This window comes from Lethenteron reissneri, unplaced genomic scaffold, assembly GCF_015708825.2.
Source record: "Lethenteron reissneri isolate LAM-NWPU_2019-01 unplaced genomic scaffold, ASM1570882v1 scaffold_214, whole genome shotgun sequence".
Taxonomy (NCBI): Eukaryota; Metazoa; Chordata; class Hyperoartia; order Petromyzontiformes; family Petromyzontidae; genus Lethenteron; species Lethenteron reissneri.
This window is the reverse complement of record NW_026891736.1, coordinates 638,835-710,923: the sequence shown is the minus strand read 5'-3', so window position 1 is coordinate 710,923 and position 72,089 is coordinate 638,835. Positions and strand designations below refer to the sequence as shown.

General features: G+C 46.9%; 1 protein-coding gene across 1 annotated transcript; it reads right to left on the bottom strand.

The window, feature by feature from the left end:
- Window positions 1-14,409: 14,409 nt before the first annotated feature.
- Window positions 14,410-45,709, bottom strand: LOC133339733 (uncharacterized). Its single transcript, XM_061547891.1, has 9 exons — window positions 45,652-45,709; window positions 36,298-36,672; window positions 32,518-32,889; window positions 25,955-26,317; window positions 24,347-24,412; window positions 22,371-22,466; window positions 21,597-21,625; window positions 18,916-19,020; window positions 14,410-14,604 (listed from the first exon to the last, which is right to left on the bottom strand). Exons 1-9 carry the CDS (start codon window positions 45,707-45,709, stop codon window positions 14,410-14,412), a joined length of 1,659 nt encoding a protein of 552 aa, XP_061403875.1.
- Between the last annotated feature and the right edge of the window lie 26,380 nt (window positions 45,710-72,089).

The window sequence follows — 72,089 nt, the reverse complement described above, 5'->3', positions numbered from 1 at the left end:
TTTGCTTGGTCCGATAAGAGGAAATGTCATGCACATGCAGAAAAGTACTTGAGGATTTTGTTTGCTAGGGTTATTGTAATTTTTTTTCGTGATCAATTTTGGTATGTTTATGGTACATAACAGGTTTATAGGAACGGAACCTCAATCTATAACATTTTGCCCTATGGGAAATAGGGAATTTGACTTATGACGGCCTTGACTTGCGACAGTTATTGTGGGTGCGGGGATTGCCTCTACTTCGTCACGTCTCTGCATGTTCAAACCGTTGCAGTCGGCATACCGGAAGTTACACAGCACGGAGGTGGCTCTTATAGTTCACCGATGACCTCTACAAGATCATGGATGAGCGGTGCACCGCAGCATTCGTTGGCCTCGATCTTTTGGCCCCTTTCGACAACCATCGACCATGAGATACTTATCGGACGGGAGGATCCAGGATTCAGTTTTCAACTCGCATCGTAAGAGCCTCGGCACCATACTCGACCAGAATCTTTCATTTGATCACCATGTGCTAAATATCCTGCGATTTTTCATATCAAGGCTTTTCGATAGATTTGACCACTATTGAGTAGTGACGTGGCCAACACGGTGGCATGCTGTGTAGCATCGACAAGGCTTGATTATTGCGACTCACTACATCTACGGGAGGTCTGGCAACAAACATTACCGAGCTGCTGCGATTTAAATATAAAGGCATTAATATCTCAGGAGGATCAGTTATATAGAAATGTGATAATAGTACAGTTTTTATCATGGGACCATTTTAATTGCCTAACACTGGTGAGATTAGGCCATAAAGAAGCTTGCGTTCTCTGGAGTAGGCCAATCAGTTTCAAAGAGAATGCCCATATATTATCAGATCATATTTGTTTGCATGTTCACCACAAGTAACATGTGTGGTTAATGCAGTAACTTGAGGTATAATCTTATATTCTTGGGTCTTTCGGTAACGTCACGTAGATAGGTTCAAAGAAAATAACAAAACCTATCTTCGTGACTTTACCGAAAAACCAAATAATATGAATTGCTGCAGTCACGAAAGCTTAAAATCAAAGGTATAATCGGCTTGGTGTTTTAACATTTTAACACAACTCCTGTTTTATCGCCAGAAAAGGTAAAATCAATTCTTATTTTTGGAACACAGTTTTAACGAAATGTCCCTACTGGTGTGATTGAACCAACCGTTTACGGAAAAGGACATCTAATCACACAAAGGGTACTGGAAATCTGCACACGCAACAACACCACACGCCGGGAGACTACGATCGCTTTGGCTCATAGTTATGCAGATTGTGGGGGCAATTGCTGTCTGCGAGCACCCGTTTAGGCAGTCACGGCATCTAAGGCGGTGGCCTGGCCAGCACCATGCCTGGCCGCGTTTGTCTCCCCACATTGCTGATGTTTACACATTGCACCAGATACTCATTTAAGGCTGAGTAGACCTAAGAGAAGCCCACAACCAGATTCGCCACTGATCTTGGGAAACAGAAGCAATGTGTGCAGTATATATATTCTGGAGGTATCCGACGAGCTATAAAGCCCTTTTACACACATGTCCAGTATGGGCAGTTAAGCCAGTGACGACAAAAACAACAACAAACGAGTTTAAGATAGAGGAAAGGAAAGAAAGTCACGATAAACAAATTAACACAGTATACAAGTACAAATGGCATAAGTACATGCATTATTGTGCCGCGATGACTAGAGATGATACCTGCCTCATCTGGTATACAGGTCGTGAGTTCGATCCCTACCCTGACGCCACAGTGGCTAGGAGATGTTTACTACCTCGCCTGGTATACAGGAGGTCGTGAGTTCGATCCCTCCCCTGACGCCACAGTGGCTAGGAGATGTTTACTATCTTACCTGGTATACAGGAGGACGTGGGTTCGATAGCAAACCTAACGCCAAAATGGCTGGGAGATGTTAACTACCTCGTCTGGTATACAGGAGGTTGTGGTTTCTATCCCGACCCTGACGCTACGGTGACTACGAAATGTTAACTACCTTGTCTGGTATGCAGAAGGGCATGGGTTCGATCCGAACCCTGACGATGCCTGCTGTATATTAGGAGTTTGCTTGTCTCTCTCTCCCCGTGGTCGCATGGATTTGTCACTGGGTCCAGTTATTTTTTTCCCCTCCACATTAAGAATAAACATCACGCGGTTCACGAGGGTTTGGTGACCAAATACACAGAGAGGGCGACGCCACACATAGGTCATTTCCTGAGGAATGGGAAAAAAACTTCGCCAAACGAGAAATGAAATGAATACAGAAAATAACGGTCACAATTTAATAATGAAGTAGCGGGACATGCCTTTAGCTCCAATGGTGTGGCGTTCGTTTAAAGATGAAGCCGATAGGTGTGGAAAACAAAGTGGCCGTTACACAGGTGGAACTGGTGAGAGATGTGAGGAGGGGGAGGAGGCGGGACAGCAATAACCTTGAACTGGCGGGATGCTTGGGGCGCAGCAGTGGCTAGGAGATGTTAACTCCATCGCCTGGCATGCATAAGGTCGTGGGTTCATTGCCAACCACCCCGCTCATCTGAATTTCCAGCTATCTAGAGCTCGGCACCACTCTCGGTTCATAGCGGCTTCCTCGGCGTTGAACCAGGGCAACGTAAAACTACAGAGTCGGTGTTCAGCTACCGCTTTGCAGAGCGTGGCGCTAATCCTGATGACAGAAAAACCCCACGAACTTACTGATATGTCACTGGAAAGGTACTGGTACGGTATGTCTATGTGAATGTAGATAGAGAAGTATGTACAGGGTGGTCCAAAAATCAAGACACATAGGGGTATTATTGGTATACAGGGTGGCCCAAAAGCAGGACATGTAGGATTATGACTGTTTAACAGAGTGGCCTCAAAAGTCAGGACACGTACAGTTGTATTTATTTTAACAAATCGCAGAGGGTTATTTCATTGATCTTAAACAATGTTCAACACGACTTCCACGAGCATGAATGCAAAATGTATGACGTCTCTTTTGAAGAAAATTCAGGGCCCAGCTTTTACAATCGGAGTTGTTGGTGTCGTATTTGTATGTTCATCGGTTTAATCCTTTGTCGTCTCAAGGAATAAGACTAAAATAACCACAATAGATGCAATCTTAACATAGAGAGTAATCAATTTTAAAGCATCTTCATTTCAGTGTTAAAATAAACAAAATATTCCGATGTGTTATAACTTTTAGACTACCCTGTACTAGATATAGACACAGACATTATATACACAGTAAATACATTGCATGTGGTGTATATCTCCATAATAGAGGTTTATTTTGGTTTAGATCGCGTAAAAATCAATGTGTCGTTCAACCCGCCACCACCCGACACAACTAATTAGTGACGTTTGCCACGTAAACATAACACGCCAATTGGTTACTCGGACAGCACACTGGTGTGTTGGAGAGTCAATATGTTGTGGATTTACTCTCCAACACACCGGTGTACTGTACTAGTAACGAATTGGTATGTTGTGTTTACGTGACAAACCTTACTGATTGGCAATGCCGGGTGGTGGTGGCAGGTTGTAACGACACATTTATATTTACGCGATCTAACGCAAAAAACCTGTATTATGGATGATATTGGGCTCGAAAGCCTGCGTGTTAGTGTGCATATCTGTGAATGCACATTTTAAAAAGATTGCCCAATTTTGTATTCATGCTAACGCGTTTAAATTGTATATGTCTAGGCTGTATGTGTGTATATACTGAGTACACGTGCGCCTGCATCTATTCGCGTGTGTATTCGTCAGTGGTGCTCTATCCACTGCTGGATGAAGGCCTCCCCATATCCATCGCCATCCATCGCCGTGACGTCGATGAAGAAATCCATGCCGCACCTCCCGCCCGTGAGCTAACCTTAAATGCTCCTTCTCCACGGCGTGCGTCCACAAAATGTGTATTCCCTGCTTTGTATGTGCGAACGTATGTTGCATGTATTGAACGTTTTACGCACGTTGAACTTCCATCACACCGTACGTAGCCAACCATGCTGACCGGAGGTGCGGGGGGAGGAGGACAACACACTAAACACACAAAGTATGTGGGTGCGTGGGTGGGTGCGTGGGTGAGTGAGTGGTTGGGTGAGTGGGGTGAGCTTTTGGATGTGTGGTTGGGCGAGTGGTTTGGTCAGTATGTGGGTGTGTGGGTGCTGTAGCAATTAGCGCTGCGCTACAAACCCGGCGACCTGGGTTCGATTCTCGTTCACGGTCAACAACGGTTACGATTTTCTCAATCTTGCTGGGCCTCGTCTAGGTCGACTCGGCCTCAAATGATTACCTGGTGCGGTGTATAAACATCGCCACTGGAGTGACAAAGGTGGCCGGGCGTGGTGCTGGCCACCCACGCCCAGTGCCACGGACCGGTCTTCATAGGTGCTACTCGCTAACAGCAATTTCCCCAACAGTCTGTTTAGGTTAGACGGGGGATCTTTTTCTTTTTGTGTATTTATGCGTTCATGTATGTTAGTCTATGCGCATTTTTGCTCGTGTAAATATATATGTGGCTATATGTGTACGTACATGCGATCTTTGTTTAATTTGTACTTCGATATGTACAAATAGGTACGTGTGGATTTATATATGCTATCTATATATAGTGTGAATGTGTTAATATATTTATATATACATATTCACGTGTATGTTTGAACATTTGAGTATATGTTCGAGTGGTTATTTGTGTATTTACGGTATGTGCACATGCGTGTAAGTATATGTGGGTATATGTTGCCCAAAAGTCAGGACACATGGGGTTATTATTATACAAGTTGGCCAAAAAGTCAGGATACATAGGGTTGTTATTGTAAAAGGTGGCCAAAAAGTCAGGACACATGGGGAATTTCCACACCTCCGATAAGCATAGTTGTCTACTTTCGGTATGAAAGAAGTTAAACGTGCAGTCTGTTATTTTCCTATAACAGCGTTAGTAGTTGCATTCCTCAATAACACCGCGTTATGGGAAAATTCCGTTATAATAATACATGTGGTATAGGAGGTGAAGCACAGTCCGCGATAACACTGAGATGATGACGTAACGTCGGCTGAACAATGACTGAGGCGTGGTGGGTAGCAACTACCAGAAGCATCCAGCAGCATCCCAGTGCCTTGTGTGGTGATGATGATGCTATGTCGAGGCAGCGGTACGACCACCACTGGTTCCTACTCGCTCTGTGACATAGCTCCGTTCACTCGATCACGTTATATTCAATTCGCGTCCGCGTTATTAAAAAAAACATGTTCTCTATGATACCTTCATCATCGCGTGATTATATCCAATTCGCGTTATGCAAGCAACACGCGGCATTTACAGGAGAACGGACTGTGCATATGTACATTTTCGTTTATGTTAACAATGGCATTAAAACATGCTTCATCGTGTCTTTTTTAAGTTGAGACTGTCTATCGTTACTGATATATAAATATTATTCCTGTGGCCGTCATATCAAATCTGTCGTTTTACTAAAACTCGACCAAGAACCACTGAACGCATTGAGGCAACGACAAACAACAGCCAATAAACGTTACCAAAGATTACACCCACTGTAATGTAAAAACAAATCCTAAATTAACTTCAAAAGATACGACGTCACATCATGCATTCATGATCATACGTCATTTTTTACATGTGTAAACAGAAATGAAATAGCCCTATGCGATTTGATAGAATAACAATAATAACAACGTATCCTGGATTTTGGGCCACTCCGTATAATAATCACCCTATGTGTCCTGACTTTTGGGCCATCCTGTATAAAAATAGTAACCATATGTGTCCTGACTTCTGGGTCACTCTGTGTAACCTATGCAGTATACATTGCACGTCTGTGTGATGCGTGAGTATGCGATAGCCAAGTTGCCCAGTACCTTGTTCAGCTGATGTGAGCAGCGGTAGAGCGAGCAGCAGCAGCAGCAGCGGCAGCAGCGGCCAGGCAGCCGTCGCGATCCCCGCACGCTCCCCCATCGCTTCTCTCACTGAGCCCATTCAGTGAACCACGGAGGGGCTCATTGAGCGACACAGAGAGGAGGGGGAGGGAGAGGAGGAGGAGGGGCTATAAGGGGAGAGGACGGTAACGTCATCGAGAGGGCGGGGCTATAAGGAGAGAGGGCGGAGACAGTCATTGAGAGGGCGGAGCTATAGGGGGAAGGCGGGGCTCTTAGGGAGGAGGGCGGTATATATTGCGAGAGGGCGGGGCTATAAAGGGATATGGCGGGGACAGTCATTGAAAGGGCAGGGCTATATGTGGAGAGGGAAGGGGCAGGGTGAAGAGGGCGGGCTCAGCGAGGAACAGGGCGGGGTAGATGTTGAGAGGGCGGGGCTAACTGATATAAGGGGAGGAGCTATATTTTATCCACGTTTTGGTGATCTGTGCCTAACGCCTGACACTCTCTATTCCACGAGGCTACGTGGATTTTCAAGCAATTTGCATTTTTATTTTTCATGAAAAGTTTATTGTTGAAATTGTAGCTAATTATTAGTTTGATGTTACAAGAATAATAAAATTTCTCCCAAAATTATACAGAGTGCTGCTGTGTTTTTGTATTTATTTTTTCGTTTTGGACACACCGTCACAGAATAATAATGGATGGTCTATTCAGTTCATTTATGTGCGTGACAGTAGTTTTTTTTCATTATTGGACATGCAATAGAAATTGACATGAAGAAGCAGAATCCACTTTTAATTTGAGCTCAGCGCAGTTTCATTTTGATAACTTTTGCTCACACTTCGAGTGGAAATTTGTGAGAATGTAGTGAACACCAACCTCTCCTCCCCTTCTGATCAATAACAAAAAAGTTGATCTTGTTTTAAATTCACATAAATTCAGAATCCAGTAAGTTATAGTAAATTTGTTTTGGTAAAAGGTGAGCTTCTGCTTATTTTTGTTCGCTAAATTTGTGAAAATGAGTGAACACCGATCCTGTCCTTCCGGTTTCTAAAGAGTTTATTATTTTGTATTTACATCAATACAGAATCCAGTAAGTCGACACTTATGCTAATTCAATCATCCCCACAACAATTCAAAATTTGCAAAAACACAAGTCGAGAACAAAGTGTTGATATATGTTTTATTCACTCTCAAAGGTGATGGAAAATATAAGTTTGAAAAACCAATTTTTATTTAAACATTTTGTTTACTTTTTTCCTGATGGTAAGGGAACTCAAACGGTTTTTGTGACACTACGATGAAGGTAACTTACTATTGTAAATATTTACAGGTTTGTAATAAATGAAACTCAAAAAGAGTAAATTACATTCACTACATTACATTCCGCAAAATATATTTAATTCAGATGAATCCAGAAGAGTCTGCAGACGAAGAAAGACGTCCACAAAGCAGAGAAAGACAGCAGTGACATCCTAATCGACAAAGTCTAGACACACTGGATCGTTTACGACGTGAAAAAAACTGAATGTCCCAGCAACGAGCTCAGGAAACTGCTGAAACGTCACGAGCAAGACGGGCAACTGATACAGAAGCCCATCGTGGAGCTCGCAAAAGGCAGAGTCAAGCTATCCGTGATGAAGCCAGCAATGATGAATCAACAATCAATCACCATAGTCCATTAAGCAGAGAAAGATAGCGTAGATGGTGTTATCGAAACATTCAAATAATTTCAGAAGCAAATCGTCGAGACATTGTCTTCATTCCCAGTAATTGATCTGGCACAGTCTGGTGTGAATTTACCATTTACTTTGACGCGAAGATAGTTTACAATCATTCCTGCTATTTGCTATCACTATCAATACGTCACTAAGAATTTTTTTTTATGTTGTTGGACTTATCTGAACGAACCCTGTTTTTTCCCCATGGACAACTTCATTTGGCTTTGTCAAGATGCAAACATCCAACAGACATCAAATTGCCGATTCTAGAAAATTAATTTCAAGGAGAACTTTTGTAAGTTGATCGTCAATTTATACCAAATTGTGATTAAATAAATTCTATACAATCTTAAAAATGTAGTTTTTTACGTTAAATTGAATTCGTCATATGACGCGAGATTACGTTAGTTTTAATGCAGTAATGCAGTGTTCCCACTACAATATTGTGGAGCGCCACGACATTCTAAACTGTGACTGTGTCTGGCCACATATAGCGAGCCCCATGTATGCATAGGGGCGCCGCGGTGGCGAGATGCCAACTACCTCGCCTGGTATACAGGAGGACATTAGTTCGTTCCCGATCCCGACGCCTGTATATTTGGAGTTTGTGTGTCTCTCTCCCCGTGGTCGTGTGGATTTTTCTCCGGGTCTTCCCGTTTTTTCCGCTCGAAATTTAGAAACATGCGTTTAGAGTAAATGGCTGCTATACATTTCCCCTTGATAAGCCACGTCGTTGAGCTATCTAAAAAAATGCTCAAATTCCTGGTGGGGCCTTACCTGGTCAAATTAAAATAGTAAACAGTAATAGTTGAAACAAATGCGATCTAAACGTACCCTTATTCCATACAGCTTCGGAAACATCCATACCAAGAACCTCACATCATCTTGTCGCCGGTGTGTCCAACATTTGCAAGAAACTGCATCTCTCGCACTATTTTGTCTTTGTTTAGAAAGTCGGTGAACAGAATTGAAGCAAAATCAATGAAGCACTCCTTTAAAATGTCCGCGTCACTCAAAACCTTCTTGTGTTTCAGTAAAATCCGTACATTTCGAAAAGATGCTTCAGCAGCTACAGATTCCTTGCTCAGTTCCTTGAGTTTTAATCACTGCTCCTTTGTAATTCCCTGTATGGATAATCGTCGTACACTACTGTTGTAACATGCATAGCTGTCAAACAATACGGTTTACCCCGTATTCTTGTACGTTTCAATACGGGCAAAGCTTTTCTTGTCTATTTGTTTGTGTCTCCTTTGCGATGGGACTTTGTAGGATTAATTTAAGATGTATAAGGGGCACGGTGTGACCAATAAGGTCTGAATTGGTCTGTAATAAGGTAGGCAGTGATAAGGGGTTGACAGGTATGAAAACGCTTTTCCAGATTTTTCCATTTCATAACTGACACGGCTTGCTGGAAAATTAAACAGATGGGTTAATTTGATAACTCCCAAAAGAAAACAAATGCATCTTCTCGGGCAGAGTAAAATTGTCTCTAGTCATTTTCAGGAGCATCTCTATTTTGTATTTTCATCACCACGTTGTTATGGCCATGTGTAGGGTTGACGACCTGCAGCACTGGACTCGAATTGCCTTCAAAAAGCGCCAGAGACTCACTTGGTGGTTGTATCTTGTCAGTGAACAGTCTCGATAACTCCTCCTCAGTTTCGGTTATTGCTCGTTTTTTTACGACCTAATAAACCTTCCAAGTTGTCTTTCTTTAAGTTTGCACCAATCCCTTGGCAATTGCGGATGTTAGGTTCCTGAAAACCCCCGTGGTTGGCAAAACCGTGGTTGTCCAAGACTCAAGGCTTATGGCAGGGGTGTCCAAACTTTTTGCAAAGAAGGCCAAATTTGATAAAGTGAAGATGCCCGGGGGCCAATAGTTCCTTCCGACATTTTTTTACCACAAAAGTTACGTGAAAACACACACTGTTATAAAACAATTTTCATTGTCACAATTACCTTTACTTTTCAAATGACAATGTAACCAAATATAAGTCACTCAGGCAGACGTGAACAACTCTAAAAACACAATTCTGCCTTTCATTCAGTCAGATAACATTGAACACACTGTATAGAATACCTTAAATTTCCATGAGTTAAATAGCTTTACCTCATGAACATTTTAAACAGGAGTTATACGTAATGCAAAGTGGTCTGTTATCATTAAACTTTTAAATGAGTGAATTTTGCCCTTGCCTTTTACAAGATCTTTCAGAAAGCAATAGTTTGTGTCACATCTACAGGTACATAACATCAACAGTTATAACCAAATCTTATTCAAATAGTTTAATGAAACAAGTGCCATAAGTCCAAGTGCATTAGTGTGCTTTAGGCTTTTCACTGTTAATAGTGACAGATGTTACCGTTCAAAACACTCAATTTCAGATTGATCAAGGAACAGATAACTTGCTGATACTAATGAGAAGGGTGATACTGAGATATAGATTTCAGTAAAGAGACCAGGTCTGGCTTAAGGGCAGTGGTTGAGATGCGTAAAATGCCACGCAAGTGGGAGTCACTCATCCTTGACCTCAATCGGTTCTTATTTAAGTTCATGACTGAGAATGTTTGCTCACACAAATATGTGGAGCCGAATAAGCTCAGCATTTTCTTAGCGAATGACCGCTTTTCTGGAAACCTGCTTTTGTCCAGCTGCCGGTAAAAGTCAACAAGATAACACTGCTGGTGTTTTCCGCGGCACTCATCGTCACACTGCAGCTCAATGAGCTCCAGCTGCAGCTGTGGAGGAGCATCTTTAGGGTCCACGGAGAAGGGAGAAGAGACAAGCAACATGTCCTTTTCAATAACTGCAATGTCCCGAAAGCGTTTGTTAAATTCCACAGAAAGAGATGCGATAGCTGTTGCATAACTCTTCATTTGCGCACCGATGTTGTCCTGTGGGAAACTGTCAATGACCTCTTTCAAAGCTGGGAAGTGTGCAGTGCAGGGCTCTGTTTGGGACAAGTGTCTTTGGAAAAGTTGCAGTTTGGTTCCACCACTGCATCTTTTCCTTGAAGATTAACATTCAGCGCATTCAGATGCTTCGTTATGTCAACCAAAAAAGCCAGATTTGCCAACAATACGGGACAGACAGTTCTTCCATTGGTTGTCCCTTCTCACCCAAAAAATGTCCAATTTCTCTTTGAGAGAGAAAAATTGCTGCAGTGCGGACCCCCGACTTAGCCACCTCACATCGTTGTGATATATTACGTCACCGTATTCAGCCTGGATGTCACGCAAGAACTGCTGAAACTGTCAGTGGTATAGAGCTTTAGAGCGAATATAATTGATTGCCTTTGCCACTGGTTTCATAACATCGTCAAATTTGAGATGTTTGGCGCAGAGAGCCTGCTGGTGAATGATACAGTGAAGTTTAAAAGCGTTGCCTGCTTCTTTGCTGACTTTATTGCAGATCAGTGTGGACAATCCACTTCGCTCACTAGCCATGGCAAGTGCACCATCGGTAATGATCCCAGAAACTTTACTCCATGGTAGTTTCATATCCACAGCTTCACAAACAAAAACGAAAAAATCTGTTCCTCTGGTTTGCCCATTAAGGCTTTTGAGGTCAAGCAGCTCCTCTGTCACGTTCATGTTGTCATCAACTCCTCTTTAAAAAATAAGTAGTTGTGCAGTGTCAGATGCATCGGTGCTTTCATCGCAGGCTAATGAGAAATAATCAAAAGCCACTCCCCTGTCCCCCAGTTGTCTCTGAATATCTGACGATATGTCCTCAACTCTCCGTGCCACAGTGTTGCGTGCCAGGCAAACATTCATAAATTCTTGCTTCTTCTCGGGGAAAATGTTCTCCACCATTTTCATGACACAGTCTTTGATAAATGCACCTTCAGTAAAAGGTTTGCCATGTTTAGCTATTAACATGGCCACTTCGTAGCTGGCTTTGGTGATGTTTTCCTTTGACTCACAGGCCCGCGTGAAGAATCGCTGTTGCGATGCCAGAGCAGCACGGAGTTGCTTCACTTTTTCAGCGCGGTCACTCCCTGTTAGCTTGTCGTATGTTGTAGCATGTTTAGTTTTGTAGTGTCTCTTTATGTTGAAATCCTTAAACAAGGCATCCGTCTCTTTACAAATTAGACAAACACAATTGCCTCGATTTCCAGTGAAGATGTATTGTAATTCCCACCGCTCCTGAAAGCGGCGGCCCTCACTGTCAATTTTTCTCTTTTTTTTTGCAGTCGCCATAGCAGAAATAATTCGAGAAGGGTTCGCGGCACGTATGCAAAGCCAGAGAGCATTAGAATGGTGCTGCCACCGTGTGGCGGAAGGAGAAAGTTTTATGATTTATTTATTCTGACAGAGATAGCGAGCCATAAATAACACATTATAAGACCGAAGCTGCGGGCCGTATGAAATCTGACCGCGGACCGTAATTGGTCCGCGGGCCGGACTTTGGACATGCCTGGCTTATGGGATCATATTTTTTTACTGGAAAATGAGGTTCCAATGGTGTAAATGCTTACCCGAGCTCTCATACTCTGATGGTGCATTGTCTTTGAGTTGTGAGCCTTTTGGCCTCATCTGGTCCAACACCATGTGAGACTAGGCTCTAAGGAAAGCTCTCTCGGGTGTGGACCAATCAACTTCAAGGACAGTGCATACATTATCAGTTATGTTTTTTGTTTGTATTATGACTGCAGGTATTGTGGTCTATGCAAACATGACTCCTTGTAAAAAAAAGGTGTCAGTTTTGTTGCCAGATAAAAGGGTAAAAAACCAATTATCATATTTTTTACTGACAAATGAGGTTCCAATGGTGATGATGATGTTAGGGGAAAGGGGGCTTGGTTTCAGGGATGAGGGGATGTCGTATCCTCAGACCTGGGAAACACGGGAAGAAAGATGGCATCGAGAGTTGACTGCTTCACCTCATCAACGGACTCCTTAATGTTTGTGATGCAGTTTGCAATATTCTAAACATTGCGTCGTGTTGAATCACTTTAAATGGCGTCAAAGATGCCTGCAAAAGTGCGCCGTATATATAAAAAAAATATTTACCAATATATAGTGTTACTTAACCAATGGGTAAATTACAGCAGAATGTTATCTAAGCAGGCAAACTTTATACCGATTTTGAATTTAAGCGTTTAATCAGTCTCGTCACTGGCTCTGAGATGTATTGGTTTTGTAGACATTGTGTGTGCCAAGGTCACGTCTCTATACGATGGGTGACCTCGTGTGGCCCCCAGGCTGTGGCATTCACTTCCACGGGACGTTCACTCTGCTGACTCCTCCCCTCGTTTGATTAAATTCGCGCCCTAAGAAGCAACTTAATTTTAAGGGCGTTTTCTACTTATTGCATCCTTTGTTTTGGGGTTGGATTGTATTGGTATGAGCCTGGGTGTGTGGTTGTGCAACGCCTTGTAATCTCGGCTTGAAAGACGCTTTAGAAGTGGAAATTATGAATATCATTGTCTGCACTTATTTGTGTACATTGCATTACAATTTGCCTTATCGTCTATTGTAATAGAACAGTTTTATGGGATAGGATATATCCATTGTGACGCGATTAAATACGGCACAATCCTCTTCAATCCGGGATGATTATGGTGAGAACCGTTCTGGTAATGGCAATCGTGCGACAGAGGCAGACAACCTCACCCAGCACTTCACTCTTGAGTGCATCGCTCACACATTGTTGGCAGGTTCAGTTATAATGGCTGTAATCCAAGTTGTCTTGTGGTTTTTATTGTTGTTTGACTTGCATCCCACTGGGATTTTTACACAGCGTTGGTGTAAGGTGCTTTTTTCTGGAAGACTTTGCAGTTTTTTTCTGTTTGCGCATAGTCACTTTAAGATGTTTTTTTGTTCGTGTTTTTGTTTTTTGTTTGTTGCCGAATGGCTCACAGGGCTATACCAAATAAATGAAACTGAAAAAACTGAAACTGAAACATTCACACCAGATCCATCTTTCTTCATTGCCAAGTCTCATGCAGTGGACCAATTAGTTTCAAAGACAATGCATATATTACCAGACCATGTTTTCTGTTTGCATGTTCACCACAAGTATATATGATTAATGCAGACATGATTCCTTGCAAAATGTATGTTTGGTGTTTTAACATCGTAACACCTTCTTTATTTCGATAAATGGTAAAACATTTATAATATTTTGATACTGACAAGGTCCCACGATACCAATGCATTATAAGAGAACAGACTGTGCATGTGCGATGAGAGGCAAATGGGTCGGTAGCTCTTTACATATAACCGAATCCCACTCATCGAATGCAAGAAAGGTTGAAGCACGTTTAAAATCTTACTTAACTGTAGGTATCTGCAGATTGTCCTGTGTCACTCCACAGACCGTGTTTATGCTTCTTAAGATTTAGTATAAATGCCAAAGGCTCTAACAGCAATGTATATAGCTGCTCAACCCGAGTTATTATTAATTGCGTTGATATTTGCATCGCCTTTGAGCTGTTCGACTTCCGGCATTGTCGTCTAGTGTAACGCTGGTGTAGAGACAGGGAAATACAGCAGGAGGGTGTAGCTCTGTTGTAGGCCAATCAGTTACAAAGACAATGCATGCATTACTTTTATTATAATTATTTTCAAAGCACGTTGGTTTGCATGTTCTTCCACAAGCACGATGTGTGGTGCATGCAGCGTTGATGATGCCTTGCGATACTAGCTGTGTCTACTTGGTGTTTGAACATCTTAACACCCGTTTTGTCTGATCATTGATTAAGCATTGCCGGTAAGGGTACAAAACAAGCATTTTCTTATTTCATCACCCAGAACTAAAGGGCTATATATCGAAGCCACCTCATTGAGAGTTAGGTCCCGGCGATTGTCTTCAGATCCTCAGTGGACCCAACCTGGCCCTGGGGCAGTGCCACGGGGGAGAATCTCCACGTCCGAACCTGCGACAGCTCCACCTTGTCGTAGGTATTCTGCCGATGGCAGCGCAGCTTCTCGAGCCGAGCGTAATGGAGAGAGGCATCCTCAAGAGAGGTCGTCCTATTTGGGTGCTAGATCGCGTAAACATATAGAACATGTATCAGTAAACCACCACCACCGAAAAAACTAAAACAAAGATTCGCCGTGATAGACTTAATAGACTGTTGGGGCAAGTGCTGTTAGGTAGCACCAATGAAGGCCGCACAAGTGGGTGGATGTCCAGCACCACGCCCGGCCGCCTTTGTCTCCCCAGTGGCGATGTTTCCTACACACCGCACCAGGTACTCATTTGAGGCCGAGTCGACTTAGGGGAGGCTAAGGACCGGTTCAGATAATGGTCACTGACGTTGGCCTTGAGCGGAAATCGACCTTGGGTATCTGCCAGGTTCGTAGCGCTGTGTAGTGCTAACCGCTACATTACCGCTCCCCACGAGGAAATACAAAGATAGAGGCAAAGATCCCCCATATAGCCTTAACAGACTGTAGGGGCAAGTGCTGTTAGCGAGCACCTATGAAGGCCGGAACGGTACACGAGGGGGTGGGTGGCCAGCACCACGCCCGACCGCCTTTGTCTCCCTAGTGGCAATGTTTACACACCACACCAGGTACTCATTTGAGGCTGAGTCGACCTAGGGGAGGCCCGGGACCGGTTCAGATAATCGTCACCGTGGTGTTGGCCATGAGCGGGAATCGAACCCGGTGGGCGTCTGGTTCATAGCGCAGCGCGCTAACCGCGACACTACCGCTCCCCACAACGAGAAAAGACAGACACATACACACACAAACGTGACAGCAATTTTTTCCCCATTTGAACGTACTGTCCAGACTTGTTGAAATCACAGTTGCTTGAACAGGCCAAAAGGTAAAAAAAGCAAAGCAAAAAGCAGCCAATAACAAAACGCTCCCTGATTAAAGTTGTGAAAGACAAGCGTCTATGTACGCATGCATGTCGAACTTATTTTCCACCGTACGTAGCCAATCCCGCTAATCGGAGGTGCGGGGGGGGGGAACAAACAAAAAAACAACTAACTCAAAAATGAAAAAAAAATTGGTTTCACCCTTTCTGGCAATAAAACATCTCATTTTTTTGGTCTTTAGGCAAAGCCACGTAGATAGAAAAAGATATATCATGACGTTTCGATCGCAACACAAGCAAACGTCGTGATATTTTTATTATTTTTTCTATCTAAGTGGCTTTACTAAAAGACCCAAAGAATATGAATTCCTGCAGTCACGAAAGCTTTAAGTCAAGATAAAACAGGTGTTAAGATGTTCAAACACCAAATAGAAACCTTTTGCATGGAATCTTGTCTGCATTAACCACACACAAGTACTTGTGGTGAACATGCAAACAAACTTGCTATGACAATTATAAATGCATCGTCTCTAAAATTGATTGGCCTACACCAGAGACAGCCTTCTTCTAAGAAGAACATCTTAACTCCTCCTGTTTATCTTCTTGGTTCTTTCGGTAAAGTCACGTAGAAGGGAAATAATAAAAGAAAAAAAAGAAAACATAATAAAAATAATTATCACGACGTTTCGGCCACAACGCAAGCAGCCGTCCTCAGGTGAGAATTATTTTTATTATGTTTTATTTTTATTATTTTATTACTTCCCTTCTACGTGACTTTACCGAAAGAACCAAGAAGATGAATCCCTGCAGTCACGAAAGCTTTAAATCGAAATGTAATCCTCCTGTTTAATTGCCAGTAAGGATACAACCTATTCCCATTCATCATACTTTGATCCTGGCAAAAAAGGTCCCATTATAAACCAGCAATGCTGAGAACCATTGGTGCATATGCATATGTACATCGTGCATGAGTGTATCGTCATCAGGCATGGTAAAAACACTGATATAACGTTGATAAATGATCAGAGGGGTTGAAAATTTTATTATTAAATTCACATTCCTTCCGTACGCGCACGTGGAATTGAAATAATGACATTTTGTTATTTAATTTGACATGTTTTCCTAGAATTTGGTGACCCCATCCCACCCCTTCTACGTAATTTGGGGGCCCCTAGGCCACCGCCCTGGTTTGCCTGTATGGATGAGCCGTCCCAGGCGTTTCCCCGCGTCAACCCAACGCGTATAAAATACGACTAATATTTTTCCCGTGCTAAATATAACTTAATTCTAGATTTGAAGCTTATATTGGCGGCCGTTGAGGTTATGTGCCGTATTGGTTGTGGTTATAACGTGGTTGTAGTTATGATGGCTATGGTTATATACACACGAACCCACTCACCCACCCACTCACCCATCTAGCCACTCACTTTCTAGATTTGAAGCTTTCGTGACTGCAAGGATTCATATTCTTAGGTTTTTTCGGTAAAGTCACGTAGGTAAAAAATTAAAATTAATAAAAGTAAAATAAAATAAAAATCACGTTTCGGAGGCAACACAAGCTTCCGTCTTCAGGTGGAACCGTCACAGCCACGACAGCTGTATCAAGTAAATGAGAGATTACAAGAGCTACCACTCCGTATATATAATGGTTGAAGAGGGGAAGGGCCAAGTACGGCACACTTTTTATTAATATGGTAAGGTGAGGCTTAAGACTAAGAATAGACTGCATAACAAAAGACTGAGCCTTTGTTATGGAGAGGTACGGTTTGTGACTACGCCTAGCCTACATAACAAAAGTGTGAAAAAAGAAAAAACTAAACCTGGTAAAACAAGACTGGCTGTCTATCAATAACCTGTAATAGTTGTCTGTCAAATAAGATGGTCCAAATAAGTGTAGTTAAATCTTTTTTGCATGGTTAATCACATCTTTCCAATGATTACTCAGTTTGTAACCATCATCACGGTTGAAATTATGTCTGTGTTTGTATATTCTGTTTGAGAGGAGACCTGACGGATCCTTGGGACATTCTGTCTACAGGAAAGCCACCCACACAGATTCCTACTTGAAACCGGATTCCCACCACCATCCATCTCAAAAGAATGCTCTCATCAAAACGCTATACCACAGAGCCCATGGCATTTCTGACCAACACCACCTGGCCGGTGAATTAAGACATGTACATCGGGCCCTCAGGATGAACGGATACTCTGACCGCACCATCCACCAAGCTGTTTCTCCCACCATACAGAAACAGCCACATGAAACTCCGACCAAAACTATCACGTTACCATACATAGCAGGCGTGACCAAAAAGATCTCCAAAATTCTAAACAAACATAAGATCCAAGTCCGATTCAGTACAGTGCATAAAATCCGTGATCTGATTCCATCTGTGAAGGATGTCGTTCCTGACTTACAGTATCCTGGATTCTACAAATTGAGTTGCAGTTGTGGTGATTGCTACATTGGAGAAACGAAACGTCATGTTTCTGATTGTGTCCGCGAAAACAAGTCAGATCTGAAACACGGCAGAACTGATTCTTCGGCCGTTGCCGATCATTGCTACAACTCTGTGGGCTCTCATGAAATTGTCTTTTCCGAGACCAAGGTGCTCTGCAAACCTCCTGGCTACCATCAAAGGTTTGTACACGAAGCCATACAAATATATAAACACAGACATAATTTCAACCGTGATGATGGTTACAAACTGAGTAATCATTGGAAAGATGTGATTAACCATGCAAAAAAGATTTAACTACACTTATTTGGACCATATTATTTGACAGACAACTATTACAGGTTATTGATAGACAGCCAGTCTTGTTTTACCAGGTTTAGTTTTTTCTTTTTTCACACTTTTGTTATGTAGGCTAGGCGTAGTCACAAACCGTACCTCTCCATAACAAAGGCTCAGTCTTTTGTTATGCAGTCTATTCTTAGTCTTAAGCCTCACCTTACCATATTAATAAAAAGTGTGCCGTACTTGGCCCTTCCCCTCTTCAACCATTATATATACGGAGTGGTAGCTCTTGTAATCTCTCATTTACTTGATACAGCTGTCGTGGCTGTGACGGTTCCACTAGAAGACGGAAGCTTGTGTTGCCTCCGAAACGTCGTGATTTTTATTTTATTTAACTTTTATTAATTTTAATTTTTTACCTACGTGATTTTACCGAAAAAACCTAAGAATATAAATATAACTTGTGCGGTAATTGTAGTGAATGAAAAAAAATAGAAAAGCGTGTGTCATTGTACAATAACTGCGTACACGGTATCGGTGTACGTCAGGGGTTCTTATTTATAACCTGGGATGCAGCACGCACGACCCTGGGAGTGCGTGCTGCCCTTTTGGGGTGCGAGACATGGACAGACTATTTTCAGAAGGTAAATAATCGAAATACAAATTAAGCACGGGCTATATAAGCATAATTTACTTTGTTTCATTAAACCCTATGCATTTAATAGCATTATGAATGTTTTATGATTGAGAACCAAAGCGGTGCAAGGCTGTTTGCGAGACTCAACTGGGCGCTGGGGTGGAGAGGAGCCGGAGAGCGGAAAGTTCGTCTCCTGGATTTGCGACGCTTCGGTGGTGCTCTGTACGGAGTCCCATGGGCCAACATCGTCATACTGCACGGCAACACATACACACACACCTGTGTCCACACACACACAACTCTATCCATCCACACACACACACCTGTATCCACACACACAACAACAACCGCCATTCGCCTCTAAGAAGCGGTGACGTAACCATGGTGCTTGTGCCAGGCTATGTGCACGTTGAGGCAACGCGAAGTGTCGAACGCCCGCTGACAGGAGGTCACTTGCTGTGTTTTAGCTGCCTGGCGCTCCGACGTTGTGAGAGTCGCTCCTCTGCTCTCCATTGTTGTTGGAGGGCGACTGCCTCCAACTGCCCGGTAGCGTCCTTTACGAGCTCCCTCCACAGAGGCTGATCTTGACACCGCTGGTACAAGTCATAAGCAAGTCCACTCAGCTCCACATCCCCCTGTACCACATCACTCCATCTCTTCTCTAGCCCATGCCGCGTCCGTTTAGCCCCCTCGATCCGGCCGAACAAAAGCTGTTTAGGCATGCAGTCACTGGGCATGCAGCCTTGCCTGCCGGAGGAGCTCACCGATGGGACTTTGTCCAGATCTTTCAAGGATATGTGAGCTCCTCACACAATTCAGCCTGGTTAAACCCAAGATGGATCTTAGGCAGGCCAGTCTAAATGTTTCTAACCGGCGAAGATGTTCCTTTACGGGGTCCACGTTTTGCAGGCATAGAGAAGGGAGGGAATAACTGTGGCCGAGAAGACCTGAAGTTTCGTGCGGAGCGACAGACCAGGTAGCTTCCACACAGCGTTATGCAACCGATGAAAAGATAATGCCGCTCGACTGATTCGGAGTGATACCTCTGCTGTCAAACCGGAGCCGGTCTGGAGCACACTGCCCAGGTATGGGAAGCACTCCACTGTCTTCACAACTGCCATATCACCATTTGGGAGTTGTGGGGGTGGAGTGTCCGATGGTACAAAATACCCAGGCAGGTGCTTAGTTTTGGAGGGCAAGCTCCAGGTTCAGCAGCAACGCCTCCAACTCCTCCCCTAAGTGAGCAACAATTACCAGATCATCTGCATACATAACATGGTTGAGCAAGAGGGAGCCATCCCTTGACCACACCCGGGCATCGATCAGCCTCCCATTGTATCTGTACCAGATGGAAATTTCTCTGGTACAACCATCGAAGGCTTCATGAACTACGTGTTCGAAATATATGATAAATAATGTGGGAGCCAGAGGACATCCCTGTCGCACCCCAAAGTGATCAGGGAATGGCTCCCACTCCTGGCCACGTAGTTTTACCCGGTGCTACTCACCATCATGAAGGTCCTTAAATGATCGTGAGCAGTGGGTCAGGGACTCTGAAAGCACGAAGAACAAACCAAGAGCCCAGGCCTACTGATGGTATCATAGGCCTTGGCCAGGTCAATAAAGCAGAGATGTAGGACTTGTTGGAATTCCCTACACCTTTGCTGCAGCAGACGGACAAAAAATATGGCATCTGTGCAGGACCACCCTTTCCTGAAACCACATTGGGGCTCCGCAAGCCTCTCCTCAGCGTGCCTGGCAAGGCGATGTTGAATAATCCTTGCCATGACTTTTCTCGGCACACTGAGGAGTGAAATGCCCCTGGATTCGTTAGTCTGTGCGGTCTCCCTTCTTAAAGAGGGGGACCACCAGGGCATCCTTCCAATCCTGCAGAATCTATCCTGTGGTCCAGGAGTATTATGATATAATTTAGGGCAGTCTGTGCACAAAAGCCACCCTCCCTCAGCATTTCGCTTGGGAGATCATCTCTGCACAGTGCCTTTCCTGGTCTCAGACTCTGGATGGCCTTTAGTACTTCCTCAACAGATGGCACCTCAGCCAGCCACTCACAGGGGTGACGTCTTCTTCCAATATTTGAGGCACCACAGCCTCAGCAGGTGTCATCCACAATTTGTCCCATGATGTTTTCCAGGCTGAGGGATTTCCCCTCCCCCAGGACCTCACAGAAATGCTCAGCAAATCTGCAAACCTGTTCCTGGGGGTCGGAGATTGGATCACCGTTCTTTCCCCTAATGATGGTAATAGGTGTAGTGCTGCAGGTTACTTTTTCATGGAATTAAAGAGCAATTTGTGATTGTAGGCCATTGAATCAGACTCCATCTCCTCAGAAACCCGCGATCATCAACCATCCTTGCAGCGCCTGTTGTAGTCAAGTATGTCGTATATAGTAGTGTATAGTAGTGTATAGTGTAGTATATAATAGTGTAGTGTATATACACTACACACTGCTCTACACTATACATTGATATACATACAATACGATTGACTACAATACACTACACGACACTACTATACACTACACTACAACCCTAAACTATACACTACACCTTACACTACAATATAAATTACACAATACCCGACACTACCATTCACCACACTGCATACTACACACTCCACTACACACACTCCACGACTTTAGTAAATATAAAACGAATTTCTTTAGAACTGCTTGTTGTTGTGTTTAGTTTGTTGTCCTTACCCCGCACCTTCATTTAATAGAGTTGGCTGCATTACGGTGCAATGGAATTTCAACGTAATACAGAAAAGGCAAGAAAAAGCACGGTGATCCAAAGAAAATTGGCAACTCACCACATTCTCGATACGAGTCCTCTGTCCACCTGTTGGTCACATGTAACACAATCAGAAACTGCAACTACACAGTCAAAATGCACAAACAGACGCATTCCCCTCGTTTTACACCCAGGGTGCGTTTCTGAAAACCAGAATGCATGTGGACATTACTTAAATCGAAGATAAGGGATGGTGGATTGTAACGTGGTATAGAACCTACAATTACTCGTAGTATAACCCTATATATCCTGACTTTTGGGTCACCCTGTATAACAATAATAACCCTGTGTCCTGACCTTCGGATCACCCTGCATAATAACAATAATAACCCAATGTGTCCTGACTTTTGCATCACCCTGTATAATAATGTAGGATTTTCAGGGCAGATGTGATGAGCCTGGCTGTGATAATCTGGAAGAGGAAAGCAGCACGTAGCTGACAGCAGAGCCTCACAGCTCTCCCTTTGGAGGATGAACCGCTGACCCCATGGCATGCTGGAGGAAGGGCCCTAAGGAGGATATGATTTGAGGAGAGAGAAAAGAGCGGGAGTTGCGGGCGGAGAGAGAGGGAGATGGCTGTGTAAGGGGAGCTGAAGATAAATGAGGGTTGATACTTACCTGTCTCCCTCGTGGATTTCATTACAATAACAATAAAAACCCTATGTATCGTGACTTTGGATCACCCTCTACAACGTGATTAGTTTCACAGCAACAATCGCACCCCCCAGCCCCACCTACTCCTCCCCACGTAGTAAATTGCATTGTTAGCCGTTATGCTGACTCTCTTGCTCACGTTTAAAATAAAAAGCCAGGAGGGAGACCGCCAGCACCAAGACCAGGATCGTCACCCCCGATAGAGCAGGCGCAACGTACCCGTGACCTCCATCTTCTGTGAGAGACAATGAGTTAAGAATCAGTTGTTTATTTATACTGCAAGAGGAATCCTGAGCGCTATGAAGTTCTCTTTAACATACATCCAGTTTGAGGGGCGCGGGGGTCAAAATATTACAATACACAGACACCATAGGAGTGCAAAGTATTGTGAAGGTAACCATACCCCTTAACAAAATATATACAAATAAAACTAAACAATGTTTTATCTTACCAGGTAAAGGCCCAGAGCTATTAGCTTCCTTTTCATAAGCTACCTAGCCACTAATGACAGCTCAACGAAGTGGCTTATCACGTGGAAATTTAATCACAGCCAAACACTCTAAATCTATATAAATGTGTGACGTCGCTGATTCTAAATATGGACAGAAAAACTAGAGGACCCGGAGAAAAATCCACGCGACCATGGGGAGAGAGAGAGACACGCAGTCTCCAAATATACAGCAGCAGGCGTCAGGGTCCTTCTGCATGTCAGGCAAGGGAGATAACATCTAGCCACCATGGCCCCCCTTAGATAAAACAGCAAAAGCAGTCCCGGACCACACCAAGACAACACATATAAGGCCCTCAGTAATATTGAATATTAAAATTTGTATTATTGATGAAAGTTTCCAAATCGCCTTGGAATGGTTTGGAGTACAGGAGGAATTTGAACATCATTGGGGGTTACGTTCTTCGAAAGTCCCACGAACGCCAACACCGCGAATATTCGATACTTAAGCCCGACCGAGATAATGGGGGTTAGGCACACAGCTACCCAAACACATAGAGCATTACAATTGAAATAAGTTAAATGTCTCTATGCCAAATAAACTAAAAACAAATAATTGGAAATAAACGTAAAAACGCCGTAAGAAATACATTTCTGGATAATAAAGAGTAGTACAGGCCATTCTCCTGTAATGAAGCATGGTGTTTTCATAATGCCAATTGGATATGACGCAATTATTAATGTATTATAGGGAAAATATTTTATTACAATGAATTCGATAAATAAAGCGATTGAGCGAAGGAAACAACATCACAGTGCAAGTAGGAATAAGCGGTCATACGGCTGCCTCGGCGTAGCATCATCATCATGATCATCGTCACACGAGGCATTGGGATGCTGCTGGATACTTCCAGATGCTACCCAACACGCATAAACTCGGGTTTTGTTCGGCCTGTGCATGCATCATCTCGCGTGTTATCACGGACTGTGCTTTACTACCTCTAATTGTTTAATTTTGTGCAACGCAATATTTACATAACACGGTTTTTTTCAGGAACGCCATTACTACTAAAGGAGAACATACTGTAACTATACTGTATGCCAAATAAACTAAAAACAAAGCAATTGAAATGAATGTGTTAAAACTATGTACCATAAATAAAACCCATTCATAAGCAATGAAGAGTAGTAGTACTCAATGGCAGGAGGATAAAAGCTGGTAAGTCATCGATCAAGTGAAATAAAACAGGAGAAATTCTCCACGATTCTGGCTATCGCCTGATGAAGCTGGTTGTTGTTGTTTTCATGATCAGCGAAACGTCACTAGCTACTGGAATGTGTAAATGTTGCTGTGGGTTTACTCTCCAACACACAACAGCCTGTTAGTGCTGAGCTAATCACTCATGGGCACGCTCTATTTACGTGACAAACCTCTCACTGATTGGCTGTGTCGCGTGTTGGTAGCAAGTTTAACAATACTTACGCGATCTAAACCAAAATAAAACAGAACCCTTTATTACAGATAATATGATTGCGAAAGCCCTCCTACTACGTGTCCAACTAAAAAATATTCGGCTGCAAAATGGCCCAAACTAACGAATGCGTGAATCACGCCCACGGTTTATCCATGCAAACAAAGGACTCTTCTTCCCCAAATCCCTTCTTACCCGTTATTGTTGCTGTTGGTGTTGTTGTCTTTGTCGTGGGTGATCTGGGCACTTCTGTGATCTTGTCTAGGTGAGAAAGATATTTTTAAAAAACGAATCGCGTTAAAACGACAACTCCCGCTGGAAGATGGCATAAACAAACGCACAACTGAAATAATAAAAAAACAGACCTTAATATCCGTGATCGATGTCGTGCCTTGTTGCTATTCCATGTCAAGCCAATCAAACCTAAATGTCACGTGATTAAGATTACTTTGGGTTAGATTGTGTTGGTATTACGCCAGACTTTTTACCTCCACAGTTTATAATCAACGCCACGCATTCAAGAGTGTAATGAAGCTCATTGGAGACGTCCATTTATTAAAAAGGTGGAGTCTTTATGTTCCAAGTAATTTGTAAATACATCCCTGCGAACTGTCAGCCCTGACGTCTTCCACCTTGTAGTTTCTGGAGGGCATTGTCTAATGCCCTCCAGAAACTACACCCTAACTGTGGCATGTGTCTTTAATTATCTCAACGTGTACATTTCGTTGTCCCCTCTACAGTCCCTATGGTCACCTATTCACAATCATCTCAACGTGTACTCTTTACAATTTCTCTATAGACCACTACAAGAGTATCTGGCTGCTGACGTACATTTTCACGTGATGATAAGTCACTTCGTTGAACTATAAACTATTTAAAAAGAAACCGAGAAACTATATATTTTTTATTTAATGAGGTAAAGCCCCACTGAGCTGTATAGCTCTTTTTAAAAGTGACCTGGCCATAAATGATAGCCCAACAAAGTGGCTTATCATATCGTGGACATTTATCCCAGTCAAATACTTGAAATGCACGTTGATTCACTTGACCACGGGGAGATTGGAGAGAAGACACGTACTGTACACTCCAAATATACAACAGGCGCCAGGGTTGGGACCGAACCCACGACCTTCTGTATATCAGGCGAGGTAGTTAACATCTCATAGCCACCATGGCACCCACCTATCATCTGCAATGACCAGGTGGCTTCTGAACAGGAGCTAAATAGCACAGTGGGACCTTACACATGGTAAAATAAAAAAATAGTTTATCCTCTTCTGTTGAAATAGTTTATAGTTCAACGAAGTGGCTTATCATGTGGACATGTATAGCAGTAGCCAAAATATTCTGTCGGTAAAGTCACGTAGGTATAAAATAAAATAAAACAAATTAAATCACGACGTTTCAGGCGCAACACAAGCGTCCGTCATCAGGTGGGACAACCACAGCAAGAAACAAGAAACAATTGTTTGTGTTGCGCCCGAAACGTCGTGATTTTATGTTTTATTTTATACCTACGTGACTTTACTGAAAGAACCAAAGAGTATGGATCCCTGCAGTCATGAAAACTTCAAATCTAGATTAAAAATATTCTTAATTGTAAAATGTTGAAGGAAAAAAACTAGAGGACCCAGAGAGAAAATCTATGCGACCTACCACGGGGAGAGAGAGAGAGACACAGACTCCACATATACACCAGGCTACGTACACCAGGTGAAATATAAAATCGTTTATTGTTTTAATAAACATTTTTTTGCGGCCTACAGGTTTCCTCCAACGGGTTGTAATCGTGCACGCACTCACCTTTGGTGACCGTGAGCCTCATGTCGGAGACGCTGAACTCGAATGAGCCTCCCTGCCTCCACTCGTGTTGGCACTCATATGTGCCGGCGTCTCTGAGGCTGACGTTGGCGAGGACCAGCGAGGCGTCGTCTGGACTCGACCACAACAGCCGGACATCCGCTGACCTGCCCACGAAGTTGGGTCCCAGGTGGCTCGGGTTGCTACCGTTGTGGAGTAGGATGAGCTCGCGATCTTGCATCGGCAGGACCCTGAACCACGCGACCACCTCAAGGGCGCAGAGCGGAGAGCGGGCGCGGCACAACAGAGTCGCCGTCTCGTGCCAAGCGGAGCGGAGCGACGCATGCTGGGTCCGAACCTCACAGGCTACAACATAGAGAGCATGGGGGGGACCACAGGAGACAAACCAAGAACAACGATCCTCTACACCCCGTCACCCCCACAACAGTATAGACATATACTGTCACCTCGGGGTGATGAGAAGAAGCCGGGGTTATGTGATGTAAAAGGAGGCGAGTGGTTATGGGGGGAAAATCCCTCAAACCCTCCAATCTCCGGAAGCCAAGGCGGCGCCACCACGGAGTCTGGCTTTGACCAGGGGTGGGGCACAAGTTGGGCAGTCAGGGCGGGCCACTTGGTGTGGGGTGAGGGTGGTAGTTGACGGGGCTGTCCGTGATTGGTGGCAAGCGAGGTCAACAAAAAGTCAGGGCTTATGTAACGATGTTACGAGGATCCGATTGGAGGGCGCTGCACGAGCCAAGCTGATTGACAGAGGCGGGACCAGATTTTGAGTATTTTAGTGAGTGCTTCCCCGTGTACAGGGGAAGGATGATCAGCACAAACCATGACCAAGGGACTCCTGGAGAAGACCGGATACTGCGAAGCGGTTAACCAACCCGGAAAACTCAGCTTGTCTGAGCCTGGGCATGTGGAACCCCTGGTGGAGGAAATTCCACCAAAAGGGTCTTTGGAACTTCCACTACAACCAAGACCATCTCCAGTCGTGTTGACTACGTCTTGTCACTGGGTACAGATGGGGCTGGTCGAGAGAGTGAGATTGACGCTGCGCAAATCCACTTCACTTAAATCTAAGTTCTCTGCGCAAGTCTAGGCACTTTTTATCATCGCCATTATCCAAGTCCTGCGGCGATGGGTGAGCGACGAAGCAGCAGACATGGATATGCTGGAAGCTGTAGCCGGCAAACCTGCACACAGGTGGCTCAGGATATTGGTCGTGTCCTCAATGGACCGAAGCAGCAGTGAAGTCTGGCAGCACCCTGAGTGACTGAGCAGCCCTATTAAGGATCACACTGCTCACCAACCTAGTGAGGAAAGGGTTAGAAAAGGTACCCTAAACATTGTCTGCTTCAAAACATCCTGGCCAGCCTGCCGCAGCTGGCGGGATCCCATATCTGCGGTCGAAAAACAAATAAAATGAAAAAGACCAGAGTGATACCACTCACTGTTGGCACCTGGAATGTTCGCACTTTGATGGACACATCTGGACCAAAAAGACCTGAGAGATGCACCGCCATTGTGGGAAGAGAGCTAGCCAGATACAATGTGGATGTTGCTACCTTTAGTGAGACGCGACTGGCCAATACTGGACAGGTGACTGAAGTGGGTGCAGGTTACACATTCTTCTGGAGCGGACGAGGCCAGGAGGAGAGACGTGATGCTGGTGTTGGTTTTGCAGTAAAAACCACCTGGTCAACCAACTGGCAAGCCTACCCTAGGGTATAAACGACCGTTTAATCACCCTAAAGCTCCACATAATGGGTAAAAAGGAGGCCACCATCATCAGTGCCTATGCCCCTACCATGACTAACTCTGACGAGATCAAAACCAAGTTTTATAATGACCTGGAAGTCATTATTGCTGCCACAACCAGCTCGGACAAACACCTGATACTTGGTGACTTCAATGCCAGAGTTGGAAGTGACCATCAATCATGGAATAGAGTCATAGGTGCACATGGCATTGGAAAATGTAACAGCAACGGCATTCTGCTGCTGAAAACATGCTCTGAATTGGACCTGTTCATCACCAACACGATATTACAACTACCAAAGCGCAAAAAAACGTCATGGATGCATCCTTGTTCACACCACTGGCAGTTGACTGACTACGTCATCATGAGGAGGAGCGACCGGCACGATGTCAGGGTGACCAAGGCAATGTGTGGTGCTGAATGTTGGACTGACCATCGGTCTCATCATCTCCAAACTTAACATCCGGATATAGCATCTTAACATCACTCGCCTACAACAGGAACGCACCAGACTGGCCTTTGTTGAGGCTCTAGACCATCACCTGGAGTCTCTAAGCTTCGAGCATACAGACGCTGAGGCAGACTGGACTGCCCTCAAGACCGTGCTGCATTCTACAGCCCTTGAATCACTTGGTGTTCCCATACGTACACATCAAGATTGGTTTGATGAAAATGATGCAGAAATCCATGCACTCCTTAACGAAAAACATCGCCTGCATGAAGCATATATGAATGACAGCAGCTCAAGCTTAAAGAAAACTGCCTTCCTCAACATTCGCAGGGTTGTCCAGCGGAGACTCAGTGTCATGCAAGACACCTGTGCGCAAAAGCTGAAGAGATTCAGTCCCACGCTGACAGTAACAACACCAAGTGCCTCTATGATGCACTCAAGCAGGTCTATGGCCCGCAACACTCAGGAACTTCACCTCTCCTGAATGCAGATAGAACAACACTCCTCACAGAGAAGAACAAAATACTTGTGAGATGGGCTGAACACTTTAGTACAGTCCTCAACCAGCCATCATGTATAAATAAGAAAGCAATTGCGAGACTGCCTCAAGTTGAAATAAACTAGTCCCTTGCTGTTTTACCATCCATTGAGGAAAGCAGCAAAGCCATACGCCTCCTCTCATCAGGCAAAGCTCCAGGGTCCGATGCCATTCCAGCAGAAATCTACAAGGCTGGAGGGCCTCGCTTAGTCGAGAAACTGACCAACCTCTTCCAGTCTCTGTGGAAATTAGAAGCTTTTCCCCAGGAGTCCAAGGATGCCTTTATAATCCATCTCTATAAGAGGAAAGGCAATCGGCAGGCCTGCGACAACCGTAGAGGCATCTCCATACTATCAATCGCTGGCAAAATCTTGGCAAGAATCCTTCTGAACCGCCTAATTGTCCACCTAGACCAGGGTCTGCTACCTGAGAGTCAGTGTGGTATCAGAAAAGACCACAGAACCACTGACATGGTATTTACTGCCCGGCAGTTACAGGATAAATGCCAATAACAAAATGCTGATCTATATATAGCTTTCGTTGATCTAACAAAAGCATTCGACACAGTCTGCCGGGGGCCTATGGAAGATCATGGCCAAGTATGGGTGTCCAGACAAGTTCATTGGCATCGGGCGAAAACTCCATGATGGAATGATGGCCAGCGTCAGAGACCAGCAATAACTCTCTGATCCGCTCCCAATCACAAATGGGGTCAAGCAAGGCTGCGTCCTAGCGCCAACGCTCTTCAGCATAGTATTTTCTGCCATGCTGCAAGACTCATTCCAGAACCACAACACTAGGATTAGCTTCATCTACCGTTTTGACGGTGGGCTATTCAATCTGCGGAGAATGCAAGCCAAAACTAGAGTGGAGGAAGTCACTGTTCGAGAACTTTTGTTTGCTGATGACTGTGCTCTGGCTGCGCGCTCAAATAAAGATCTACAGGACAATATGGACCACTTCTCTTCAGCTTGTAACAACTTCGGCCTAACAATCAGCACAAAAAAGACTGAAGTCCTATACCAACCTGCTTCTGTGAAACCCTACACTGAGCCCACCATCTTTGTGAATGGGTAAAAGCTTTCAGTCATTGACAAGTTTACTTACCTTGGTAGTACTCTAACTCGTGCTGTGCACATAGATGATGAAGTTAACATCAGGATTGTCAAGGCCAGTGCAGTCTTTGGACGTCTACGTGACTCGGTATGGGAAAGGACTGGTATCAAGCAGGAGACAAAACTGAAGGTCTACCAGGCTGTTGTCTTACCAACTCTTCTGTATGGGTGCGAAGCCTGGACAATCTACCAGCGCCATGCCAAGAAATTGAACCATCTCCACTTGAGCTGTCTGAGGAAACTGCTGAGGATCAAGTGACAAGACAAAATCCCTGACATGGAAGTCCTCAGAAAGGAAAATATCCCCAGCGTCCACACCTTGCTTGTGAAGGAACAGCTTAAATGGACTGGCCACGTGACCAGAATGCCCTGCGCGATTCTTTAAAACAAGCCTTCTTTGGCGACTTGAAGAATGGCAAGTGAGCACAAGGTGGCCCCAAAAAGCGCTACAAGGACACTCTTAAAGCTTCCTTGAAGAGTTTTGGATTCGACCTGAAAAGCTGGGAACCCCTAGCTCAGGACCGACCTGCCTGGAGAAGAAAAGTACAGGACGTTGCAGTCCTCTGTGAGAGCAGGAGAAGCTCCTATGCTATCATGAAGAGGTAGCAGCGCAAATCTACCAAGGAAGGACTTGTGGCTGCACCTCAGAGCCTTACATCCTCCCTGACCTGTCCACAGAGAATTCAGGGCTCGGATTGGCCTGTTCAGCCATCTGCGCACTCATCAAAACCCAATAAAATGACAAACGTGCCATGGTCATCATCAACTATGATGGACGAACAAGAGAGAGAGAGACCGCAGGGTGGGCGGCTCAGTGACTGAGACTGCCGCTGCGTGGTGTCGCTCGGAGTGCGGTCGTGAGCGCAAACCAAGACTGAGCTTATTTCTGCATTGAATGCTGCTAGGTTCCCTGTGCTACCGTTTGGTTTGAGAGGATTTCTGAGGCTGCACGTGACCTGGTGAGTGTATTTGAATACCCTGGGCTTCTGCTGCGTCGCCTTGTCACCCAAGAGTGGAGCGTTCATGATAATTAGTATAAACGGTCGGCGCAGTGTTCTGTATCTGGGGTCGCTGTGTTGAACTATCCGGTCACGTAAATGTGGGCTATTACTGTCGACCGAGAGTTTTGTGGAGCTGGTTGTACTTGGTTGTCAAGAAATTGTTATCTGCCACAGTTGGTTCGCGTTCTTGTGCATATTGTGTCAATAGTGCAGAACGAATCCAGGCAGTTAAATACATTCCAAGTCTTGTTAAGATTCCCTGTATTCTGGATCGAGTTATTGTCCATCATTCTTTCGCCGTTAAAGCACGTTCAAAAGTACGCATTGGCATCATATATAAATATTGAGGGAAATGCAGGGGAGATAAAATGTATCCAAATTCCTCTCGTTTATTAAAAATAAGCAACCCTCACACTCCCCGAATAGCCTTAACAGCAGACTGTCTGGGCAAGTCCTGTTAGTAGTGAGTAGCAGCAGCATTACCTATGAAGGCCAGTACTGTGGCACACATGAGTGGGTGGGTGGCCAGCAACACGCACAGACACACACAAACAAAGATCTCCCGTGTAGCCTGAACAGACTGTCGGGGCAAGTCTAGTGCGTGACGAACTACTCGCTATAAAGTGAGTCTAGCGTGAGACAGACTACTCGCTATAAGGAGAGTCTAGCGTGTGATGGACTACTCACTACAACGTGAGTCTAGCTTGTGATGGACTACTTACTACATCAATCTAGCGTTTGATGGACTACTCACTACAACGTGAGTCTAGCAAGTGACGGACTACTTACTACATCAATCTAGCGTGTGACGGACTATTTACTACAACGTGAGTCTAGGGTGTTACGGACTACTCACTACAACGTGAGTCTAGCGTGTTGACGGACTACTTGCTACAACGTTAGTCCAGCATGTGTAGTGAAATAGCACCGAATGCTGTCCAGCAGCGGCATCTACGGTGGACAAACAGTACACACGCCGGTGAGCGTATACATGGGTGTGTCGGCAGGGCAGAAGAACTGGGGCAAGGGTTATGGAAGATCCCATCTGAAAGCCCCTGGAACCTGCTAGTGGTTTTGAGAAGGGAGGTGCGGCCAGGGCGGAGCCAGGCCACGCCAGGTAGCATAAAAGCAGCTGAGAGCGGGAGCTCAGGGCTGCCGGTTCTGGGAGTGGACTCGTCTCGTTGTCACTAGATATTGTGCAGCCGAATAGTTGTTGGTTATCTCGGTCAGCGCCGTTAGTGTTACATGGTCAGGGTTGTGTTTACGCTGGGCTAGACGACTAGGGAGAGTACGAGGGCGAACATGTGAAGTGTGAAGGTGTTTATTAAAAAGGTGCCTCCTGGAAACCCTTGTCTCCGAATCGCTGACACTACACATGTGACGGACTACCCACTCTCACGTGTCTAGAGAGCGTGTGATTTACCACTAACTTTAACGTGATTCTAGCATGTGATGGACTACTCGCTATAACATGAGTCTAATGTGTAATGGATTACTCAGTTTAACACCACTTTTATAATCACAGTTTGCGTGTCTCTCTCTCAGCTGTCGCGTGGATTTGAGCAGCTATCATTTGTGATGGGCCAGGTCTCCTTACACCTGGCAAAACAAAAATAAAAAAAAGATTCAAATAAGAGTTGTAGTCCTTTCTCACGCACACACACACCACGACTGAGCTCTGTAGACTCACCATAATGAACGGACAGCAGCTGTCTGCTCTCAGACTGCACCTCCCCCTCGTCCGAGCCCCACGTCGCCGTGACCAGGTAGAATCCGGAGTCATATCTCGTGAGGGACTTCACGGAGAGCCAGGACTTGGAGGAGTTTCCGCCGTAGAGCCAGGCCCTGTCTCGGTAGCGTGGGTGCACATGGGCCGAGCCGTTGAACGCCGCGACCTGGAGTCGAGCTTCGGGGCTGGTTGTGTTTTTGTCACTGTACCTCGCCTTGACCCACACCACGCTCGCGAGCCTGCACCTTGGAGCCGCGGTTATTTGAGCTGAAAACAGAACCGATCCTCCCACTTCTGTCTGAATGGGCTTTCTGGGCATGGAGATTCTGCAATCTGTAACAATAAAAAAGACAAAGATACTCCCCACCGTGTAGCCTTTAACAGACTGTTGGGGCAAGTGCTGTTGGTAGCGAGTAGCAGCAATGCCTATGAAGGCTGGCATTGTGACACATGATCGGGTGGATGTCCAGCACCACGCCCGGCCGCCTTTGTCCCTTACAGATGTGATGTTTACTACACACCGCACCAGGTACTCATTTGAGGCTTAACCTCGGGGAGGCCCAGGACCGGTTCAGATAATCGTTATCACTGGTGTTGTTGTCCGTAAGCAGGAATCGAATTCGGGTCTCTGCCGGGTTCATCGCGCAGTGCACTAACCGCTGCGCCACCACTCCCCACATACACGCACACACGGAAATATATGAAAAGCAAAGATCCCCCATTGAGCCCTTTTAGAAATGTTGGTGCAAGAACTGTTAGCAAGCGCCTGTTAAGGCTGGCAAAAACAGTCCGATCTCATACAACGCAGCGTGTTGCTTTCATAACGTGAATTGGATACAACGCAATGATGAATGTATCATTGGCAGCACGTTTTTTTTCTATGACGTGGATGCGAATTGTACATAATGCGAATTGTACATAACGCGATCGAGCGAATGGTGCTACGTCACAGCTGCATTGGGGTAGCATCATCATTGTTACCCAAGGCACTGGGATGCTGCTGAATGCTTCTAGTTGATGCTACCCACACACACGCACCCTCAATCTTTGTTCAGTCTGCATCTTACACGTTATCGGAGACTGCGCTTCACACCCCCTGTGTTATATATTATTATTTTTCATAACGCGATTGATTTGAACGGAACTACATCACAGCATCAGTAGGAACAAGTAGTAGTTGTAACGGCTGCCTCAGTGTAGCATCGCCATCATCATTATCGTTACACGAGGGGCATTGGGATGCTGCTGAATGCTTCTAGTAGATGCTATCCACAACGCGCCTCAACCTTTGTTCAGACGCTGCGTGACGCCATCATCTCATGCTATTATCACGGACTGTGCTTTAGCCCCTATATAATATATTAGTTATGAAAACGCAATTTTTCCAAAAACGTGGTGTCCTTTATGAACGCGACCACTACTAACCGCGTTACAAGAGAACAACAACAGACTGTACTCGATTTAAAGCTTTCGTGACTGCAGGGATTCGTCTTATTGGTTCTTTCGGTAAAGTCACGTAGAAGGTAAATAATAAAAATAAAACATAATAAAATACAATTCTCATGACGTTTCGGCCACAACGCAAGCAGCCGTCCTCGGGTGAAGAACAGGTCTGTCGGAAAGACAGCGTCTGAATGAGCACCACCAAGCTTGGCAGCGTATATTTAAGCTGGGTTGGAGGGGGAAGGGCGCCTTGACAAAGGAATTTGCATATCAAGAGGAATTTAGCATATTTATGGGAACTGCAGATATGGGGGGGGGGGGTTTCAAAGTCATATTATGCCCGTGCATTATGTAGGACTAGCACCATCAAAGGGAGGGAGTAGGGTTAGCAGTAATAAAGGGAAGGAATTTTAATAGGAAGGAGCTGCAGCAGCTAAACCACCACGTTAAAATCTAAAATATAACCTACATCAGTATCATCAATATACTAAATAAACTCTCCAATAAGCTGAGCTACTAACAGTAAGTCATACATTACAATTCTATGTCGCAAAAAATATAATATACCTCCAGCTAAACTTTTTTCTCTTACATCACACGGGTCTACCCCGTACTATATACTGCCATAGACAAACCCAACATTAAATTATATACTGCATTACTATACACCGTAATAAACCATTTCGGATCTTAACTGATTGTGTTCACGTTTACGGTGACTTTCAGACCGCAGTCCACTCACTGGCATTGACTATATATATTTTATTCTCCGCAGGGAATGGAGTCTTTGCAAGTCTCCTACTACCTCTCTGCCATTGACATATTTCGTTGCTTCCTCTTAGTACCTTTCACGCGATGGTCAATGGCATAGTGTATAGCAGATTGTATAATAATAAATAGTATAAAAGTGTAATGTTTAATATAATGAATAAGGTAATATATAGTATCGTAATTGTATAGTGAATATACAGCAGTGTGGTATACAGTAGGGTGGGTAGAATAATGCATAGTGTAATATTACAATGTATAGTCTAAGGTATAGGGTGGTGTATAGTAATGCAGTATATAATTTAATGTTGAGTTTGTCTATGGCAGTATATAGTACGGGGTAGACCCGTGTGATGTAAGAGAAAAAAGTTTAGCTGGAGGTATATTATATTTTTTGCGACATAGAATTGTAATGTATGACTTACTGTTAGTAGCTCAGCTTATTGGAGAGTATATTTAGTATATTGATGATACTGATGTAGTTTAAATTTTAGTTTTTTACATGGTGGTTTAGCTGCTGCAGCTCCTTACTATTAAAATTCCTTCCCTTTATTACTGCTAACCCTACTCCCTCCCTTTGATGGTGCTAGTCCTACATAATGCACGGGCATAATATGACTTTGAAACCCCCCCCCCCCATATCTGCAGTTCCCATAAATATGCTAAATTCCTCTTGATATGCAAATTCCTTTGTCAAGGCGCCCTTCCCCCTCCAACCCAGCTTAAATATACACTGTCAAGCTTGGTGGTGCTCATGCTCATTCAGACGCTGTCTTTCCGACAGACCTGTTCTTCACCTGAGGACGGCTGCTTGCGTTGTGGCCGAAACGTCGTGAGAATTGTATTTTATGATGTTTCATGTTTATTATTTTATTATTTCCCTTCTACGTGACTTTACCGAAAGAACCAAGAAGACTGTACTCGGTTTACATCCAAGTAAATATATATATATATCTCACTCCCTAATGATGTTTGCCTTGACCAGGACTCAAACTCGGGTTTTTGCCGGGTGCGACTCCGAAAGGAGAAAATCTCCTAAGCAAACGGGCCACCCAAATGAGCACGAGACGGAGTCGAGTCCCACGGGGCCTTGGCTTTTCTAGAGATGTATCCTCGACCCTCATGTCCCAGTCACCGACGCTCTTTTCCCACTTAGAATTTCACACGCATCTGGGCTCGACCAACCTGGATGTCAAATGTCATTGGCTCTGCATCTACATCAGCAGCCATACGACGTTTTCTTGTCCTTCCCCCACACCTTCGATTAGCACAGTTGGCAACATACAGTGCCAGAAAAGTTCAACATGCATACACTACACTATACACTACAATACACACTACCCTATACACTACATACTACACTATAAACTACACAATACATTACATTAATATACACTATACTACCATACGCTACACTATACACTACACCACAATGTTGTGTACAGGTGGTGCGAAAGATGTTCATCCCACGTACTGTGTACACACATTGCACTTTGCTCATCCCTCGCCACCAAGTTCCCGCGTCCTTACCACTGCGGACAGAGAGGGGCTGTGTGCTCTCGGACTGTCGAATCCCACTGGGCGAGCTCCACGCGGCCGTGACCGTGTAGTATCCCGAGTCATAAATCGTGAGATTTTTGATGAGGAGCGAGGCGTTGGAGGTGCCTTCGCCGTAGGTCCAGGCTTTTCCCCGGTACTTCGACTCCACGATGGCTGAGCCGTTGAACGACGCGACCTGCACCCCGTGCCAGCCGTGCGCGCCTCCGTCCGTCTTCGGGCTGACGGTCCAGGCGATGCTCTCGAGTGCGAGTTGGCATCTTGGAGGCGTCGTTGTCGCGGCCGAGAACAGGACCGAGTCTTGCGGCGTTTTCTGAATCGTTTCACCGGGCAAGGAGACACTGCAATCTGCAACAACAACCAGTATGAATAAACTGAAACAAAAGACAAAAATCACCCCCGTTATAGCCTTTAACAGACTGATGGGGCAAATGCTGTTAGCGAGTAGCAGCAGCGCCTGTGAATGTCGGAATGGCACACAAGGAGGTGGGTGGACAGTACCATGTCCGGCCGCCTTTGTCTCCCCCAGTGTGCGATGTTTACTTCACACTGCGCCAGATAACTCATTCGCGGCTGAGTCGACCTACGGGAAGGCCCTAGTACGAGTAAACATAATAGTCACTGGCGGTGTTGTTTGTGAGCAGGCATCGAACCCAGGTCCGTCGGGTTTGTAGCACAGCGCATTAACTGCTACACTACCGACACACACATAAATATACTGCCCAATTAGCTTCTGAGAGTGTTGGTGCAAGGACTGATAGCGATCACATATTAAGGCGATTGGGGGTGGTGTAGCCAGAAGCAGTTTCCCCTTTCTCCCTATAGTGCTGATATTTGTACTCATTTAAGGCTGAGTTGACCTAGGGGGAGGCCCAGATTAGGTTGACATCTCATAAAGATGTTAGGCCTTGTGGAGAATCGATCTATAGGTTGCTGTGTCTTGTAAAAAGATAGACAAATGCTGTCGCCCTGGGGTGATACGGAGTGGCCGGGGTAACACAATGTAAGAGGATGGGTGTGCGGTTATGGGAGTAAAATCCCCCAACCGCTTCCCCTCCACCCTCAGGAAGCCACCGTGGCATTACAGTCGGGGATCGAATCCACGAACTCCTGGAGGCGAGATGTTACCTACATCACCTGGTTTGCAGGAGGTCGTGGGTTCTATACCGACACTGACAACTTCTGTATATTGGGAGACTGCGTGTCTCTTTCCGCGCGGTCGTGTGGTTTTTCTCCGGGTCCTCCAGTTTTTCCCTCCACATACAAAATCAATGTCACGTGTTTAGATCATTTGGCTGCTGCTATAAATGTCCACGTGATGATGACGATGATGATATCAGCCACTTAAGTGAGATAACATTTGTGAGGGCCACGTCGCTTCTGAAAAAGAGCTACGTAGCTCAGTAGTGGGCCGTACCTGGTAAAATAAAATAGTTGATAGTTTTGTAAAGCTTTCACTACCAATATTATGCATCATAGAGGGTTAGATGGCGTAAATTTATATGTGTAGATGAGTAGTGGGACGACGTCATGTCATCTATCGAGGAGTGGGATGACGTGATGTGATGACATTATGCCATCGAGGCGGCGGGGTACTGAAGGGGGCCCCCGGGACGAGGCTGGGGTCGCTGTGGGGAGAGTGAGGTGGCCACCATAGGCGAGTGAAAGAGAGGAGAACAGGAGCCTGCGTGGAAGACATCTCAGCCGCCGCTGAAGAAGGGCTAGAGATGTAGAGGTCTCACCTCGTTGCCGGGCGGTGATGGGCGAGCCCCCGCCCGGGGCAGACGAGGTGATAGACATAGGGGAAGCCGTACCAGGGCGTAGATAGCTGAGAGATGTCCGTGTTAAGGACAGAGTTATGACGTGTGCCATGACGGGTGTAAGCGTCGAGTGTATAGAGTGTAAACAGAGTGTATAAGAGTGTGAATAAATGGCAAGCAGCCCTATGTAAGAATCCTCATCTCCGTCTGGCTCTACAGGTCTCCTGGGTATCAAGAGTTACTACACTACAAACGTAAAAACCCGCCACCACCACCCGAAACAGGCAATCAGTAAGTGGTTTGTCACATAACACAAAACGTGGCCAAATAGTTTACTAGTTCAGCACTAATCGGTTGTTGTTGTGTGTTGGAAAGTTAAACCTAGAGTCACATTTACACATTCGAGTAGCTGGTGATGTCACGCCGGTGATTACATCAACAACAACCAGCAGCCTCATCAGGCAACAGCCAATAACTCTCTAACACGCAACAACCAGTGAGTGTTGACAGTAAACGAAGTGGAGTATTGTGTTTTACGTGACAAATCCCTCACTGATTAGCTGTCGGGTGGTGGTGTGTGTTTAACGACACATCAATATTTCTGAATCGAACCCAAAAATAAAATAAAAAAACAACCCTTTGTTACGGTTAATATTGATCATGAAAGCCCTCCTACGTATCGAAATAAAAAATATTTGGCTGCAAAATGGCCCAAACTAAAGAATGCCTGAATCACGCCCACGGTTTTTCCATGCAAACAAACGACTCTTCTTCCCCAAACCTGTTCTTACCTGTTGAACGAAGGGGAACATCTTCTTTTGTTGTTATGGTTGTATTATTGTAGTGACAGGGTGCCATCTGTTGACCATGGGGGCTAACTACGGGTGTGGATGCGTTATGAAATGGCACACATATAGGCAACCATAAGGGGGGCGTAACTCGGCCAAGGGTCAAGGCGGGGATCAATCAGGAAGGTCCTGGAACCATCGAGAGAGTTCCAGAAGTGGGACATGGCCAGGGGCAGGGCTTGGCCACACTGGAGGGATATAAGGGAAAGGCAAACGGAGGTTCGGGTCTTGGCTTCCATCACTGTCGTCGCTGCCGTCTCTTCGTTATCATCGTCGCTGCGTAGCAGGCTAGCTCTACAGCCCTCATCATCGTCGTCGTCACTATATAGCCAGTCAGCTATATAGTGTGTGGCGAAGCTTCGTCGCGTTGTTACAGCCCTGCTCGTATAAACCACTCCCCGTCTATCCGACCTGCTTCGACATGACCATGGGGATTCTGATTGTGATGCAACACCACCGCCGCCACCAGCACCGCCACCACCATTCACCACCCACCACCACCCCGCCACCACCGCGAACGGACGGACGAAGCTTAACGACCAAATCACTTAAACGACCGGTTTCCTGGAACCAATCGCCGTCGTTAAGGGGAGGGGGTTCTGCTGTGCTCATGTTCTGCTTTGTAGATTAACAGGCCAGCTGAGTGAAGCTTCGACGAGTCTGACCGTGGGCATGGCTCCCCCTAACTCCGTGTTTCCCATAGGGCACCTCCCCCTGCACTGTATCAACCACGGATTTCATACCTGTCAAACTCTCATCAGTGCTCTACCTAATTACAGACCGATTAATACCTCATTGGTCACTCCGTGCCCCTTATAAATCTCAACGTTCATCCTACAAAATCCTATCACAAGGGGGAAACAAACAAATAGACGCAAACTTTTTTTTTATTGTCCGTATTAAAACGGCTGAAAACCGTATGGACCTGATAACTCAATTTCCCTTGTACATGATTACGGGGTAAACCGTATGGGTTGACAGGTATGGTATTTGCTTACTCTGGAATTTCCTAGGAATCTACACCCTCCACCCCTCTCGCGGTTGGCAAATGATCGCTCTACATTCTAGGGGAATGGGAGGGGGGCAATGGCTCCCCCTCCTCATGTCAATCAAAACGATCGAACTGCCATGCATTTCCGTGGTCGTCTGGAAAAAATTAAACGCGCCAGAATCACTACCGAGTATGCAGTAAAGTGTAAAATAAAACGACAGTCAAAGAAAATAACCGCACGAGGTTTGTCAAGCACTGAATGCAATAAAATTAAAAGCTACGTTTCCGGTGAAGGTGTCATTCGGTTATGCACGATGTTCATTCAGAATAGACCTACGCCCTTTCTGAGATAGCGATCTAGTCAATGTTGTATTTGCTTCAACACGAGGGTGGGTGAGTGAATGAATAGATGAGTGAAAAGATGGGTGGGTGGGTGAGCGGGTGGGTAGGTGAATAGTGAGTGAGAGGGTGAGTGGGGAAATTGGTGGGTGAGAGAGTTGGTAGGTGAGTGAGTGAGCGAATGAATGGGTGAATGGGGGAGTGATGGATAAGTGAGTGAGTGAGTGGATAGCGGAGTGAATGGGTGGGTGAGTGAGTGGGTTAAGTGAGTGAGTGGGTGGCTGAATGGTTGGATGGGTGATTGGTTGACTGGGAGGGAGAGTGAGTGGGTGAGTGAATGGGTGGGTGCTTGGGTGGGTGATTGGGTGGGAGAGTGAGTGGATACTCTTAGGTTTCTATCAGATACTCTGCTTCCCTTCACTGGCAAAACCTCTTCAGCAGTACTTAACTCAACCAAATTGGTCTCTATGGTCAAGGACATGGTACTCTCTCCTGACGATATCCTCGTCAGTTTTGATGTGGTATCTCTGTTTACCAAAGTCCCAGTGCCTGACACCCTAACAATAATTGAAGACTTGGTCCAACATGGATTGAACTCGGATGTACCTGCGCTGGTTAGGCATTGCCTCACCAACACTTATTTTACCTAGAATGACACCTTCTACAAACAGAATGAAGGTACCCCTATGGGCTCCCCCTTGTCACCAGTGATAGCCAATGTGTTCATGGAAAAGTTTGAATCAGACGCCATCCAGACGTCCACCCTGCGTCCTTCCCTGTGGAAGAGATATGTGGATGACACTTTCGTCATTTGGCCACATGGCCTCCCAGCATTGAACCATTTCCTGGACCACATCAATTCCAGACACCCATCCATCAGATTCACCATGGAAGTGGAGAAAGATGGCAAACTACCTTTCTTAGATGTTCTGTTTGAGAGGAGACCTGTCTACAGGAATGCCACCCACACAGATTCCTACTTGAAACCTGATTCCCACCACCACCCGGCTCAAAATAATTCTCTCATCAAAACACTATACCACAGAGCTCATGGCATCTCTGACCAACACCACCTGGCCACTGAATTAAAACATGTACATCTGGCCCTCAAGATGAACGTATACTCTGACCGCACTATCCGCCAAGCTGTTTCTCCTACCATGCAGAAACAACCACTTGAAACTCCGATCAAAACTATCACGTTGCCATACATTGCAGGCGTAACCAAAAAAATCTCAAAAATTCTAGACAAACATAAGATTCAAGTCCGATTCAGTACAGAACATAAAATCCGTGATCTAATCCCATCTGTGAAAGATGTCATTCCTGACTTGCAATACCCTGGAGTCTATAAACTGAGTTGCATCTGTGGTGATTGTTACATTGGGAAAACGAAACGTCATGTCTCCGATCGTGTCCGCGAGCACAAGTCAGATCTGAAACACGGCAAAATTGAGTCTTCCGCTGTTGCCGATCATTGTTACAACGCTGTGGGCTCTCATGATATTGTCTTTTCCGAGACCAAGGTGTTCTGCAAACCTTCTGGCTACCATCAAAGGTTTGTACACGAGGCCATCCAGATATACAAACACAGACATAACTTCAACCGTGATGATGGGTACAAATTGAGCAATCATTGGAAAGATGTTATTAACCATGTAAAAAAAGATTTAACCACATATTTGTAGCATCTTATTTGACAGGTACAGGTACTAGTCTACTTTACCGAGTGTTGACATTCCCAGCGTTTAACAGTACTGCTATTTTGTATTTTAGATTTGTCAGCCAACATCGACCGTAACCTCGGGCTGAGGTGCACCAATTGTTCCCTTTTAGCCCCCCCCCCCACCGTGCCATTCCCTGGCCACCACATTCAGATAAGCCCCTCCCCCATAACTTGTATTTAAGAGCTTGTCTCTTGGATTTTCCTCACTTGATAGAGTAAATTTCGCTGTGACGGTCCCACCTGAAGACGGAGACTTGTGTTGCCTCCTAAACGTCGTGATTTAATTGATTTATTTTCATTTATTATTATTTTATTTCTATTATATTATTATTTTACCTACGTGACTTTACCGAAAAAATCTAAGAGTATGAATCCTTGCAGTCACGAAAGCTTCAAATCTAGAAAGTGAGTGGATAGATGGGTGAGTGGGTGGATGAACGGGTGAGTGGGTTCGTGTGTATATAACCACAGCCATCATAACTACAACCACGTTATAACCACAACCAATACGGCACATAACCTCAACGGACACCAATATAATCACAGCCAAAACTGCATTATAACCACAAACTTAACCACGTTATGAACCCAGCAAGAAAAACCACCACAGTATAATAACAACATCACCACAGCAGCCGCAGCCGTACTAACCATCTCATAACAACTGCTCCTCCGCGGCCCATCCTGGCTCCTCCCCCCTCAACCAGTATATATACAAGGTCGGGTCTCTTGGGATTTATCTTTACTTGATACAGCAATTGTGCTGTGACGGTTCCACCTGAAGACGGAAGCTTGTGTTGCCTCCGAAACGTCGTGATTTATTATTTTATTTCTATTATTTCTTATAGTATTTATTATTTATTTTTTATTCTTTATTTTTTACCTACGTGACTTTACCGAAAGAACCAAAGAGTATGGATAAGTCATTACTTCGTTGACCTGCTATTATTTGTGATGGCCAGGTCGCTTCTGAAAAAAGCTACACAGCAGATCAGTGGGGCCTTGCACCTGGTAAATGAAAGTGGTATAGTGTTGCAAAATAGGCATGAATGTATGCACTTGTGTAATTTGCACTCATATACTTTATTTATTTTATTTGGTGCGACGTTAAAAAAGATATATCCAGAAGCAGAAGTTTAGCACTGGACAGAGAAACCACAATTTGCAAACGTGATTTGTAACGTTGATCCTTAACCTCGATAGTTCAATTGGACTGAGGGTCTGTTGTTTCCTTGATGATGCCTGAGAATGTTGTTGTTGTCTTGATGTGATCTGGAACTGTTGTTGTCTTCGTGTGGCCTGGGTCTGTTGTTTTCTTCGTCTGTGTCTGTTGTTGTTGTTGTCTTGGTGTGCCCTGGGACGATTGTTATTGTTGATGTTGTTTTGGTGTGGTCTGGGACTATTGTTGTTGTCATGATGTGCTCTGGGACTATTGTTGTTGTTGTTGTCTTGGTGTGGTCTGTGACTGTTGTTGTTGTTGCCTTGGTGTGGTCTGGGACTGTTGTTGTTGTCTTGGTGTAGTCTGGGACTGTTGTTGTTGTTGCCTTGGTATGGTCTGGGACTGTTGTTGTTGTCTTGGTGTGGTCTGGGACTGTTGTTGTTGCCTTGGTGTGGTCTGAGACTGTTGTTGTTGTCTTGGTGTGGTCTGGGACTGTTGTTGTCTTAATATGGTCTGGGTCTGTTGTTGTTTTCTTGGTGTGGTCTGGAGCTGTTGTTTTTGCCTTGGTGTGGTCTGGGTCTGTTATTTTTTCTGCCTTCTAGATTATTTAAAAATACTGCTTGTTGTTGTTGGTCTTTTTGTATTTAGTTTGTTGCCCTTCCCCAACACCTCCGATCACCCCCTTTGAGTATGTACGGTGGCGAAACAAGTTCAACATACACAAACATGCATAGACTCATCACACATAGACCCATAGACGACTCACACAGAGATCATAGACTCACACAGAGACCCATACATTACTCACACAGAGATCATAGACTCACACAGCGACCAATAGACTCACACAGAGATCGACAGTCTCGTACAGACACATATACCCATATACTCACACAGAGACCCATAGACTCACACAGAGATCCATAGAATCACACATAGACTTCATGTCCCAAACGTGCAGTTAAGTGTTGGGACATCGGCAGGAATGTTACTTACTTATGTAATTCGAACTAATACACTTTATTTATGTTTCAGTGGCTTGGTTAGCTTTGCTGTAGACTGCACGCCCGCTTAAAGGGTAAAAACAAGTTAAAGGCGCAGCCCCGCAATTATCTGCTTACAACCACTGGTGGTGGAAGGGCATTGACTGGATATCACAGAGTGAGTGGATGGGCGGGTGAGTGGGTTGGTGGGTGTGTGGCTGAGTGGTTGCCTGGTTGATTGGGTGAGTGGGTAGATGGATGAGTGGGTGGGTGGATGAGTGGCTGAGCGGTTGGATGAGTAATTGGGTGATTGGTTAGGTGGGTGAGTGAGTGGCTGAGTTGTGGGTGGTTGAGTGGCTGAGTGGTTGGGTGGAAGAGTGGGTGGATGGATGAGTTGGTGGATGAATGGATGAGTGGGTGGATGAGCAAGTGCGCGGCTGAATGGCTGAGTGATTGGGTGGGTTATTGGGTGAGTGGGTTCGGAGGTATATTCCCACTATGTACTTATTTTATTTGTACTTTAGTGCATTATTTGTGACTTGCTCACCATTACCTGTATTTTGCACTCCTATCGTTAGTCGTGTATTGTGTGCTTATTGCTGTATCGTTTGCTGACCCCTTGCCCCCTAACTGGACATCTGGGAGTAAAGAGCTTTACAGCTCCTCGGATTCCCCCTGTTGCAGCCTAATTCCGGAGTCTGAGTCTGGTTCGGAACACCACCACCACGTTCTAACCAGAACCCCAACACGGCGTTTTAACCACAACCCTAATCACGACCACGGCGCGTGCGGTGGAAGTTTTGATGCCACACGGAACGGACACTTGTGAATTACATATCGATGACAGCGAATACAATAAAAAATAAATCCACACCGAGCCATGTAGCTGGCCATCACACGAATGACCGCACAAACGAAAGGGGCTTGTCGTCCCGTGGACATTTAAAGTAACAGCCAAAATTAATCGAGATCGATATATATACAGCATATCTTTTGCGAAACTATTTTACAACATTACACACATATCACGCATAGTTTGTGTAACACAAATGTCTAACTCCATGTACGATTTTTGTGTTTAGTTGGTTGTCATTCCGTCGCACCTCCGATGAGCACGGTTGGCTATGTACGGTGCTGAAAGAAGATCAACATACATTCATACAAATACAAAGATCCCCCGTATAGCCTGAACAGATTGTTGGGGCAAGGGTTGTTAGTGATTAGCACCTATGAAGGTGTGGGAGGCCAACACCACGCCCGGTCGCCTTTGTCTCCCCGGTGTAGATGATTACACACCGCACTAGGTACTCATTTTAGGCTGAGTCGACCTAGGGGATTTCCCTGGACCGGTTCAGATAATCGCTATCAGTGGTGTTGGCCGTGATCGGGAATCGAACTCGGGTTGCCGGGTTCGTAGTGCCACGTAGTGCTAACCGCTGCACAACCGCTCCCACATACAATGTGCGTACTGCCTGCAGTCACGTGTGCTCTGTGTGTGTAGTTTCCCGCGTGCCTGCCTACCTTGTTGCGCCGGTGTGAGCAGCGGTAGAGCGAGCAGCAGCAACGGCCAGGCTGCCATCGCGGCAGGGCTCATTGAGCGACACAGAGATGGGGAGGGAGGGGTGGGGCTATACGGGGAGAAGGCGGGGTCAGTTATTGGGAGGGCGGGGCTATAGGGGGAGAGGGCGGGGACAGTCATTGAGGGGGCAGGGATATATGGAGAGAGGGAGGGGCTCTATGGAGAGAGGGCGGGGCAATAGGGCGAGAGGGCTGGGGCAGATACTGTAAGTCTTCGTTTAACGCGGTAGATGGGTTCCGAGTTATAACGGTGTACTTTCCGTGCCCGGCGACCTTTGTCTCCCAGGTGGCAATGTTTTTACACACCGCATCCACGTAATCATTTGAGGCTGAGACAACCTACAGGAGGCCCAGGACTGGATCCGATAATCGCCACTGGTTTTGGCCATGAGCGGGAATCAAACTCGGGTCGGTGGGTTTGTGGCACAGCGCTAAGCGATACAACCGCCGCTCCCTACAATGTGTGTGTACAGACATTGGTACACACACACATTGGTACACACACACATTGGTATACACACAAATACAAAGACAGCCCATATAGCCTTAACAAACTGTTAAGGCAAGTGCTGTTAGCGAGTAGCACCTACGAAGGCCAAAAGGCACACGAGGGGATGGGTGGCCAGCACCACGCCCAGCTGCCTTTGCCTCCCCAGTGGCAATGTTTATTACATACTGCACCAAGTAACTCATTTGAGGCTGAGTCGACCTAGATGAGGTCAGTACCGGTTTATATAATCGTCACTGATGTTGGCCGTGAGCTGGAGTCGAACTCGGTTGCTAGGATCGGAACTCAGCATGCTAACCCCTAAACAACCGCTTATACAGACACATAAAAACCGCCATTCGCCACTAAGTGGCGGTGACGTCACCGCAAAGCTTGTGCCAGGCTATGTGCACCTTCATGCCATGTGAAGTGTCGAACGCCTGCTGGCAGGAGGTCATGGGGCAGACCCAGGTGTCACGGGTCGACTGACTGAGATGACTGGCTGATGCACTACCTGTGCCCCCTACTGTGACAACTTGTTGTGCTTTAGCCACCCGGTGCTCCGTTGTTGTTGGAGGGCAACTGCCTCCAAATGCCCAGTAGCGTCCTTCACGAGCCTCCTCCACTGAGGCCAATCTTGACACCGCTGGTACCAGTCATTGGCAAGTCCACTCAGCCCTAGGTCCTCCTGAACCACATCACTCCATGTCTTTTTTAGCCTGTGCCGCGCTCGTTTATTCCCCTCGATCCGGCTGAACAAAAGCTGCTTAGGCATGCGGTGGCTGGGCATGCGGGCTACATGAGCCAGCCAACGCAGCCTTGCCTGCCAGAGGAATACACCGATGGGACTTTGCCCAGATCGTTCAAGGATTTGTGAGCTTCTCACACAATCCAGCCTGGTGAAACCCAGAACGGACAGAAAATATGGCATCTGTGCAAGACCGCCCTTTCCTGAAACTGCATTGGGGCTCCGCAAGCCTCTCCTCAGCGTGCCTTGCAAGGCGATGTTGAATAATCCTTGTCAGGACCTTTCCCGGCACACTGAGGAGTGAGATGCCCCTGTAGTTGTTCCAGTCTGTGCGGTCCCCCTTCTTAAAGAGGGCATCCTTCCAATCCTGCGGAACCCGTCCAGTGGTCCAGACTGTTGTTATGATGTCATGTAGGGTAGTCTGTGCACAAAGGCCACCCTCCCTCAGCATTTCACTTGGGAGATCACCTCTGCCCGGTGCCTTTCCTAGTCTCAGACTCCGGATCGCCTTCAGTACTTCCTCAACAGATGGCACCTCAGCCAGCCACTCACCGGGGGTGACTTCTTCTTCCAATATTTGAGGCACCGCAGCCTCAGCAGGGTCATCCCCACTTTGTGCCATGATGTTTTCCTCCAGAACCTCATAGAAATGCTCAGCAAATCTGGAAACCTGTTCCTGGGGGTCGGAGATTGGATCACCGTTTTTTCCCTAATGATGGTCATAGGTGTGGTGCTGCAGATTACTTTTTTGATGGAGTTAAATAGGGATTTGTGATCGCGGGCCACTGAGGCAGACTCCATCTCCTCAAAAACCCGCGACCACCACCCATCCTTGCAGCGCCTCACGGCTCTCTGAACCTCCGAGCGAAGGCTGCAGTAAGCCTCCTCATTCTCTGATGTGGGATGCTGTAGACGATTAGAGTGGGCCTGTCGCTTTTTTTCAACCATTCTGTACACCTGCTCTGTCAGCCAGGGTCTCTGGAGAGGTCTGAACCGCGTACCCATAGCAGCCATTGCAGCTGAATGAGTCACAATCCTAAACCTCGTCCATTTACCCCTGACATCAGGAGGAGTGGAGGACGATGCCAACCCCAGCTGCAAGCTATGATGAAATTCTCGCTTGCAACTTTCATCAGCTGAGACCAGGCCACCTTATTTTGGAAAAGAGGGGTTAGCGACTATCTGGAAATCTCCGGATTGACAAAGGGCATATGACCCCGACCCTCCCAAACGTTCTGGACAGTTCATCAATAAATATGCAGGGCCAGAGGAAAACACACACGCTCAGAGCAAATACAAACAACCTTACAACACGCATCTTCTTTAACGATAAAGATTTGAAACTCAGCAAAAAGAACAAATCCGCATTGTAGGCTGGCAGTCTATATCAGTGGTTTTATCATCGTTACTTATTTTATTTCACCTTTATTCAACTCATATATTATTTTGTATGGCATCTTTCTATCTATGCAACTTCACCAAATGTACCAAATACACGAGCCCCTGCCATCACGAAAACGTAAGTCCAAGCTAAAACTATTCCTCCAGCATCAAAATATAACTCAAAATAAAATACCAATCCTTGGAGACACAGACTTATAACAAAGCTTGGCAAAACCCCCAAAATAATGACGTAACGAGGAGCATTATGAATATTGATTAAACATAAACCGAATAATAACCACGATATATTAAGACCGTGAGTAACTCATAAGAGATACAAGAAAATAGGTTAAACACACAAGACTAGATAATATGTATTCCATGAAATCAGAGCCTCCCCGGCCACCTTTGTCTTCCAACCATTCGACACAAACACATGGAGGGTGTGTGGACTCGAGATAACAAACACTAAGAGGGGGGGGGGGGGGGGAGTCAAGGCGGCCGCGGAGAGAGGATGGTGAAGGAGGACATCTGTTTTTTTTTCTCGCGGCGGACGTGCAAGAGGCGAGGGGAGAAAAACAATACATTTCTAAGTATGAACACGAGTCACAAATCGTCAGTCTTGCTCAGTCTTAGGACTCGGCTTTCGACGCAGCTTTGCGAGGGAGTCTCGCGAGGGAGCTGGGGCAGAAGCTTGCCAGCCGGTACCGACATCAACAATGGGTGTCGTATCTCGCAGAGAGAAGGGACGAGGTGTCGTCAAGAGCTGAGTACGGCATGGGCCGACAGAGCATCGCTGAAAGTTTTATTCTACAGTATCCTGATGTGTTGAGTCGCTCGTAAAGTCAAGGATTGCGATAAGTTGATTGTGCTATGTTTTCACAGTCGGCTAAGAGGTGTGCGAATACAATTAAACATTTTGAGAGTGAACGTCATCCAGCAGCAGGAGTTGCGCTGACGAGCAATCAGCCTCGAGAAAGGGCGGAAAGCACAAACATCGACCAAGCCAGCACCACAGAAAACGCAGAGCCGCGCCGCCGAGCGCCGCCGAGCGCCGCCGAGCGCCGCCGAGCGCCGCCGAGCGCCGCCGAGCGCCGCCGAGCGCCGCCGAGCGCCGCCGAGCGCCGCCGAGCGCCGCCGAGCGCCGCCGAGCGCCGCCGAGCGCCGCCGAGCGCCGCCGAGCGCCGCCGAGCGCCGCCGAGCGCCGCCGAGCGCCGCCGAGCGCCGCCGAGCGCCGCCGAGCGCCGCCGAGCGCCGCCGAGCGCCGCCGAGCGCCGCCGAGCGCCGCCGAGCGCCGCCGAGCGCCGCCGAGCGCCGCCGAGCGCCGCCGAGCGCCGCCGAGCGCCGCCGAGCGCCGCCGAGCGCCGCCGAGCGCCGCCGAGCGCCGCCGAGCGCCGCCGAGCGCCGCCGAGCGCCGCCGAGCGCCGCCGAGCGCCGCCGAGCGCCGCCGAGCGCCGCCGAGCGCCGCCGAGCGCCGCCGAGCGCCGCCGAGCGCCGCCGAGCGCCGCCGAGCGCCGCCGAGCGCCGCCGAGCGCCGCCGAGCGCCGCCGAGCGCCGCCGAGCGCCGCCGAGCGCCGCCGAGCGCCGCCGAGCGCCGCCGAGCGCCGCCGAGCGCCGCCGAGCGCCGCCGAGCGCCGCCGAGCGCCGCCGAGCGCCGCCGAGCGCCGCCGAGCGCGATCGAATGTGCCGTGTGTTCGACCTCACACCGACCTGCACCAGCTGGGAACCAAGACATCCAGCAGCGGGCGAGCTGTGCGCGCGATCTGATGACTGAATCATCGCGCACCACCGACAGCGAGCACCGTGCCGACGCCGCTCATCTAGCAGTGGAGAGAGAGAAGCCGCTGTTTGTATGCCCCTCCCCCACCCCACAAGCTCACGATACATCGCCCGGCCTCTCCTTAAAACAAAGAATTTATCACGGGGACAATACCGTTAACTGGTCGTGAAGACATTGGTGCTCATTGAGTGATAGGAATACGGTCGTTTATAAGTACATTAGTCGTTATATTTATTTTATTATTTTTATAAAATAACCAATATATTCATCGATGCAATCTAAACTTTTGAAACATTCGTTACGAATCTACACGCTCACAGGGAGAATATTGTGTTAAACCTTTCTTTTTAACATCGAATATTGCCCACGAATTAATTGAAGCTTAGCCACCGCTGCACACCATTGTCTCAAAGCATTTAATTAATTATATAATCTTGTCAAATAATCTATTGACGTATATCTTATTGGTTCTTTCGGTAAAGTCACGTAGAAGGGAAATAATAAAATAATAAAAATAAAACATAATAAGATACAATTCCACGACGTTTCGGCCACAACGGAAGCAGCCGTCCTCAGGTGAAGAACAGGTCTGTCAGAAAGACAGCGCCTGAATGAACACTACCAAGCTTGGCAGCGTATATTTAAGCTGGGTTAGAGGAGGAAGGGCGCCTTGACAAAGGAATTTGCATATCAACAGAGTAATTTAGCATATTTATGGGAAATGCAGATATGGGATTAGTCTCTACTTGTGGAATGCGTAGGAGGTGGGGGGAGGGGTCTTAAAGTCATTATGCCCGTGCATTATGTAGGGTTAGCAGCAACAAAGGGAGGAGGTAGGGTTAGCATTAATAAAGGGAAGGAATTTTAATAGTATGGAGCTACAGAAGCCAAACCACCACGTATAAAACTAAAATATAAACTACATCAATATAATCAATATACTAAATACACTCTCCAATAAGCTGAGCTACTAACAGTAAGTCATACATTACAATTCTACGTCGCAAAAAATATAATATGCCTCCAGCTAAACTTTTTCCTTACATCACACGGATCTACCCTGTACTATATACTGCCATAGACAAACCCAAAATTAAATTACATACTGTATTACTATATACCACCTTAGACTATACATTGTAATATTACACTATGTATTATTTTACCCACCCTACTGTATACCACACTGCTGTATATTCACTATACAATTATGATATTATACATTACCTTATACATTATATTAAACATTACACTTTTATACTATTTATTATTATACAATCTGCTAAACATTATACCATTGACCGTCGCGTGAAAGGTACTAAGAGGAAGCAACGAAATATGTCAATGGGAGAGTGGTGGAAGAGATCTTGCAGTGGAGCAAAGACTCCATTCCCTGCGGAGAATACAAAAGATATATAGTCAATGCCAGTGAGTGGACTGCGGTCTGAAAGTCACCGTAAACGTGAACACAATCAGTTAAGATCCGAAATGGTTTATTACGTCCTTCCAATGATTGCTGAGCCAGAATCCATCTTCTCGGTTGAAATTATCTCTGTATTTGTGTAGGGCTGTTACAGAGGGGCTGTTTGTGTAGGGCTGTTTGCATAGGAGCTAACGGATAACAAACACAGTGGGCGGGGACTCCGTGAGCACACGGGGTGGTGCCCGCAACGACGTCCGCACTGGACGGCGTGAGGGGGGTTTCGATCCTCTAGGGGGTATAAAAAGGGATGAGCCAGAGAGCTCGTGGTTGAGTCTTGGAGTAGTTAAAGGAAGACGGAAGACCGGCCAGATAGGCCCTGGACTCCCCCTGGAACGCCGCCCTTGTAAGGGCAGCGCAGGCTGGAGCCAGTGGCGTGGTCCCGGAACCAGAGTTAGTCCTCTGGGATTCCGGGTACCGTAGCCCGACTGACCAGTGTCGGGCCAGACAGCCTTCCCTAGCTCGTTAGTGGAGGACTCGGCTAGGAAGGCTAGCTAGAGGTGAATTCCCAGTTATACGGGTGAGGGGGCCGATACATCCCTCCAGTGCTGTACGACATTGTGTAAATAAATACGTGTGCCTTACTACGGTGTCCACGCGTCTTCGAGAGTACTTCATCTGGCGTCAGAAAAACCACCAATGGACACGCGCCAATCAGCTCGAGCCAAAGTACACCAAATGGAAGACGCCGCCGAAATTGTCGAGCCCGAGATGGCTCAACAAGACAACGTGCAGCCGGGGCCGGACGCGTTCTTACCGGAACGTCGGCATGAAGAGGAGCCGCGGACAGACGAGCTGAGGCTGGCTCACGAGAGGCTGGCTGAACTGCTCTACGCCGCTGCCGCCACGCTAGAAAACATCACACGGCTGGGGGCTGGTGGTCCACCGCGGGGCGAGGGGAGCCGGCGTCCGGAGCGCCTTCCCGCCACTTCCGATGATTCAAACTTTGAATTTCCCGCCATCGACGCGGCGACCGCTAGGGGCGTGGCCAACCTCAACCTGGGGTCCGACATCGGCCGCGCTGGGGCTGCCGCGTCAACGACGGAGGAGGGCGCGTCATCAAGGCTGCGACAGGCGATACCATCTGCCGTTCGCGCCGAGACACAGCCGAGTCGGGGAGACAGCAACCCACGGGACTCCACGGCAACCGCTGCGCTGCACCAAAGGCTGCCTCCGCTTAAAGAATTTGTGGGCGCAGAGGGCGACTGGGGCGGTTTCCAGAGACGCTTCCTCGCCCACCAAGAAATGGCCAAATGGACAGACACTGAAGCTCTCTGCGCGCTGCCGGCGCTCCTCGACGGCGACGCGCTCGCCGCCCTCACATCGGCGCCGAAGGAGAAGCGCTCTACGCTGCCGATGGCGCTGCAGCTGCTGGCCGGGGTCTACGGGCCTTCCGCGGAGTGTAGGCAGCAGTTTTACGACCGCCAGCGGGGCGCGAGGGAGTCGCCGCTGGCATACAGAACAAGTCTCCTGGCGTTGGCCAAGACAGCTTTTCCTCGCATGGACGAGGACGGGGTCGACGCCATGGTGACTGAGAAAATCCTCCTGCTAGCAGACGACCTGGACATCGCCGTCGTGGCACAGGAGGATACAGAGATGACTTCTCTACAAGCGGCGCGACTCCTCCACGCCAACCTGCTGTCGCAGCGGCGGAAGGCCAGCAGGGCAGCGGCTGGGCGTGCGGTGGCGGCAGCCACCCTCCCGGCGGAGGAGGTCCTCGTCGTTCACCATCGTCGGCAGCAGGGGACGGGAGCACGGCCGGGCCGGGATGGGTCGAGCCGCGTCGACCGTCCGTCATCGCCGCCGCCGCTTCCGCGCTGCTTCAACTGCGGCGTCCGGGGCCATGTCGCCTCGGGGTGCCGCTCTCCCCGACAGCGTGGGACGACGCCTCGCCAGGACGCCGGGCCTCCTCCTCCTCCCAAGCTTCATCAACATGATCCGGCGAGTCGCGACACCACACATGTTTTGCCAACACACACACCTGTCGCACACTCTCGCATCGTAACGAATGGGGGGACGACGTCGCATCGCGACGGGCCGGCGCGTACCACTGTGGGGACTCAAATCGAGCCCGGGCAGTGGTCCGCGTTGGCCCATCGCGTTGTGGCCGCATCGTCAGGGTCGTCGGCCGTCGTGGGACTTATTGACGGGGTTGAGGTACGCATCCTGGTTGACACGGGGGCATCGGCGACCATTATTTCCGATTTGATTTACAACATTTTGCCTGTCCAAAGCCGTCCCTTGCTACCAGTTAATGTCCCATTCTATGCGGCGAATGGGGGCTCCCTTGGTATTATTGGACAAATTCGAGCGCAAATTTGTATCGGGGATATCAAATTATCAGGCCCGATTTTTGTTTCCTCCTCGCTGGCGGTTCCGTGCCTGCTGGGGACGGACTTCTTGGGTAGAATGCCGATCCGTATTTTAATAGACCAGGGATGCATTGAGCTCCCGTCGGGACGGCGCATGGCGTTTTTACCCTCCCCTTCTGTGATTCGGACGGCGTTCGTAACTATACCTGCGTCCGTCGTCGAAACTGTTCGTGTGCCGCCGGGGGCTCAGATGTTGGTACCCCTAGAACTTCGTCGGCCCTTCGCAGAGGGTATCGGGGCCCAGGGAATCCTGTTGGGACCGTCTAGGGCCGGGGTTAGTGGACCGCATTTGATTCCGGCCCTGACAGTCGTGAGGGGAAATGGGGACCCTTTCATCGCGGTCCTCAATGTGGGATCGCAACCTGTTGTGGTTCCTCGAGGGACGGTGCTTGCGCACGCGACGCCGATGCCCTGCGAGGAACCGGTTGCGAATCAGGTCGGCACCGCCACCCGACTGCACCCACATTCGGACAGCGATGACGGGTGGCTCGACGCGCTTTGTGCGGGATCGACGGACCTGTCGAATTCAGAGCGCCAACAGCTTAGATCGCTACTGCAGGAATTTTCCGACGTTTTTAGTCGGAATAAATACGATTTGGGTTGCACTCATCTGCTGCGTCACCATATTGACACAGGTGACAGCGCGCCAATTCGCCAAAATCCGTTTCGGTTGAGTCCCGCCGAAAAGGACCATGTCAAATTGGCTGTGGATGACATGTTAGCCGCCGACATTATTTCTCCCTCTACCAGCCCTTGGGGAGCGCCGATCGTCCTGGTTAAAAAGCAGGACGGCTCGTTGCGGTTTTGCGTTGATTTTCGGCGCCTTAACAAAATCTCGGTTGCCGACGCATACCCGCTCCCACGGATGGACGAATCGCTGGACGCCTTGGCGGGAGCGCGATTCTTCTCCACGCTGGATTTACTTTCGGGATTCTGGCAGCTTCCTCTGGATGATGAATCGAAACCTTAAACTGCTTTCCGTACACCGCACGGCCTGTTCCAATTCAACCGGTTGCCGATGGGCTTACACTCAGCGCCGGCAACCTTCCAACGTTTGATGGAATTGGTTTTGGCTGGATTGCAATGGGAGTCGTGCCTGATTTATTTGGATGATGTTATTGTCTTCGCTAAAACTTTTGACGAACATCTCCAGAGGTTGCGGGCGGTTTTCCTAAAGATGCGGGCTGCTAATTTGAAGTTCAAGCCCCAAAAGTGTCATTTGTTACGCGATTCCGTGCGTTATTTGGGCCACATCGTAGGGCGCTCGGGTATTGCTACCGATCCCGCCAAAACGCAGTGTGTCAGCTCCTGGCCGACTCCCACCACGGTGGGAGAGATCAGGAGTTTCGTCGGCTTCGCGTCATATTACAGACGGTTCGTCGCCGACTTTGCAACAATTGCCAAACCCCTACACGCATTAACATCAAAGGGGGTTCGGTTTCACTGGGGCCAAGAGGAGGAGGCTGCTTTTTGCTCCCTTCGGGACGCCTTGGTAAAAGCTCCTCCCCTGATCTACCCCGATTTTTCAAAGCCGTTCCTGCTCGACACCGATGCGAGCAACACGGGTATTGGGGGCGTGCTTTCCCAGGTGGTTGATGGCGTCGAACGGGTGGTTGCGTACGGCAGCCGGGTGTTGTCTCAAGCAGAGCAAAGATATTGTGTTACCCGCAGAGAACTGTTGGCAATTGTTTATTTCGTCCAACAATATCGCCCATATCTGTACGGTCGGCGTTTCACCGTCCGCACAGATCATGCGGCACTGCAGTACGCCCTGCGAGTTCAACAGCCATCGGGACAATTGTCCCGATGGTTGGAGATCCTCCAGGATTTTGAGTTTGATACCACATACCGTAAGGGCGTTCGCCACACCAACGCGGACGCTCTGTCGCGCATGCCAACCACCTCGGAATGCGCGTGCCTCCTGGGGTCGGGACGTTGCAAACCAGCAGGGGACGTGTCGGTTCCGGGCCTTGCGGCCGCCGCCGACGGCGGGACAGTTGTTCAGAATTCTATCGAACAACAAGGGAAAGATTCCCTGTTGGGTTTACACATTCAGGAATGGGGGCGCCTCCAGATGGAGGATACCTCCCTCCTCGCGTTGCGTCGTCGCGCCGGGGAGGCAGGGCGGGGATCGGGTGATGCCGACGCATGGGAAATGCACGCGGGGTTGCTGTTGCACTGGGACGGAAAATCCCACCGACACCGGCTGGTGGTCCCTTCGGGCTTACGGGGTAAGGTGGTGTGGGCTGCTCATGAGCGCCTCCTCCATCTGGGTACCCAGAAGACCCTCGCCTTGCTCCAGCGTGATTTCTTTTGGCAAGGCATGACAAGGGATGTCTCTGATCTGTTGGCTTCATGCCCGCAGTGTGCACAGCGAAAACCGCCAGCACGAGAATCAAACCCGCCCCTGCAGTCTATCAGGGTCTCCAGGGTGAACGAACTCGTCGCGCTGGATATTCTGGGCCCATTCCCCGCCACCCCTAGGGGAAATAGATACTTGTTAACCGGGGTCGAGTATTTTACGCGCTGGCCTATGGCCTGGCCCCTGGCCAATCAGTCGGCAGCGGCCATCGTCGACGCCTTTGTCCAAGGCTATGTCATGGACAAAGGTGCCCCGGAGCGGCTGCTGACCGACCAGGGTAGAAATTTTTCCGGAAAACTCCTACAACAGGTTTGTGAGCTCATAGGAACGAAAAAGATTCGTACTTCCCCCTATCACCCGCAAACTGACGGGATGGTCGAGCGTCTGCATCGCACCATCTCGTCTATGTTATCACAGCAGGTTTCGGACTCACAGACTGATTGGGACTTGAAAATCCAAGGGGTCTTGGCAGCATACAGATTGGCCCCCCATGCTGCAACGGGATTTTCACCATTCTTCCTCATGTATGGGTGCGACCCTGACCCACCCATTCGGGCGCAGCTGCAGATCCCCACACCACTGAGTAAAACAAAATTAATTGACCATGTCAAATTCAACCTGGAAAAATTGGCTGAGGCACGGGAAGCTGCCATGCTAAATTCAGAACAGCGTCAAAAAGCAAACGAGCGCCTCAGACTGGGTCGCGCGCACGTGCTGCAGTGGAAGCCGGGGGACAGGGCATGGCTGCACTGCCCTCAGGTACCGCTCGCAACATCCCCCAAACTGGCGCGGCCGTGGAGGGGTCCTGTAGAGGTGGTCGAGGTTCTGCGGCCTCAGTGTGTTCGCATCAAATGGGGGAGGCGCCGGTGGTTTGTGCACCCCTCGAGACTAAAACCATTCGTTGCGGTGCGAGGCCCCACTCCACACACGCGTGGCCAAACATGTGGGGGGTCGGCCGACTCAAAGGGTCCGCCCTTACTGCCCTTGCCTGACGTGTCGCCGGCTGTCCCGCCCACAGGTGCACCGGGATTGACGAGCTGGCACTCACGTACCGCTGCGAGGGATGCCGAGGGTCTCGCGACGTCAAACGCGGACTCAATACAGAATGAACAACTGCCACCGGCCGGTTCGCCACCCGGGGTTGCCCCGTGTGACGGGCCTGCAGCAAGGACACGCGCAAAAATGCGCAGACTCTTATGATGCATTGGAGGAACACTTAATTCTTTTGTGTACGGTTGCGGGGTGCTGCGTCGGTGGGAAGCTCCTACCACATTTTTGTTGTGTTGCATGTGTGCTAGGGGTTCCCTGCTAAACCTGTATATACGTCGATCTTACGGTATTCGTATTTATTCAGGGGGGGTGCGTCGGATTGTTTCCTTCGGGGTTGTGGGTTTTGTTGTTGTCGTTGTTGTTGTTGTTGTTCCCTTCATGTTATCGTTGAAAAAAAAAAAAAAACGTTTTTGAGGCACACGCGGGGATCCAGGGGTTAATTAACCTTTTATTGAAGTTGTTGCAGCCGGGACGGCTGCGAGCTGTACAGGGGGGGGTGATGTAGGGCTGTTACAGAGGGGCTGTTTGTGTAGGGCTGTTTGCATAGGAGCTAACGGATAACAAACACAGTGGGCGGGGACTCCGTGAGCACACGGGGTGGTGCCCGCAACGACGTCCGCACTGGACGGCGTGAGGGGGGTTTCGATCCTCTAGGGGGTATAAAAAGGGATGAGCCAGAGAGCTCGTGGTTGAGTCTTGGAGTAGTTAAAGGAAGACGGAAGACCGGCCAGATAGGCCCTGGACTCCCCCTGGAACGCCGCCCTTGTAAGGGCAGCGCAGGCTGGAGCCAGTGGCGTGGTCCCGGAACCAGAGTTAGTCCTCTGGGATTCCGGGTACCGTAGCCCGACTGACCAGTGTCGGGCCAGACAGCCTTCTCTAGCTCGTTAGTGGAGGACTCGGCTAGGAAGGCTAGCTAGAGGTGAATTCCCAGTTATACGGGTGAGGGGGCCGATACATCCCTCCAGTGCTGTACGACATTGTGTAAATAAATACGTGTGCCTTACTACGGTGTCCACGCGTCTTCGAGAGTACTTCATTTGTATATGTGGATCGCCTCATGAACGAATCTCTCATGTTAGCCAGATGGCTTGCAGAGAACCTCTGACTTGGAGAAGTCAATGTCATGTGAGCCCACTGAGTTGTAACAGTGATCTGCCACGGCTGAGGTGTTTGTCCTACGGTGTTTCAGGTCTGCTTTATGTTCACGGATGTGGTCCGAGACATGTCGTTTGGTTTCTCCAATGTAATTGCTACCACAGAGGCAGCTTAGTTTGTAGACGCCAAGGTACTGTATGTCTGGAACTACATCTTTTACAGATGGGACCAGATCACGGATTTTATGTACTGTGTTGAATCGGACCTGGATCTTGTGTTTATTCAGGATTTTGAAGATCTTTTTTGTGACCCCCGCAATGTAGGGTAAGGTGATGGTTTTTAATGGCTCCTCAACCGGATCCTTCTTGATGGTTGGAGTGATGGCTTTGCGGATTGTGTAGTCGGAGTAACCATTAGCCTTAAGAGCTTGGCGTACGTGCTTGAGTTCACTGGCAATGTGTTCCTGGTCGGAGATGCATTGGGCTCTATGATGTAGAGTCTTAATGAGGGAATTCTTCTGGGATGGATGGTGGTGGGAATCTGGTTAAAAAAAGGGTAAAAACCTACTACTATATTTTGCCACTGGTAAAAGAGATCTCATAGTGTAAATGCTTACCCCGAGCTCTCAAGACTCTGATATTGCACTGTGTTTGAGTTGTACGCCTTCTAGTGTCATCTCAACACCAATGGGGACTAGGCTCTAAAGAAAGCCGTCTCGGGTGTGGACCAATCAACTTCAAGGACAGTGCATATTATTATCATTATCAGAGTTGCTTTTTTTTGTTTGCTTTTGACTACTTGTGTTGTGGTTCTTGCAAACATGATGCCTTGAATAAAGGTGTCAGTTTTGTACCAGTTTAAAAGGGTAAAAACCTACTAATATATTTTGCCACTGGTAAAAGAGATCTCATAGTGTAAATGCTTACCCCGAGCTCTCAAGACTCTGATATTGCACTGTGTTTGAGTTGTACGCCTTCTGGTGTCATCTTGTCCAACACCAATGGGGACTAGGCTCTAAAGAAAGCCGTCTCGGGTGTGGACCAATCAACTTCAAGGACAGTGCATATTATTATCATTATCAGAGTTGCTTCTTTTTGTTTGCTTTTTTAAATCCTTTATATTAAGTTCGCTTGCTTGCTTGTTTGCGTGCTTGCTTGCTTGCTTACGACCGTGTAAATCTTTCGGTCGTTTTTTTAACCCACTTCCCGTGATCCAATCGAGCTGACATTTTCCACACAGACTCGTGTGTGACAAATAATTTTCGGGAAAAAAAATTTCAAAATTTTACACTGTTTAAGGAAAACAAATTAAATATTTAATTACCAATTGCTTAATGGTGGCAGACAATCATCTGACCCATAGGTGGCAGCCATCTCAAGCCAGAGGACGAGAAGACTCTAGCTGCCACGCATATAAAGGATTTATAGTGAAAAACTTAGTTTTTACGGGTTTACTTGTTGACTACTTGTGTTGTGGTTATTGTAAACATGATGCCTTGAATTAAGGTGTCAGTTTTGTACCAGTTTAAAAGGGTAAACACCTACTACTATATTTTGCCACTGGTAAAAGAGATCTCATAGTGTAAATGCTTAACCCGAGCTCTCATGACTCTGATATTGCAATGTGTTTGAGTTGTACGCCTTCTGGTGTCATCTGGTCCAACACCAATGGGGACTAGGCTCTAAAGAAAGCCATCTCGGGTGTGGACCAATCAACTTCAAGGACAGTGCATATTATTATCATTATCAGAGTTGCTTCTTTTTGTTTGCTTTTTTGACTACTTGTGTTGTGGTTATTGCAAACATGATGCCTTGAATAAAGGTGTCAGTTTTGTACCAGTTTAAAAGGGTAAAAACCTACTACTATATTTTGCCACTGGAAAAAAGATCTCATAGTGTAAATGCTTACCCCGAGCTCTCAAGACTCTGATATTGCACTGTTTGAGTTGTACGCCTTCTGGTGTCATCTTGTCCAACACCAATGGGGACTAGGCTCTAAAGAAAGCCGTCTCGGGTGTGGACCAATCAACTTCAAGGACAGTGCATATTATATCATTATCAGAGTTGCTTTTTTGTTAGCTTTTTTGACTACTTGTGTTGTGGTTATTGCAAACATGATGCCTTTAATAAAGGTGTCAGTTTTGTACCAGTTTCAAAGGGTAAAAACCTACTACTATATTTTGCCACTAGTAAAAGAGATCTCATAGTGTTGTCACCTTCTCACCAAGCTGCTTGGCGATGGTCTTGTAGCCCTTTCTCGCCTTGTGTAGGTCTCCAATCTTGTCCCTGACATCCTTGGAGAGCTCTTTGGTCTTGGCCATGGTGGAGCGTTTGGAATCTAATTGATTGATTGCTTCTGTGAACAGGTGTCTTTTATACAGGTAACAAGCTGAGATTAGGAGCACTCCCTTTAATAGTGTGGTTCTAATCTCAGCTCGTTACCTGTATAAAAGACACCTGGGAGCCAAACATCTTTCTGATTGAGAGGGGGTCAAATACTTATTTCCCTCATTAAAATGCAAATCAATTTATAACATTTTTGACATGCGTTTTTCTGGATTTTGTTGTTGTTATTCTGTCTCTCACTTTAAATAAACCTACCATTAAAATTATAGACTGATCATTTCTTTGTCAGTGGGCAAACGTACAAAATCAGCAGGGGATCAAATACTTTTTTCCCTCACTGTAAACACACTAAGATATAATCAGTAAATGTTTGAGCAAGGATAATTGCATTTTCCCGATTGATAACACGACCCTAGACAACGAAGCTAAGCCTAATTATCATAACCGCCCACATTAGCATAATATCATACATCCGCATATGTTTATACAATTAACTCCGCAATTAGCATAATATATGCATATCATTACACACATTTGCAAAATTTCTGATAATTGCGCATTTGTCCAATCTTCATTTAATTTTTATTATTATTTTTTATAAAATTTTCAATACCTGACATATACAACAGTGGTCACAGACACCATGAGGGGAAAGGCCAATCGGAATTGGCCCTCCCCGGGCTCCCCCCGACAGCACTGTCCACGACAGCGTTGCCCGTCCGGCACCGTGAGGAGGTAGGGGGTCGTTTTTGCCGGACTGAATACACACACACATTGGTACACACACACACATTGTAATGCACACCCACACATTGGTACACACACATTGGTACACATAGGATGGTGATTCGACACGCTGAGGGAGTTGAAAGCTATTTGTGTAAGGCAGAGTAGAGTTGTTTTGTTCTGATGTATGTTGCGGTGCCACGGAGGATAGGCGATGTTAACTCCCGCACCAGGTATGCAGGAGGTCGTGGGTTTGATTCCGACCCTGACGCCTGCTGTATGTTTGGAGTTTGCATGTCTATCTCTTTCTCTCTCCCCGCGGTCGTGTGGACTTTTTTCTCCGGATCCTCCGGTTTTCACCCCCACATTTAGAATTCACATCGCGTGTTTAGAGTATTCAGCTGCTGCTAGAAAATTCCACGTTATGATGATGCTATCAGCCACTTCCTTGATCTATCATTTGGGATGGCCAGGTCGCTTTTGAAAATAGCTACGTAGGTCAATGGGGACTTAACTGGTAAAATAAAAAGTTTAATCTTGGTAATTATAAAGGCTTTACCCTCTCTGCCAATAATACAGCGGGTGTTTAGATGTTCACATACCAAACAGACACCCAATACATTACCAAGGCATATTTGTTTGCAAATGGTTAAAGCAGACTTGATGCCTTGCATTGGGAACTGTGTCTATTTGGTGTTTGAATACGCTTCCTCTATTTGTTCGGGAATAGAGTTAAAGGATTGATCTGTGTTTTTTTTCCTCTCATCTTCTTGACACTGATTCACGTTGTGTTGGTTATCTCCCACGATTTATTAGAAAGACGTTGGCAATGCGAATTGTGTTTGTCGAATCTCTTGTTCCCCTTTCCTCTCAAAAAATACAAATTGTAAGGTTGTGAATGCTATCTCTCCAAAGCGTCTGGATCAGTTGTAATTGTATAACTCTGTGGTCAGATGTTACTTCCTTTTTAGTGTACAGGGCGTCCATAAAGTTCCTAAATCTATCTTTATTGACCTAAAGGTACATGTATACTATAAAGCATGAACTCGCACGCATGCATACAAAGACACATATCCCCCGTATAGCCGTTGCACAATGTTGGGGCAAGTGCTGTTCGTGAGCACCTCTGAAGGCCGAAATGGCACACGAGGGGGTGGGTGGCCAGCATCACACTCGACCGCCTTTGTCTCCCCACTGGCAATGTTTACGCACCACACCAGGTAATAACTTAAGGCTGAATCAACTGAGGGGAGGCCCAGGACCAGTTCAGATAATCGTCACTGGTTTTGGCCGTGAGCGGGAATCAAACTCAGGTAGCCGGATTAGTAGCGCAGCATAGCGCTAACCGTTGCAATACTACTCCCCACTGTTAATCTGTGGTTACATACATGCACAAAACTACTACTTATATATATGTAGTGACATCGCGGATGTCACTGTGTGGTGCCGGCCCTAGAGAGGCACAGCGTGCGATGCACTTACATCGCGGACATCACGTATGTAGCGACATCGTGGATGTCACTGGGTAATACCGGCTCTAACGAGGTACGGCGTGTGATGTATTTCCATCGCGGACACCTCGTATATGTGTAGTACCAGCCCCAGAGGGGGCTCGGTGAGTGCTGGGTCATAGCGCTCAATGGCACCACGCGTAGCGTGCAGTGCCGACCCCTACAGGATGGGGTGTGAGAGTGTCAGCCATGGGATGAGGTTACCCCAAACCACGGCACTCTGGTTTACCCGGAAGGCACGTGACAAGTAAGATCTACACAGGGGCCCAAAGTGGGGGCTGGGGGTGGTCACGTGCCAGAGCGAGATCCTGCTAGAGAGTTCGAGAAGGTGGTCGTGGCCAAGGGCAGAGCCAGCTACGGCCAGCGAGGATATAAACCGGGTCCCCGAGAGGGGCCGAAGTTCTGCGTTGCTGTTATCTAAAGATCTACGTTCTACGTCCAAGAAGAAGTTACCAACACGTGGACCTGGACCCAAGCTGGGGTCCGGTCCGTTGTAGCTACTCCCAGTGTAATTAGTGTAGTTAGCTTGGTAGTCCACCACTATAGGTTGTTATCTGGTAAAGGGGCAGTTACCCCTTTGTGTTAAGTGTGTTTGTGTTAATACATGTGTTGCCTCCAAAGAATACATCTGCAACTCAGTTGAATCCACTACATATCTATGGGAGACTTTAACATCGGAGTCTATGGAAGCCTTTAACATTGCAGTCTATGGGAGCATTTAACATTGACGTCTATTGGATACTTTAACATTGAAGTCTATGGGAGCCTTTGAGACGGATGTCTATGGGAGCGTTTAACATTGCAATCTATGGGAGCCTTTACCATTGAAGTATATGGGAGCATTTATCATTGACGTCTTTGGGATACTTTAACATTGAAGTCTATGGGAGACTTTAAAATAGACGTCTTTGGGAGCCTTTAACATTGAAGTCTCTGGGAGCATTTGGCATTGAAGTCTATGTTTAAAGTAAAATTCGGGCGTTAACGAATCTGCAAATATATTTGGCTTTTTCAGCAAACAATATTTTAACTTAACAATGTTTTAATTAATTGACCAGGTGTAAGGCCCCACTCCAAAGCGACTGTGTAGCTCTTTTTCAGAAGTGATGTGGCCATCACAAATGATTACGCGTGGACATTTATAGCATGCAAATTACTTTGAACACGTGACGTTGATTTTAAACGTGGAGGGAGAAACCAGTGACCCGCAGAAAAATCCACGCGACCACGGGGAGAGAGAGACACAGGCTCCAAATATACAGAACGTTCCAGGGTCAGGATCGAACCCACGACCTCCTCTATACCTGCCACGGTAGTTAACATCTCCAACCTACCATTGCGTCAGGGTCTGAATTGAATGCACCACCTCCTGTATACCTGGCGAGGTAGTTAACATTTCCTGGCCACCATGGTGTCAGGGTCGGTATCGAACCCACGACCTGCTGTATACCTTGCGAGGTAGGTACCATATCCTAGCCACCATGGCATCAGGGTCTGGATCGATCCCACACCCTCCTGTATACCTGGTGAGGTAGTTAACATTTCGTAGCCACAATGGCATCAGGGTCGGGATCAAACCCATGACCTTCTCTATACCTGGCGAAGTAGTTTACATCTTCTAGCCACCATGGTGTCAGGGTCGAGATCGAACCCACGACCTCTTGTATACCAGGTGAGGTAGTTAACATCTACTAACCAACAAATCATCAGGGTCTGAATCGAACCCACGACCTCCTGTATACCTGGAGAGGTAGGTAACATCACCGACCCACCGTTGCACCCCAAAATACATCGGAACAAAACTTTACGCCATCTAACAAACAGAGCTTTCAATTCCCTTAGTGTGTCGAATCACCCTTGTGTGTGTACCAATGTGTGTGTGTACCAATGTGCCTGTGTACTAATGAGGCGAGAGGGGTGTAGCGGTTAGCGCTGTGTTACAAACTTGGCAAACTTAGTTCGATTCCCGCTCACGGCCAACATCATTGATAGAGATAATCTGAACTGGTCCTGGGCCTCCTCCCCTTGGTCGACTCAGCCTTAAATGAGTACCTGGGGTGGTCTTTAGTAACATCGCCATTGGGGAGGCAAACACGACCAGACGTGGTACTGGCCAACCACCCCCCTTGTATGCCACAGTTCCGGAGCTTCATAGGTGATAGGTGCTCTTTAACATTTAGCATCAAAGTCACGCGTTTAGAGTATTTGGCTACTGCTATAAATGTATCATTTGTGATGGCCAGATCGCTTCCGACAAAGAGCTACACAGCTCAGTAGTGGGGCTTGCTTGGTAAAGTGATTTGTTTTAAATGGGTGAGTCTGTGAGTGGGTGAGTTTGTGAGTGGGTGAGTTGGTGAATAGGTGAGTGGGTGAGTAGGTCAGTGGATGAGAGGGTGGGTAGGTGACTGAGGAGATAAGTTGGTGAGTTAGTGAGTGAGTGGGGGAGTGAGTGAGTGGGTGAGTAAGTGAGTCGTTGAATAAGTGAATTGGTGTGTTGGTGAGTGGGTGAGTAAGTAGCTGAGTAAGTGATTAGGTGAGTCGATGAGTGGATAAGTAGGTGAATGGATGAGTAGGTGAGTGGTTTGGTGAGGGAGTGGGTGAGTAGGTGAGTAGGTGAGTGAGTGGGTGAGGGAGTGGGTGATTAGGTGAGTAGGTGAGTAGGTCAGTGGGTGAGTGAGTGAGTGAGTGCGTGAGTAGGTTAGTGAGTGAGTATTGATTAGATGAGTAGTTGAGTGGGTTGATGAGTGGTTGAGTGAGTAGGTGAGTAATTGTTTAAGTAGGTGAATTGGTTATTGAGTAGGTGAGTGAGTTGTTAAGTAGGTGAGTGGGTGAGTATGTGAGTGGGTGAGTGGGTGAGTAGGTGAGTTGGTGAGTGGGTGAGTGGGTGAGTTGGTGGGTGAGTGAGTAGGTGAGTAATTGGTTAAGTAGGTGAGTGGGTGGGTGAATGAGTGGGTGAGTAGGTGAGTGAGTAGGTAAGTGGATGTGAGGGTGAGTGAGTGGGTGAGGGAGTGGGTGAGTAGGTGAGTGGCTGAGTGAGTAGGTGAGTAACTGTTTAAGTAGGTCAGTTGGTTAGTTATAAGGTGAGTGAGTTGTTAAGTAGGTGAGTGGGTGAATAGTTGAGTGGGTGAGTATGTGAGTGGGTGAGTAGGTGAGTGGATGAGAGGGTGAGTATGTGAGTGGGTGAGTGGTGACTGAGTAGGTGAGTGGGTGAGTAACTGAGTGAGTGGATGAGTGGGTGAGTGCGTGAGTTGGTGAGTGAATCGTTGAATAAGATAATAGGTGCTTGGGTGATTTGGTGAGTGGGTGAATGAGTAGGTAAGTGGTTAAGTAGGTGAGAAGGTGAGTGGGTGAGTGGATGAGTAGTTGAGTGGATCAGTAGGTGAGTGAGTGGGTGAGTAGGTGAGTGAGTGTTGATTAGATGAGTAGTTGAGTGGATTAATGAGTGGTTGAATGAGTAGGTGAGTGAGTTGTTAAGTAGGTTAGTGGGTCAGTAGTTAAATGGGTGAGTATGTGAGTGGGTGAGGAGGTGAGTGGGTGAGTAGGTGAATGGATCAGAGGGTGAGTATGTGAGTGGGTGAGAAGGTGAGTCGGTGACTGAGTAGGTGAGTTGATGATTCGCTGAGTGAGTGGGTGAGCAGGTGAGTCATTGAATAAGTTAATATGTGCGTGGGTGATTGGGTGAGTGGGTGAGTAGGTGAGTGGGTGGTTAAGTAGGTGAGGAGGTGAGTGGGTGAGTAGATGAGTCGGTGAGTGAGTGGGTGAGGGAGTGCGCGAGTAGGTGAGAAAGTGAGTGTTGATTAGATGAGTGAGTGACTGGGTGAGTGAGTAAGTGAGTGAGTGATTAATTAGCTGAGAAGGTGAGTGGGTAAGTGGATGAGTGGATGAGTAGGTGAGTGGATGCGTCGGTGAGTGAGTGGGTTACGGATTGAGTGAGTAGGTGAATGAGTGGGTGAGTAGGTGAGTGGGTTAGTGAGTAGGTGATTGAGTTTTTAAATAAGTGAGTGGGTGAGTAGATAAGTGGGACGAGTAGGTGAGTGGTTGAGAGGGTGAGTGAGTGCGTGAGGGAGTGGGTAAGTAGGTGAGTGGGTGTGTGAGTGGGTGAGTGGGTGTGTGATTGAGTGGGTGAGAAGGTGAGTAGTTGAGTAGGTGAGTAAATGAGAGGGTGAATGAGTGGGTGAGGGAGTGGGTGAGTCGGGGAGTGGGTGATGAGTGGGTGAGTGAGTAGGTTAGTAATTGTTTAAGTAGGTGAGTGGATGAAAGGGTGAGAATGTGAGTGGGTGAATAAGTGACTGAGTAGTTGAGTGGTTGAGTAGCTGAGTGAGTCGGTTAGAGGGTGAGTAGGTGAGTGAGTCGATGAATATGATAATACGTGCGTGGGTGATTGTGTGAGTAGGTGAGTAGGTGAGTGAGTGGATGAATGAGTGGTTGAGCATGTGAGTGGGTGAGTGGATGAATAGGTGAGCGGGTGAGTAGGTGAGTGCGTGAGTAGGTGAATAGGTGAGTGGGTTATTTGAGTGTGTGGATGGGTGAGCAGATGAGTAAACTAAGTGTAGGTGAGTGAAGGGGTGAGTAGGTAAGTGAGAGGGTAAGTAGGTAAGTAGGTCAGTGGGTGAGTGGGTTAGTAAGCGAGTGAGTGGGTGAGTAAGTTGGCACAGTAGGGGGCACAGGTGGTGCATCAGCCAGTCATCTCGGTCATCTCAGTCAGTCGACCCGTGGCACCTGGGTCTGCCCCGTGACCTCCTGCCAGCGGGCGTTCGACACTTCACGTAGCCTCAAGGTGCACATGGCCTGGCACAAGCGTCGTGGTGACGTCACCGCCACTTGGTGGCGAATGGCGGTTGTTGTTGTTGTTTATTTAAAAGAGCCATACGGCTCATTGTGCCCTTACACCAACTAAAATAACATCACAAATTAATCATTGGTTCTTTCGGTAAAGTCACGTATAAAGATAAAATAATAAATTAAACAATAGCATACACCGTTTCGATTGCAACACAAGCAATCGTCATCAGGTATAAATGAAATAGCAACAAAAATCTAACCAGAAAACTATAGACAGACATATAAGCAGACATATATCACCAAGATACATAGAGAGAGAGTAACACATAGGCACAGAGAGGGAGATCGTCTCTGTGGCGAGGCCTTAAATAGACAGAGTGGGGCGGAGGCGGAGAGAGGGAGGGGTTAGAGAAAAAATTAACATGTCAATGAGTACGGCGACGCGTGGTAAAGTACGCAAGCTTGAACATTAGGAGAAATTAAGATCACAAATTAGTTTAACTTTGGTTTAATAGTAATAAAAAAGAAAACATAAATCAATCTTGACTTAAAGCTTTCGTGACTGCAGTAATTCATTTTCTCAGAAGATGGGTACAAACTGAGCAATCATTAAAAGACGTTATCCACCACTTTAAGTCATAATTGGCTGTGATGTTGACATCATACCACCTGTTAGTTGTGCTTTACTCCCATTTCAAACTTGTGCTTTCACAGGGTTCACACTCACACAGCCACTTCGCGTGCCGACCCCTTGGTTGCGGCTCTGCGATCTTCCATTAACATGCTAATCTCTTTGAACCTATCTGCGTGACTTTACTGAAATACCCAAGAATAGAAAAACATAAATCAGTTTACTTGTTTCGTTTGTAGCTGCCACAGAATTTGCGCTTACTGCCCCAATGTTCCTCACCCAAAAAAAATCTAGACTTCCTCAAAATGTTACTTTTTTGGTCGATTTCACAATCAAAGATCGATGTCGACATTGCGTCTCGCTTCGTGCGGGGTTGGGTAACAGGCGGGGTGTGGAAGCGTGGGAGTGGTGGAGAGAGATGGAGGGTGACTTTATTGGTGTTGCTACAGGGTGGACAAACACGCTCCGTTTGATTCCTCTGGGCAATACGCTGATGAACAGAGAATGCCATTAACGCTGATGAATAGGGAATGGCGTTAACGCAGACTTATTCTACGACTCACTCACCTACTCACCCACACACACACTGACTCAGCTACTTACCAGCTCACCTATTCAGAAGTGACCTGGCTATCACAAATGATAGCTCAACGAAGTGGCTTATTGTGTGGAAATTTGTAGCAGCCAAATCATCTAAACGCGTGTTTCAAAATGTGGAGGGAAAAACTCGAGGACCCAGAAAACAATCCACGTGTCACCACGAGGAGAGAGACAGCCAAACTTCAAATATACAGCAGGCGTCAGGATCGGCGTCAAACCCACGACCTCCTGTATACCAGGCGAGGTAGTTAATATCTCACCAACCGTAACATGACAAAAATGTAACACAAGTTTACATTATGAGGCCTCCTTTGCCAGTACCAAAATATAATAATAGTTTTTCCCCTTTCCCCACCCCATTTTTTTTGGCAACAAAACTGAAACCTTTTTACGAGGAATCATGTTTACATTAACCACAATACCTGCGGTCAGAATGCAAACAAAAAACACACTCTTATAATGTCTGCATTGTCCTTGAAATTGATTGGTCCACACCAGAGACAGCTTTCCTTAAAGCATAGTCTCATAGGGTGTTTGACCAGATGACGCCAAAAGGTGCACAACTCAAAGACAATGCACTATCAGAGTAATGAGGGCTCAGGGTAAGCATTTAAATAATGAGGCCTCCTTTGCCAGTACCAAAATATAATAATGCATACATTATCAGTGCGTTTTTTGTTTGCATTCTGACCGCAGGTATTGTGGTTAATGTAAACATGATTCTTCGTAAAAAAAGATTTCAGTTTTGTTGCCAGAAAAAAGGGGAAAAAACCTATTATTAACGCAAGTTGTCAGGTCTGTGTTGTATATGTTGGAATTATGAAATTTTGATAAAAATAATAAAAATTAATGAAATTTAAAAAATGCGCAAATCGCATAAATTATTTTAATGTGTGTAATTATATGCATAAATTATGATAATCACGGAGATAATCGTAGTAATTTATGCGAATGCTTGCGATTATGTTAATGTGTGCAGTTATGATAATTAGGCTCAGCTTCGTTATCCAGAGTTGTATCAATCAGGATAACACGATTATCATTGATTAAACATTTACTGATTATCTTAGTGTTTTTATGTTATGTTAGGTCTCCAATTTCATATCTCATCGCAGGCTACAGTTCTTAGGAATAAGACAGTTTTGCATGGACTTGGAAGAAACACTCGAGATATTTCTGTGTTAACAATTTTATTCTAAACAAACACGTAATACTCTTAACATGCAAAGGCAAAAGCATACGTCCATAGATTCATTGGCGAGATTATGCAATTAACTAAACTGAAGGCTAACACTCTTCTAACAACCGTAACCTCTACTTTTCCACCAGACATCTCATTAGTTCCCCCATGTATCGAGCACAATCGGCGACTGGCCGAGTTTTAAAACAAGCATGCGACGATATTCATATGACGGCAATAAAAGCACTTATTGTACCCCGCAGGCGAAGCATACGTCAATCGATTCGTTGGCAATATTATATCTGTTAACGGAATGTTTGAGACAATGGTGGGTGAGGGCGTGTGTGTTGGTGGGAGAGCGAATCTGGCTCTGTTTTAATTAATTCTTCGGCGAGACTCTATGGCAAAGAAACAGGTTTGACACGATATTCACTATGTGCTTCCTTGAGTCTGTGAGTGGGGGAAGTGATACGACCCTGGTTCGCAGATTTCCACTCGCCCGTGTGGGTTGCAGCCGAGACTTTCTCCGCTGCGAGGTGAGCGGCGGCGCTTGGCGGCGCTTGGCGGAAGGCTTTGGCTCTCTTCCTCCCCTGCTGGATGATTGTTGAGTCGGCACGATGCTCGCCTTCGGCGGTGTGCGATGATATCGTCGTCGCTGCTGGACGTCTTGTCTGTTCTCACTGGGTGTTGGTCGGTGTGTGTATCAAACACACGGCACATTCGATGGCGCTCTATCTCTCTTTGTGGCAGCTCCAGGCTTCTCCACTGCTGGACGATTGTTGAGTCGGCACGATGCTCGCCTTCGGCGGTGTGCGATGATATCGTCGTCGCTGCTAGACGTCTTGTCTGTTCTCACTGGGTGTTGGTCGGTGTGTGCATCAAACACACGGCGCATGCGTTTCCTCACAGCCGTTCGATCAGGCTTTCTCCACTGCTTCGCGCTCTATGCTTTGCTCGCTTGGTCGACGCTTGGCGATCTCCGCCCTTCCTGCAGGTTGTTCGCTGGTCGTCACTCTGGCGATAAACGATGCTTCGTTCGTTGCAGGGTGGACGTTGGGTGTCTTTGTTGGCGGCGACGAGAGGAGATGGAGGCCGGAGCCCCGTGGAGATCTGTGGTGGGGCCGAAGCCCTGGAGATCTCTGGTGGGGGCCGTAGCCCCGGAGATGAGATGGGTTGAATGGATTTTGCCTCTGCTTATATCGGGAAAATCCACTCAGTTTTTCCGAGTTGTTCAAAGGCCGGGTCATATAACTTTTCCCTTTGTTCGTGTGCGTTTCGTCCGTGTGTGTCGCGTGTGTGTTTATTGGAGCTTTAAAGACCAGCTGTCCGTAATAATTCTGGAAGGAGGGGTGGGGTTTCCTCGCGAACGGCGCCACACGAGTCATCACTAAACCAGACCGACGCTTCGCGTTCGTACCGAGGTTACAAAAATCATAATCCACGTTTTTGATTATGAATAATATTGGTCGCGAAAGCCTACGCGTTAAGCGAGCTTAATGACCCCCTCCCTCGCTCTGGGCGTTATATCCTTTTTCTCACACAGCTTAAGTTGTTTTTGGTTTGGAAGTTTAAATGCGACTCATTTGCTGCTTAGTATCATTGTGATTTGATTGCAAGCGACTCAAGGTATGCCGTAGCCGTGTTCACGGTATTTCCATCGTGGTTTGATCTCCCTATGGGGAAATGTTATTTGCTCACGTGCGCAAATCTTGCTGTCCGTGCTGCGGGGAGACAAAGACGGCTGTGCTCCGTCGTGGGAGCACACTGCGTGTGTGTTTTATTTGTTAATTTCCTTTCTCGAGTCGTTGCCCGCTCGCCACGAACTTTATGAGGGCCATTTCCTGGCTTT

What these genes read in the sequence shown, in the direction of transcription:
- LOC133339733 (XM_061547891.1), bottom strand. Translation starts at nt 45,709, where the DNA reads ATGGCAGCCTGGCCGTTGCTGCTGCTCGCTCTACCGCTGCTCACACCG. An exon ending in GCCCCTCTCTGTCCGCAGTG is followed by an intron (nt 32,890 to 36,297) that starts GTAAGGACGCGG and finishes TTATTGTTACAG; the next exon opens with ATTGCAGAATCTCCATGCCC. An exon ending in ACCAACAGCAACAATAACGG is followed by an intron (nt 22,467 to 24,346) that starts GTAAGAAGGGAT and finishes TGTCTCTCACAG; the next exon opens with AAGATGGAGGTCACGGGTAC.